The following is a 72,089-nucleotide window of genomic DNA, read 5'->3' as shown; positions in this document are numbered from 1 at the left end:
TTGCGCTGTATGCTGTTGCGCTGTAGGATTCCTCGCCTTACTATATTTATGCCGTTCTGGGTTCACGCCGCCGAATCTAAGTGCATCATGAGGGGATGTTGAAATAGATCATTTCATCCAATACTGCCGGCGGTTTCACGGCAAAAATTCAGTTTTTGGTGGATAATCCTTTTGCTCAATTAGGGCTGCCGTTTACTCTTCCCGACCTCATTTCCTTCGGTGAAACTGTCAAAGGGCATGCCATTTGGCAGGTGTGTCATCTTCTCAAGTATATCATTGAAACCGGGAGAATTTTCTGTTAACTTCCCGATGCCTTCAGTTTCCTCTCAAAATTATTTCCTTTTTGATGAATTCTTAAAATTTAGTTATTCTACTCGCACCGCTTTGTTTCCTTGATTTTCATTTCGCTTTCCTCAAGCTCTCGAAAAAGTCATGATTTTATTTTTCTCTCAGAGTCCTCTCAATTTGGGAGCCGCTTGAGATAAACCTGGAAGGAAATTTTCCTGTTTGGATCTACACCAAACCCTGGCCAATCCCCCATCGTGGGTATGTGCCATCGTATTTGAGGCAACAACAACAAGAAGCAGGCTTAGAGAAGGGGTGAAAATGCCACAGTACGTGGAAGACGAGCAGAGGTTGCTCTCACAGCGGTAGAAGCAGTACTCGCGTAGGGACCCATTCATTGAGAAGACACGCATCGCGCACTTTGGCGCAGCGTGCGCCGGCTTTACGATACTGCTCGTTGGTGTGTTCGTCTTCGTGATTGCCTTCGACGTCCTCAAGTAGGCAACAGTGCCGCTGCAGTTTTTGCAGCCAAGGTGCGCTCGCAGAAACAGAAACATGTGCCCATCTTGTGCCACAAGAGCGTGTACAGATATTACGATCGTGCCGTTCCTTACAGGCCTACCGACCTTCCGGGTAACTACTGCTCGCCCCTGGTGCTTCCCCTCCAAGGCTTCCTCAGCGTCGAAAGTGGTATACCTTACGGTACCTTCAATTTGGTGCAGTCCCAACTCATCGAGCGGCGCGACGAAATGAACAAAAGCTTCCCGCACCTCAGATACCTGGTCGCCGCACGTGACGAGAACGACGGTAGCTGACTAGCCTTCCTCGAGACACCCGGCACTACGGTACTCAGGACTTTCCTGGCGGAGATGGTACGTTGGTTGCTGCACATCCGCTTCCATCGACTCGTGCTCAGCCGTGAGTTTCTCGTCTGGAGAGACTACCCATGGCATACGACTGCCTTCCTGTCGCACTTCAAGCAAGTCATGCACAAGCACGGCCTTCTCTTCATCGTGACCGCGACGTCGGACGCGGGTATTGTTAGAGGAGTCGTGAGACTTGGCCGACTAAGCAAATTCCTTGACTACGTTGGTGTAGTGACGGACGGTATGCATTGCGCAGAACACCCGACGGCACCCTTGTGCCTTTCTGCCATCAGCGTGGCCGCAAATGTGACAGAAGCGTGGAGGACTCCATCGAGCACGCGATCTCTAGCGGCGTACCCCGTAGGCAGCTGCTGGTCACCATCCCTCTGTCATGTTACATATGCGCCGTATCCAAGCTTCCCGGGAAAAACGAGGTGCCCACTTGGAAGAACGCGCGGGAGGTTCGTGTCGTGTCTTACGGAGAAACATGTCACCTGATGCATTAAGCCGGCTGGGCAGTGTACTTGAACCGCGAGAGCGAGAAGCCCCACGCGTGGCGAAATAACCTCTGGATGGGGTACGAGGACAAGATCAGCGTATCAAGATGGCGTCCCTTGTGGAAAAGATGTTCCTCGGAGGTGTCATCATCTGGGACGTGGAAGCGACGACTACTCGCGGCCCTGCCGACTCATGAACCCGTTAGTGCGGGCCGTCTTCATTTAGGTTGACGGGACGCTGACTGACGACAGCCAACAAAAAGAAACCTAAATCTAGAACATCAAAAGCCGCCTAGTAATCACAAAACAGCTGATCGCCCGCTTACAAAACGAAACCGGAAATGCACTTCTCAACCTCCTACATTTCGGGTTTCCTTTTGTAGGCGGGCCATCAGGTGTTTTGAGATTACTAGACGGCTGAAATGCACTTCTCTACCTCCTACATACCCGGCGCGGTGGCTCAGTGGTTAGGGCGCTCGGCTACCGATACGAAGTTGCCGGATTCGAGCCCGACCGCGGCGGCTGCGTTTTTATGGAGGCAAAACGCTAAGGCGCCCGAGTGCTTTGTGATGTCAGTGCACGTTAGAGATCCCCAGGTGGTCGAAATTATTCCGGAGCCCTCCACTACGGCACCTCTTCTTCCCCTCTTCTTTCACTCGCTCCTTTATTCGTTCTCTTACGGTTGGCTCACGTGTCCAACGATATATGAGACAGATACTGCTCCATGTCCTTTCCCCAGAAACCAATTATTATTAATACTACCTCCTACATCCCTGCCCTCACGAAACGATTCTAGTCGCACCGAGAGTAAGGTAGCGACTGCACCTTTCTTTTCCTCATAATCAAAACATTATTTTCAATTATTATGAGAAGCTGGTACATCATCATGTAGATGCTCTTCTGGTGGTAGTGGTTTTATTTAAAGTGATAGTAAAAAGGAAGGAAAAGATTTTTGCTAGCCCCGGCATCTGCCATCGATACTGAAGCACCTGAGCTGGGGCAGCGGAAATAATGGACAGCAGGCAGAATGGAGAAATGAAATGAAAGAGGTGAGGGGACAGTAATAGAGGATAGGGGGAGAAGTAATATGTACAAACTATTTGCACAATAAGAAATGTGTCCAGGTTGTGCGCGTGATTAGTTCATTTTAGAGGAATTAAATCACACACGCGCACAGCACTGTGTTGGTTACAACTGGAGTGGGGCGTCCAGTTATTAATCGTTCAAGGTAGAACTCGCGGAGCGTTCGGTTACTGCGTGTAACTACCTGACGGAGAACAGACGGGACGTCAAGCCCGTGTGTTCGAGGAATGCACAGAGGCTCACCAAAGTTCGCTCACGAGTGCGCGCACTGCCCTGCGGCCACAATAGCGTCTTCATGGGGTCTTTTAGTATGCCCTGCGCCCTATAGGCCGCGAGCATATCGCGACGAACATCGACGAACGCGGAACAGCGAAGGTGCAGGTGTTCTAGTGTTTCCACTGCACCGCATCCGTCACACACATCACTCGTCGCGATTCCGTGACGCACACGTCGTTCCCCGGGCCACACGCAGCCAATGCGCGCGCTGAGGATCATTGCACGTTGTGACCGTGTAAGTGCGCGACAGCCGGTGACACTGTCGATGCGCTCACATCCCGCGATGCGTGGGTCGGGGTGCCGCTTTCGGAGATGGTCGTGGATGGCCGCACCCACGTCCTCCAGCGCAAGGGGCAGATCGCTGGCAGGTAGTTGGTGTGCAGCGGTCGCGAGGTCGTCAGCTTCTTCGTTGCCGGCGATGCCGCAGTGACCGGGCACCCACTGTGCACGCATGGCACAACCTCTCTGCGCGAGGCGCTCGATGCGCGAGCGAATTTTCCGCACTAATGGGGTACCGCGGCCGTTAGATTGCAGGCTGCTGAGGGCGGCGCGGGAGTCGCACAGCAGAGCACTCCTGGGCGGCCGAGGGCCGAGGGTGAGCAGCAGGTCCAGCCCGAGTCGGATCCCCATCAACTCCGCCGTGGTGGAGGAGCCCAGGAAGGCTGCGTGTTGCTGGCTGTGCAGTCGCAGGGCGGGGATGGTGGCCGCCGCAGCAAGGGAGCAGCTGTCGCGGGCCACTGAGCCGTCGGTGTACACGAGGAGATGGTCCTGGAGCTCCTTGTGTATGACGGCTCTGGCCAGCTGCTGCACAGCACAGAGGGGTGTGCTCCGCTTTCCTGCAATGCCGACGATCTCTCGATGTACCTCCGAGGCAGCAGACCAGGGCGCGCAGGAGCCGTAGGGGGGTGGGCCTTGGGTGAATTGCTCATACTCGAGCAGCGCCGCGCCCATTCGTGAGCGCGGGTGTGAGCGCAAATGCTGCAGCAGCGAGCCGCGGTCCGATGCGCGGTGAAGCCGGTCGATGTGATTCAATGCCCTGCGCGCTGCTTGGAGCTCAAGGGGCCATGCTCGTGCCTAGGCCAACGTTGCGGCGCACTGCGAGTTTTTGAGCAGGCCTAGGCACACGCGCAGGGACTTGCGGTGCTGAAGCTCGAGTTTCTTCCAGCACGTCTTGCGCACCGTGACGAGCGGCAGCGCATAGAGCACCGCCCCCAAAGCTGCGGCATTGTATAGACGTAGCGCGGCTTGCTGGGAGATGCCGTGGCCTCGAGCGGTGAGCTTGTGGACGGCGGCGGTGACCCTCTTCATCTGCAGACAGGCCTTGGTCGCCGCGGGGCGGAAGGAAAGGCGCCAGTCGATATCCAGGCCAAGGTACCTAAAAATTATGTTGAAAACTACAACCTATGGGCATCCCTTTCCCCCTCAAGCAAACTTGTTTAACTTGCTTGCTCTTCCGTCCTTTGAAAGTTTATATGAACAAAGAGATATATTACGACTCTTTTGGATCCTGCCATCAAGACTAAATAAGTTGCTCCCAGAACCCTACGTGGTCAGCGCCACATACGGATGCCAAAATCTGCGATATATTAAGGCGAAATGATGCAGAGAATACGTAATTTCTAAAGTGCTTTTTTCTTTCACACTGTGTATTTTCTTAACAATTTTTGTTTCAATGTGTCTGCACTTATCAAGATATTTTTATTGTGTTCACTTTTCCCTCGCCTATGTTGCCGGGCTTAGTCCTGCAAGCCTCCTCTCGGCTTTACAGGCCCGAGTCTGTATATGTCACAATATTTTGTGGCAGGATGGTTTTTTATGAGGGTTTAACGTTCCAAAGCGACTCAGGCTATGAGAGACTCGTTCCGGCAGTAAAGTTGTTATTAATATTATTAGTAGTAGTAGTATTGGTAGTAGTAGAAGTAGTATTATTTATTTCCAGTGAGAAACCAATAAATGCAAGCTGTTAATAGACAACTGACTGAATGGAGTAGAGCGCGTTTGGAGAATCAATGCTAAGAATGGTGTTTGTTTACCGCCATAGCATCGAAACAATTAAACACTGCATTTTTAAATGTGTTAAAATTTGGGAAACGAACAATACATCAACGATGATGTCAAAAGGAATTTGTTAAAACACTAGGTACCTTGTGATTGGAGCAGTAAAGAGATTAAATATTCTATATAAGGCACTACTAGTGCAGTAACTTTAACTGCTACAACGCAAAACAGGTGATAATTACAGGTGATAACTACAGTTCACGAGTATTACCTTACCCTGTTACTTACGTATTTTGTGAAACGAGCATTCGCTAACTTCAAAAGTCGCTGCCGTATGTGTTGTGATTTACCGTTTGTTTGTGGCGATTATATTTCACCTCTCCAGTAGTGCTGCACAGCTCTCCGGTGTGCCGTTTTGTCGTCGTGCTGTTTTTTCCCTGCACTCGTTTTTCGTCCTGCTGCTTTTTCGCTGCGCTGTTTTGACTACCGTGCTGTTTTGACGCTTGCTGTTTTTTGTCCGTGCTGTTATGTTGTCACGATGATGTTTTTCTCTGTGCTGTTTTGTCGCTGTGCCGTTTTTTACCCGTGCTGTTTTGTCGCAGCGCTGAAACATGAAAAAAAAATCACAAAAGACAAGGGACAAAAGAAGAAGTGTTCACGCCACATCGACTGGAACGCTGCTTTTTGTGCGCTGTTTGGACGCATGCTGTTTTGCCGTGTGCTGTTCTTTCATGGCGCCGTCAGCAACGGCATACGCATATGCCGAACGGCACACCGACCGCCGAGTCTCTGATGCAGTGCATCGCCAATGCCGTGCGTCGCCGTTGATAGTACGTCACGTTAATGTGTTGTGATGTACCTGCTATTCACTGATATAATTCCACAGTTCTACGTCAACAACTATTAGGGCTAGTGATGGGTCTATTTCGTGAGAGTTTCTAAAGACTTTTTGGAGCTGAAATAAAATATATTTTATGCGTTTGTTTTAATAATACTTCTCCTTGGGTGACCTTACATAGAAAGAAAGCCGCTAACAAGATTATTGTAGCCTCAAAATTTGGTGTCTCAACGCCTTTAACAGACCGCTTGGCCTATATACGCAGCCTATATTGCAGCAGTAAAAAGGTTAAATTTTCTCGCAAATATCTCGCATTTTTTGGAATGAATACATTAGCATAGCATCATTTCAAACTTCAAGCAAATTTTGAAGATTATTTGCTTTGAGAATGTCTAAAAGATTGTTCTGCTTATTTAGAAATGTTCGAGATGTTTTCCATTTACTCTACTTTGGTTGTATATTCTTAACGTGTGACTACTGACGCCTTTGTGCCTCAGTATATTCAGATTAAACTGTACCTGGGCAATCTACATGTAATTTTGTTTTGAGCTCGCCTAGTGGTGGCGACAGCTGCTTTATTTTTTATGCTTATTGATATTCGAAGATACGCTGGATCTTATATATAATTTTCATTACCTCTTTAGGTGATTCAAAGGCTACGTCACAGTTTTGTCACAAGGTTTAGTTGCTTATACTCTCTTTTTGCATGCAAATAAATTCAGGAAATAATTCCGCATGCAAATAAATTGTCGCAGGGATTAGTTGCTTATACTCTCTTTTTGCATGCAAGTAAATATTCGGAGCATAAAGGCGCTTGTAGAATATTTCGCGTATCTACAAGGTGCTCTGTCACACTATGCTCTTTACAGCCAAACATCAAAGGCCGCATCTGCCGCATACAAGTGAAACGCCGTTTAAGTGGCGCAGAATTTGATGATATCATTATGTGCAGGAAACACAATAGAATTGAAAAGATAGATAGGGAGTTACAAAAATTCTCAACAGGTAGCGCAAACATAAGTGGCTCAATGCCTATTTTCTTCTCATGGCAGAACACTATCCAAACACGATGGCATGACAACGTATCCGCCTTCAGCATCAGCACAGATAGCCAGCGTCTATATCAGCCAAGCTGAACAAAGCATTTCAGACCATCCGTCAGCAGTCGGAAAGAAAGGTCACCAAGTCAACGCCGTGCTCCGCGCGGTTCTCAACGCAGCATAAATGCAGTATTCGCGTCTCCTGGTCATCGCTTCAACCCTCGACCTCGCTTGTGCATTCTCGCCACCGTAGACTCTGAATTGGTCAACAGGAGGTGGAGCTCGTGTCAAAATAACGCTTTTTTTACGAAGGTCTCTGCGAGGGTTTTGAGTTTCAACCTATACCAACTGCGTCCCACCTATGACAGGCTGGAAGACTACGTCACCCTCGACCTCATGCCGTTCGGCATTGCCCACATGAAAGTCACCGACGGTACCGTCACTTTCACGAGTCAGCACGGCGCTGAAGAATGCCACCTCAACGAGGTTCAGACGTGCGCAGTTAAATACGTCCACACTCCAACGCATCTACTACATTTCATCGCCTGCATGCTTTTGGGCGACGACGCCACCAAGGCAGGCCATCCTTGCGCGCGGAAGGTGGGCACCGACTGGCTAGTGCTGGACAAGTGCCGCCAAAACCCCGAGGGCAAGCAGCTGCTTTACGATATAAGCAAGAGGTCGCGGGCACCCCGCCCGACCATCTAATACTTGCCATGGGTTGAATTCAACGGCATTAACAAAGAAACGTTGGAAGTATCGGCCAGGCACGACCTCATCAGCGTGGTGTGCGCCCTGCTTAAGCCAGAGAAGCCCTACGTGTGCAAAAGTGCTGAACGCGAGCCTGGATATTGCTTCTCAAGATTCTGAATGTGTGCAAAGTTGGCATTACGCTTCTTTCTTTGATTTCCGGACAGCGTTTATCTTTCTACACATAATTAGAGCGCGACTAGCCGACGACGCAGCTCAACATACAAAAATAGGCGTCTTCTTCAGACGGCAAAGTCACTTGTACATTTAAAACCTTTATCAAACTGTCAGTTGGTGCATCACATATATTCTTTTTTTAATAGCGCTGGTCATGTTGTTTCCTTTCATTTTTGTCCTCGTCTTTTCCGCTATATTCCCAGAGGTTATACAGGTTCAGTAATCAAGTATCAAACTTGTGACGCGGTATCTATGACGATCGGCTTTCGAATAGAGAGACATTGGGTGGCGAAAAACGAATTCAAGAATTCTTCGTTAGTGACTGCGATGCGTATTCGGTGATCGTTCACTTTTGTATAGACAGATGCTGTTACCGACTATTCAGTTCTAGCAAGAAAAGGTTCAGTGATTTTAACCCGAAGAAACGCGAAAGCTTGTTTATCTCCTGTTTCTGTGGAAGACAGTTCCCCGCATGCGCATGGAAGCGAAAGTGACGTCCGCGAAGGCTCAAGCAGCCAACGAGACGGAGCCGGGAATTCGTAGTAAGAACATGAAGGCATAATAAATTGGACAGATAGCCATGCTAAATTAGACAGACAGAAATTAAAAATTAAAAAGGAGGTATAGAACTTTTCTTGTGACACCCGGAAGCATTATGTAAATTGCGTCAGGTTGTTTTATTATAATATGAACATTTTATTTCTGATTTCCACACCCACCGTGGTGGCTCAGTGCTTTTGGTGCTCGACTACTGACCCGAAAGACGTGGGCTCGATCCTGGCCGCGGTGGTCGAATTTCGATGGAGGCGAAATTCTACAGGCCCGTGTACTGTGCGATGTCAGTGCACGCTAAAGAACCCCAGGTGGTCGAATTTTCCGGGGCCCTTCACTACGGCGTCCCTCATAGCGTGAGTCTTTTTGGGACGTTAAACCTACTATATCAAATCAAATATTTCTGATTTACTCTTTTTATGCGCAGTGTGTACAGCTGCTTCAATTATCACTGAATACCTGTGAGGCGCTAAAATTCTTACGAAGTTTGTCTGGGGACATGACTTTTTGTCTACTGTGTACATGCGGACAAGTAGAGCTTACTGGGGGAAGAATTTCGAAAATTGCAAAATTGTAAGACACTCTTCGCATCGATCAGGCCATAGAATATTAATGAAGAAAGCTTTGGACGATATCAAAAATGTTAACAGAAAAAAATGCAAAAATTCCGTCGGGTGATCTGCGGATATATATCAATTGTTATAGTGAAATCTTATATTATATCGCAAAACAGCTTTCATAAGCCGTTTTGTGCTCAAAACTACATTTGTCCAGAAGTGCTGGGAATGAGTATTGCTTGTTTTCTTTTCCTGGTATTGTGTAAGTTGCTTTTGTTTGATATCGAATGGAAACCGAAATTTCTATGTCATGTGCCCCTTCTTGCTACGCTGTACGAACAATACAGGGCAGTGACCTCGTCAGGTCTTATAATCCTTTAGTCTCTACATCCGCAGGACATTCTCTGAAAATAAATTGCTTTGATTTGATTTGAAAAACAATAAATCGGAATTGACCTGCAGTGCCAAATTAGAGACACCTAGTGGTATACGTGCAATATGAATTTGAGCATCGAGGAAGAAACTGGTGCATTTCACAGTTCTAAGGTTCACACAACTTGACAAAAGGGCTGATTCTTTCTGCCGAGTAAAACTGTTACCCCTTGAAAGGGGCTAGCAGACGAGCCCTAAAGAGCACAAGTGTCCCTGAGCGTTCGTGCTTGGGACATCCTTCGCACTTCGGGAGTTTCGAGTGAAGGCGGACGATTGGCCGGCAGCAAACTTTACAGATAACTCTAATACCAAGAGCTGTCGGTCTAATATATTAATGTCTTTGCTGTATAGGCACCCTCCTTGCATGACATGAGTTTATGAAACAATACGCATATTTTTAAACATCAACATAACTATTTCGCTGACATCACCAATTAATGCACTCTTCAAGCATCAGAATGTCAGGGGTGAAGATGCTCAGGTTTAGTGAACTGTGAGAAATATCTATATTGGTAATAATTGTTTTACAGCTTCGCCAATCAACAACTCGCCTCTTTTACGTATGACTGTGTTGTTCATATCGGCTATAAAAGCTGAGTGAAGGCTGCCTATTTATGTACGGCAAGTGCAGAATGTTGTGCGCCGCGAGTTCATAAATTCCCAAAGGACGTTAGCGTATGCGTGCTCCAAATAAAGATCACTTGCTGTTTCATCTTTATAGTCCCACAAAGTATTCTTCCTATCGCGTCAGAAAATCGAAAATCCTAATGTTTTGTTTTCCCTTACATGCATTTGTTACCATAGTCGAATACAACTTGAGATTAGAGAAACGTTTCTCCTTCAAAGGACCCCCTTCCAGCCAATGGCGACGGCCGATTCTTGTGACCCTGCTGGTGTTACAAAGCAGGGAGTCGTATATGAGAGGCAGTAATTCTTTCCCGCTATGGTCGAGGATAGACCCTCTCTTCATTCTGGCGCCACTTCCTGCATTCGCATGCCAGCGGGGTCATTAGAATCGGCGGACACCATTGTCTGGAAGGGGGTCCTTTAACGGGGAAAATCCGCTGCGTTTTTAAGTTGTATTCGACTATACACTGATCGTCTATTAGTTTACCAGAAGCAAATAGGCCATTACTTCGGCTGATGAAATTTCTGCTTGTGAAGAGAGCAACGCTTCACTGTCTCCTATCTCGACGGCACTCTCTGCCCTGCGTTCCTTTTATTTCGACGGTACGTCGACCAGATATTGTGTTGCTATTGCAAATATTGAAAAAGAATTCAAGAAACGCTTGTGACGTGCAAATACTGCCAAAATTCTATTTTGCCGTCGCTAGATCTCTCTCGCTGTGACGTAATTTTCATGATTTTCAAAGCTCTAGGTTGCCGTTGAAAGTGAGCATATGCTATCTTGTGAATAACACATCCACCTAATTTTACTTTAGTATCTATTCAAGTTTGGTGCCAATTTTCATATTCAAAAAGGCGCTTTCAAGAATGGCACATTTTAAAGTCTCCGAGTCGTCTGTGAGGCGCTGTGCCATTCAACAGAGAGCGCCAACGTATCGCACATGGAGGCACCGATGATTTTCCATGAAAGAAATCTGAGGTCTTTTCTTGTATTCGTCGGCGAGAATGAACGTTTTACTGCTCTTGATCCTCTTTACCGCAATAACCGAAGCGTCATCCAAGACGAGAAGTCACCATTTCTGCCGACGACAGCAAAATCACCCCGGTCAATAATATCTCAATAAAGAAGATTAACACAAAACTGAAAAAAAACATCTGAATGACGGTCTGTTGAGGCATACTAATGCAGGAATGCAGTCTGGTGACAGTTAACGCGACATTTCACGACGTTTTGCGAAACAGTACGCATTGTGCGAATATTGCGCTTAATTGAGCAACTTTCATTTTTTAAGGAATTTTGCAGCGTTTCGCATGTTTTAACGACGATGTGTTACGCAAAGGTCACTAAAAATTTTACTTGGCACTTTATTCGTTTCTTTTAGGGCAGTCAAACTTTCAGAATGCAAAGAAATCACCTAAATGACTCGAGTGAATTGGTCGAAGAAGTGCTTATGCCCAACTAATTTATCACTGGCGTACCCATGTCATCCTCTGAAGCGAGAAAATTGGTCTTAAGCTGACAGCTTACTGCTGTTAAAATGCTTTTCCAATTTTCTATAAAAAATGAAGATTTTCTGCCAAGAAGAATAGGCGGCATTATCGAGACAGGTCCTTGAACAGAAGTCTCGCATCCGGAGAAACTTGAAAGCTCTAGAAAAACTTATAAATGCTAGCACTTCTCATGACTCATAGTACGGTAAGCTGCCGCGGTAGTTCAGTGGTTATGGCTCTCGGCAGCTGACCTGAAAGACGCGGGTTCGTTCCAGGCTGCGGCGGTCGAATTTCTGTGGAGACGAAATTCTAGAGGCTCGTGTACTGTGCGATGTCAGTGCACGTTGAAATTTCCGGACCCCTTAACTACGGCGTCCCTCATAGCATGAGAAGCGTTAGAATGTTAAACCCCTATAAACAATAAAACGTGATGTTCTCGGTTTCGCATAATTACACATACAGTTACGTACAAGTTCACTCAGTAACAAGAACTGTATTTTGCGGCCAGACCCACCACAGACACTGTGATTTGTTGCACAATGCAACCAAAGCAACGTGTGGTGTCCTGTGGGGACTACGAGTACCTATAGCCGAAGCAGTGCTATCATCTGTGAAGCGTGTGCCGAATCAAAGGACGTCGATTTTCGGCACCGCTCGGCAGATAGCGCAAGTTCACAAAAAGCGATTGAAAGATTGGTGGCTCGAAAGCATCGAGCTTACAGAGGTGAGGTAAGGCTAGAAGTGTAGGACTGAAAACGCATTTAAACAACCTGGCGAACTTTTAGACAAATTAAGAGTACCGTTAAACAAAAATAAAGAAAGAATAGCAGAGCTTGCTGGCAACTCCCACCATCCCGTTTCAAAGGGGACGCTCCTATCTTTTATCCATCCATTGACGTGTAGTGGAGCAAGCGCTCGTCAAGTAGGCAAGTACTCCTCCGTGGTAATAATGCTCAAATGAATTGAACGGCTACGTTTTAGCCGCTCTTTGTCCTCATGTTTGTCCGTCCAGTTTCCGTCTGAGCAATGCAGCAGTTCCAGTGTCTGCTTAAGAGTACAACGTGCAACTTAAACGAGGTTCAAATTTTCGTTTGCTATTTTATTTCAGAGCTCACTCACGATATCCTCAATTTTTGTTTTGTAGCGAGAGCTAGATTACTGTAGCCGCTTCGCCTGTTCAGCATGGTCGCACTTTCGCGGTGGTTGCACACAGACCATGGTCGCACCGCTCGGCACGCCATCTGGCATGACGTCTCTCCGCCATTGCGCTCGTCGTGGACCAGACGCCGCTCGCCTCGCCAGTTGTGCCCATGCGCACTAGAGAGAGAGGGGGTCTGTCGCAGTGCGTATATACATGCGCTACGGCGTAGCGGGAGGCGGGCCGCATGCCTTTGTTCGGCGTCGCGTCACCGTCTCGTCTACCGGCGTCATCACCAGGAGCCCGCAGGACAGGGCGACAAAACGCATGACGGCATTCGATCTGGCATCTCCAGACGGGGGTGGGGAGACATCGTGGGTTAGCCACTCAATGATCCCCTGTCCGAACCTAATCGTCCCGGAATTCAGTGGCGCAGGGAACCTTATGCGGGCGCAAGGGGGACAATAGCATGGGTACAGAAGGGGCGCTGCTGCCTTCGCAGAAACGGGCCGCGGCTTTTGGCCCCTCGAAACCCCTCCTACGAGGTATTTCCGGCGCCGACGCTGAGTTCTGTTCTCGCCAGTTATCTGCGTCTCCCTGCGTCGCCTCGCTCCAAGAGCCGAATTTTGGCCTCCGGCGACGCCAGTAGACCACAGGACAAAGCGGCGCCATGGAAACGCTGCCTTGTGCTTCGGCCGTTATGGTGAACGGTGATTCGGCTATGCTGAAAGAAGCCAGAATTCGGCGTCGGAACGAAACAAGGAGGAGACAGCGTGCCGAAGAGACCGAAGAAGAGCGTGTCAAACGTCTCGTTAAGCGTCGTATTGACGACGCGGCGAGACGAGCTGACAGACTCCGACAGTGAATCCGCGATGGTAGTAGACGACGTGCCGAGTTTGGCGTCTCTGAAAGAAGCCAGACTTCAGCGTTGGAACGAAATAAGCATAGACAGAGATTAGCCAAGTAAATCATCCGTAGCATTACATCGCTTAACCATAGCGAAGCCTAAGCGTTGTCGTGGCCTGTAGCTCTCGCTACCTACAAGGTATAACCAGAGCTAAACCACAGCCAATTTTTTAAAATTATGACCTATGATGAAGACGTTTCGAAGATAGTCGCACACAGAATACTGGAGGAAAATTGTTGTAACATCGGACAGCGCCAGGCCGGAGACGGTTGCAGCGCGTGAACAAAAGTGGCGCATGGCACATACATCTCCACACAAGAATCGCCACGAATGGCACCATGTGTCGGCGTGGTGGGCGCACGCCAGCTGCGTTAGGACCAATCAGCAGGACGTATGTCTCTGTCGCCTGACGCTCGAAATGAAGCGATCATTCTGACTCACCTCTCGAAATTTTACACAGTAACTGTGTTCCTATGATCTAACGACTATGCGTGGACCCGAGCGGAACCTTGTACAAGTACTGCTGCCAGTCGCCGAGGAAGCGATCGACTTCGGAATCGACAGGCGAGGCTTTTACGATGGCAGAGAACCGATAAGACAGAACGAAAAGAATCGATAGCGAGAACGCTTCGGATGCGGAAACACTTTCCAGCACGCGTGTCATCCTGCAGTGAGGTAGCCTAGGTGTAGCACGGATGACCCCGCTACTTTTAAAGGGATAGCTTTAAGGCTCCCGTTGAGCGGAAAAGGCGCCGTCGGCGTAGCGTCGAGAAACCCACGCCTTATCCTCTTTGGTTTAACGTGGCGTAGTATACCAATATTTGAACTTTATTCCGTCGAGGCAGAAAGGGACTCGAAAAAAAGTGAAAACATATAACTTGACGTGGTTCGAGCCCCCATTTACAAGGCATACAGCAGTTGCACATTTACATGTATAGCAGCAAAGTCACGAGGACATACACACATAGAAAGTGAGTCAAGACCTACTTGTCTGAAAAGAAAAAATTGCATTTTACACAACAATAAGATATCCCCATCACATCAAGACCAGCAGAATACACCTGAGAAAAGAAAAAAATCATTATACAATTAGAGCGAGCATAACCATCACTCTTGTTGTGTAAAAAAATTCTTCAGAGTTTGGGTGCTAACACTTCGGATATTAATATCATGTTTATGGAGATAATTTAACAAAGTTGGAAGTGAATATTCGAGCATTTGACGGCTGATGGTTGTGCGTATGAATGGAATTTTCCAAATTTCAGGTGACCGTGATGTTGATCTACCTTCTCGTAAACTTAGATTTGATATGGTTTGAATGAGGTCCTCATTGTTTTGGACATCCTGTTTATATCTTTTGGCTAAAATATAAGAGTAAAGCCAATGCACTGAAAGTACTTTGAATTGCGTAAACAGGCTTCTAGTGTGTGCATAAGGATCTGCCCCTGCGATAAGCCGAACTGCTTTTTTTAGTAGCATGTGAATCTGTTGTAAATTTGTAAATGTTGTGCTTCCCCATACCAGAAAACAATAGTTTACATGTGACTGAAACAATGCATTGAACAAAAGTAACTTAATTGGGGTCGGTAGAAAATATTTGAATTTCGCTAGTAAGCCGACGCTTTTGGAAATTCGGGAAACAATATTATTAACGTGAGTGTCCCATAACATGTGTTTATGAAAATGTACACCAAGTATTTTTATTGTATCCACGACTTCTACTGTTGTGTCACCGAAGGTTAAATTAATACGTTGCGCTGATGACTGCCTTGGAGTGAAGATAACGACTTTTGTTTTCTTGCTATTAATCTGCAGCGAATTTGCGACACTCCAAGAATGTAAATAATTCAGAGAGTTCCTAATATTATTTTCCAGGGAGTCATAACTATTGCCTCGAAACAACAAAGTAGCGTCATCAGCATAGATTACAAATTTTGCTGCTGTAGGGATCCTTGTGATATCATTGATGTGGCAAATTAAATAACAAGGGCCCCAGGATGCTCCCTTGAGGTACGCCTGCATTAATTGTTTTGTAGGTTGACATGTAGTTTCCGATTGTTACACATTGCTTCCGTTTTTGCATGTATGACGTTATTAGTTGTAGTGCAGTTCCTCGTTTGCCATACAATTCTAATTTTTTTAGTAGTGTTGTGTGGTGCAGGCAGTCGAATGCCTTCGAAAAATCAATATACAGGCCAGCAGCTATTTCTCTTCCTTCAAATGCTTTGAGGATTATTTCTTTTTGCGCTAAAAGAGCAGTCTCGGTAGAACGGCCTTTACGAAAGCCAAACTGAGAGGTACTGATAAGATTAAACTTATTGGCGAACTTTGTTATTCGGAGATGTATTATCTTTTCTAAGCCTTTTGAAAAAACCGGCAAAATAGAAATCGGGCGGTAGTTAGATAAAGAATTTTTGTCACCGGATTTAAACACAGCAATAACTTTAGATAACTGCATTCTGTCAGGGAAGACGCCTGTTGAGAGGGCAAGATTATATACGTGACTGAGTTGTGGTAAAATTAGGTCAGGAGCATATTTAACTGGGGTTATTTGAATATTATCTATGTCGGTGGCATGGCTGTTACTAAGTGAAACAAACACTGTGTAGATTTCACTTTCAGAAGTTGGATCTAAAAAAAGTGTGTTAGGGTTCCTGACTACAGCATTCGTCGCTAAAGGGCAAGAACTTGAGAGCGAGCAAGAATTCGAAACTACGTTTATGAAAAAATGGGTAAAGGCTTCAGCCAATTCTTTATCACGTAGTACATCATTGTTTATTGTTATTTCGGTGGGGCCTTTGTTTTGGGGAAAACGGTTTAAAAGTTCATTTAGATTATTCCATATTATTTGGGTATTTCTGTTGCTACCAGGTTCGAAAATATTGTACAGGTAATTACGTTTTGCATTTCTTAGCAGTGCGTTTGTTTTGTTCCTGTGTTGCTTAAATTTCTTCCAGTCATTTGGTTCACAGGTGGTCAGGAAATTTTATATAGTTTTCCTTTCTTTCTTATCATTGCTAGGCACTCATTTGTAATCCAAGGCTTGCGAGACTTCGTAGCTTTCCTAATGAGAACCACCGGGAAAGACAGATAGTAGGCGAAAGTAAAGAGCTTCAGAAATTCGTTGTAGGCTTCATTTGCCGAGTTTAGTCGGTAAACAGGATTCCAGTTTATCTCCATTAATTTCCCCCGAAAATTGTCTAACGTTCTTTTGTTAATGTTCTGCTTTGTAAACCGAACATCATGTTTGGTATCAGAGTTCATTACGGGTAGCCTAGTGAACATAAAAATGGGTAGGTGATCGCTTATGGTTTCAGCGCAAACGCCTGCTAAAGTCTCATGGGTTGGAAGATATGTTATAAGAGGTCGATCAATGTGCTCGTGCTTATCGTTATGCGGGTTGCCGTGTCTATTAAATTGTAGAACCCATTTGAAGAGAGTATAGTTTGGAAGTGACGTTGCACTGATGATTGGCTTAACAAATCAATATTAAAGTCCCCTCCCAATACCAGTGTCAGACCATTTTCATTTGTATAACAAAGGAGCCTTTCTAAGCAAGAAAAGAAACTACTTATATTGCCATCAGGAGGGCGGTAGATGACAGCAAAAAAGTGTTTAGAACTAACAGCAGCTAAGCATTCAATGTGTTCATTTACAAAAGAGAACTCTTCATGCAAGTTGCAATTCAGGCTCTTCTTCACGTTTAGCAGTACACCACCTCCTCTCTTATTGTATCTGTTTAAGAAATAGGCGCTGTAGTTCCTGTCCACCACGACATCACTGTCGCAGCAATACCAAGTTTCTGTCAACATCATTATGTCAAAACTAAATGTGAAATTTTCTAGAAGGACGTGCAACTGGTCCTCTTTGTTCAGTGCCGATCTAATATTCAAATGGAAGCATTTCAAGCCGTTTATTGCTTCTGAATGAAAAATGTTATTGATATCCAGCGGCAGGAATGCCATTTTGGACAAAAGAGTCGACACTATACAGTTTTAGGTGTGCATTAGACAATCAACTGAATGTCCCGTTCGCTTCGAACATTAATGACGTTCGAGGTTTCATCTCTGCGAGCAAAAGTCCTTCCGTCCCTGGTCCACACAAACTTCCCTTTACATTCCTTCTTCCTTGCAACAGTGATTCCCAACAGTTTCTTCATTACGGGACATAAGTGCTCATTTACATAAATGGGACTCTCTTCGTTGTTCTCGTCCAGGTTTTTCATTGAAAGCCTTGTTTTCCTTGCTTTGAGAAGCAAGGAATCCCTCTTTGATCTGGTCTTAAATTGTACCACAATGTTATGAGACGACTCGTTGCGAGTCTTCGTCCTGTGGCACACTTCAATGTCATCTGGTGTGACTTGTTCTTCTAAGGCATTTCCAATTAGACTGACGATCTTCATCAAGTCTTCACTATCCTCCTTTTTCACTCCTTTTATTTCAACATTTCGATTTCTTGAGTATTGCTCACTCGCTGTTATTCTTATTTCGTGCTCCTCAAGTTGCTTTTTTGCCTTGTTAGTCTCATCTAGAAGTGTTTTATTTGCTTCTTTCAGCGCTTCATTTTCTCTTTTGAGCAGCTCATTCTTACTTTTAGCATCTTCGTACTCTTTGTTAACGAAGTCCAAACTATCCTTCATTTCTATCAATTCATGCCTTAAATCGCGTCCAATCTTGCTCTTAAACTCTTTCATTTCCCTTTTAAGTTCTTCCTTAAACTCTTCCCATGCTTTAGAAGCCATAGCTTGAACAGCAGCTCAGTGACACGAAATAGGCGACACAGGAAAAAGTTGGAACAGTTGGCAGCAGCAAGGCAATTGAGAGGGAAGAAAATGTATTAAGAAAGTAGGGCTGAAATGCTAACCTGTAGCAATAAGCAAAGAGCGCTTAGATGTTGTCCCTTGTTGCCCGCTGCTGCCAAGTGATCCGGGTCCAAGCGGCGCTCAGTTTATATAGGCGGCGAGCTGCTCCTGGCGGTAGTCGATTGCAGAGGGGGCGGTGCCGGGGTGAAGGCGCGTTGTAGCTTCAGACTGTGCGTTGCACGTGTAGATGACTCAAGGCACGGCCAGACTGCGTTGTTTCCTCGGGTTATCTGTAGCAATAAGCAAAGAGCGCTTAGATGTTGTCCCTTGTTGCCCGCAGCTGCCAAGTGATCCGGGTCCAAGCGGCGCTCAGTTTATATAGGCGGCGAGCTGCTCCTGGCGGTAGTCGATTGCAGAGGGGGCGGTGCCGTGGTGAAGGCGCGTTGTAGCTTCAGACTGTGCGTTGCACGTGTAGATGACTCAAGGCACGGCCAGACTGCGTTGCTTCCTCGGGTTATCTGTAGCAATAAGCAAAGAGCGCTTAGGTGTTGTCCCTGGTTGCCCGCTGCTGCCAAGCGCCGGCATACGGAGGCCACCCGAATACCGCCGCGATCTGATGAACGCCGCTGACCCATCAGATGGCGCGCGAGCAGTATAAAGTCTTCTCAGTGCAGAACCTGCGTCCAGTTGGAAGCTCGCTTGCAGCCAGTGATTGTGTGTGCTGCCACGTTAGTCTTCTCCAGCTTACGTACTTCGGCGATCTCTCCGCCTCGCCATTTTACACTGTGTTGAAAAGTTTCGCTCGTTTCCCATGTGTCCAAAGTTATCACTCCGCGGCACACGTCTCCGGTTACCGTGAGTGGGTCATAGACCGGCTGAGGCCCCTTTGGTGTTTGTATCTCGAATTGTACCCGATCCTCACCAGCGGCTCTCCCTTTTACATTGCTCCGCCTGACTGAAACAGTTTATGTTCACAATATGTGCAGGGAGCGAGTGGAGCGGTCCTTCAGGGGCAATTCCTTACAATCGCTAGGTGCGCTGCTCATTACAGTAGCCCATTGGCTGTAGCTGCTGCTCGTGATTGCGCGACCAGGGCCTTTGGGATCGGCAGGTCAAAGCAGCCGAGCAGGGCCCCCTCCCAGCACTCCTGGGTAGAGCTGCGGATAGGGGGACGTGCGCGGTTGACTGGATTTCTTTACATCCATCCCTCTCTTACGCACTCTCAATAGATCCTCTTCAGACGCCTCCAGACCCGCTCTCTGACATCTCCTCAGCTGTTATCCCACTATTGTGGCACGTCCCCTGCATGCTTCCTATGCGGTGACCCTCACGCCACACTCTCCCACATCCTTTTCGACTGCCTTGCTGACCCTCCCCCGCAGGGACAAAAAGTATGGTGGAGCTGCCATAAAAAAAAACGTAAACCAATAAGCTCCTGCCTGTGCCACTACGTATAACAGGCTTCCCCCGCAGGGACAGCACGCCATCTCCAGCTGGGAGGTCTGGGAGGTCCTGCTCACGTCTGGAGACACGACATTGCAGCTTCCTGCGGTGATTCGGGCTGCCGACGTCATGTTCCGACATGACCAACATTATGCAGGGTGGGACCGCGCAGAGTATAAAACTCACAGCAATAAAGTTTTTTGTCTGTCTGTCCTCTTTCGTTACTGGCGGGATAAGAGAGAGAGAAAATCCTTTTGGTAAAAAAGCAGAGTTAAGCCCACGTTTAAAAATCGCTGGCATGCTACTCTACATGGGGAATGGAATTTGGGATGCAAAGACGGAAGCAGAGAAGTGCGACAATGGTTAAATTAGAGAAAAAAAGAGAAGAACATAAAATGCGACCGTTAAATTCTTACTAAAAAGCATCCGCTTGAAATTATGTAAAATATGAAATGATGAGGTGCAAAGTCTGATAAAGTGCCTAACAAAATTCTGCCAGAAAAATTCATGAGAGCAACATGCTGGATGAAATTAGGACTTGTCGAGATGAACAATTTCCTTTAACTATGTAAACAAAAAGTTCATTGCATGCCTCTGTGGCCTGGGCCGGCTAAAGAATCTAAAAAGCTGCCAACTGCTAGAGCCACTGGGGAGGGTTTTTCCATGCACTTCTCATAGTAAGCAAGGTCGTCAGGATACGCAGGGCACTCAAGATAGTTTTCACACATTCGATCGAGCCGTAGTTGTCACAAAGCGGATAGTTCGTTTGACTGAAACGGTATCGCAAGGCGTTTGTAAACGCAGCGCTCAGGCGAAGTCGGTCATAAAGTGTTTCCAGGAGGCTACGAATTCTAAACACGTACAAGCGCACACAAAACACGTACACACGAACAAAGATACTTCGACACCACGAGCGCTTTTTTGTTTTTTTTTGTGTGTGTTTTTTTGTGCGCTTGTACGTGTTTGCAGTGCACCAACTCGCCCAGCAGTCCGTGCTCCTAGGAATTCTAGGCGGGAGTCTTGATTTCAGACGTGGGACAAGTGAGTAAAGAAACTGCTAGTGATGGGTCGGCAAGCTCCAGAGCCGATACATTTCTTCTGAAGCCACTGTTTCAACCATTTGGGTTGCTTCCGATTTAGTGAGAGAGGTTCGAATGTATCGCCGATGTTGGTGGCCTTTACGGGCCGCTTCATCTGACTTTTCATTGGCCAAAATGCTACCTTGTGCTGGTATCCACTGAAATGTTATGCAGTGGCCTGCGACAATAGCCACATAATGTAGAGTCTCGATGTCAAGAGAAATGGGCTGATTGGTTTTCTTCAGCAGCTTGGACAATATCTGCAGGGATGCCTTTGAGTAGGTGAAGGTAACCCATCGGCAGGGGGATCGGCGCAGGATATACGAAACGGCTTCTTTAATGCCTTGAAGCTCAGCTGTCGTAGAGGAAGTTTTCCCGCTTTAGCCGGTAAAAAAACGACAAGGCTGGTTGAGGGTGCATAAAGGCCACAGGAACAGGTTTCACGAGAAGATAAACCGTCGGTAAAGACGTGAGTGTGCTGCGTATAATCCTCGGCTAGTTAGGCTAGAGTAGCTTCCAGTAGCGCTGCCTGTGGCATGCGGCTCTTTGCATCTACACCTGGAATAAATTTCTTCGACTTTAGAGGTGAAAGTGTACTGGAAGGAAAAGAGGGAAGTAGTAGTTTCTGTGGCTGATTAATAATGGGAAGAGGCAGGAGCTGCACAGCTTGGCCAAAGCGAGAGCTGCGGTGAGTTAGTTGAACACTGTGTAGGCAGTGTTTCTTCCCTTGGATGGCATGGCGTAGGTAGTAGAAGTAGTAGAAAACATTTATTCCAAAAAGGTAGGATAGAGAGGCGAAAATACAGATTTTGGGTGGAGTCCTTATTTCAGGAGCCCAATGTCCACCGCAGTTGCTCTTGCTTGGGATATCAGCTTTCGCTGCGTCGCCAAGTCAGAGCTGAGCAGGGCAGACTCCCACTGTTCCTCGGAGTGATGTCTGTCTAGTTCGGGGGGCTTGGGACCGGAGCAGCCCCATGTTACATATGTTGTTGGAATACCGCCACACCAGGGGCAGTTGCTGTCATATCTGTCGGGGAAGATGATGTGGTACTTGTGTAGGTTAGGAAAGGTGTTCGTCTGTAGTTGTCGCCATTCCCTCGCCTCTGCCGGCGTTAGCTTACGGTGCGGTGGGGGATAGACTTGTCTTTGTGTTCGGAGAAGGAGGAGGCGCTCGCCGTACGTAGAGGGGAGAGGGGTGAGGTCGGGGAGGTTAGTCGCTCGGTTAGTATATCCTCGAGCTAGACTGTCCGCGGCCTCGTTTCCCTCGAGCCCCTCGTGCCCAGGAGTCCAAGTGATTTGGTGCTTGCGTGTGGAATTTTGAACATGTGGGGTAGTCAGAATGGGAGCGACGGAGTGTGGAAGTCTGCCAGAGAGGAAGAGGCGACACGCGGACTGGGAGCCGGTAATAATTTGTAACTTATTTCCCGTAGCATCGCCGTGCTGGATTGCGAGGGCAATTGCAGCAGTTTCTGGTAGGCGTTTTCAAGCAGACCCAATGACGGGAAGTTGCTGCCCCACCGTGTTCCCGCCATGAATATGAAAACTTGCAATCCTGCACTGATACTCTCGCGAAGTTTTTGATCTGAGATGACCACGAGCGATTACTGTCTTTGACAACTACTAAGAATCGCTGTGACTGTACAAAAGGTAGTGACCGTCTACCTTGGAGGAGCAGATATCGAGCCATCGTTTTTTCTGGCAAAAGCCATGGCAACACTTTTTTGTCAGGCGAGAGACGAAGACCTCGAGGGCCCAGGTATATGAAGATGTGACGCAAGGCTCTCTGTAGGTGTTACTGGGAAATGGAGCGTGAACGTGACGCGCTCCAGATGCAGACGTCTCAACACAGACGACAGAACAGGAGGTGGACCTACAAGAGCCCAATGGTGAGACTAAAACGAAATAGACCTCACACTATGCGCTCAACCTGGCATCGTTCAGAATGTGGACGTCCACGGAAAGGTGGGCAAACATAATGGTAAGGTCTCGGATTAGCGTAGACGAAATGGAAGAAGCAAGTGAAGAGGTAACCGCTAAAGGGATGACGGTAAGAGCGAAAAAGGGGAATTCAGGATATCACTGCAGAACAGATACTCGACTTTCACTGAGGAATACGACCTTAGATCGCTATGCGCACTCCTCGCGGAAGGTTTCTCGTTAGGTGTATAAAGCTAATATCGAACAGGAGAGGGCAGAGCGCTGAGGTACACCCCTCTCCACTGCGTGGAAGAGTGTAGGGCCATCAGGAGTGTTCATGAAAATTTGTCGTTCTTTCAGATAGTGTACAGTCCAATTGTGCTTGTGCTGTCTCTTTCATTAACGTTCTGATTTCATTGGCTGCTGCATAGATTTGTGTAGAACTCGGCGGTTACATGAACTATCTTATCCCTATTGGTAATACCATTGCCCTCCTTGTCTCATAACACATACGTCTGGTTTTTACCTATGACGATTTCTTCTTCCCCGCTTTAGAATACCACCGTTCCTTGGAGCAAGCTTTATTCTCTCTATTTTGTGCTTCTTATGTCGGCCTCCTTGCGCTTATTTATAAACCGCGATAGCTCTGCTAGTTCTATACTGCCTGTAGCGTTACACGCCTCGTGCTTTGCAGTTTCTTAATCAGATATTTCGTCTTCTGAGATAGCTTGCCGGTATCCTGTCCAACAGTCCTACCGCCTACTTCTACTGCGCACTATGTAATCGTAGCAGTCAGATTATCCTTCCTTCATTATATGAACAATAAGGTCGTATTCTTCAGTGAAAGTCGAGTATCTGCTCTGCAGCGACATCCTGAATTCTCTTTTTTCGCTCTTACCGTCACCCGCCTCGATGGCTCAGTGGTTAGGGCGCTCGACTACTGATCAGGAGTTCCCGGGTTCGAACCCGACCGCGGCGGCTGCGTTTTTATGGAGGAGAAACGCTAAGGCGCCCGTGTGCTGTGCGATGTCAGTGCACGTTGAAGATCCCCAGGTGGTCGAAATTATTCCGGAGCCCTCCACTACGACACCTACTTCTTCCTTTCTTCTTTCACTCCCTCTCTTAACCTTTCCCTTACGGCCCGGTTCAGGTGTCCAACGATATATGAGACAGATACTGCGCCATTTCCTTTCCCCCAAAAAACCAATTATTATTATATAATTATTATTATTATTATTATTACCGTCATCCCTTTAGCGGTTACCTCTTCACTAGCTTCTTCCATTTCGTCTACGCTAATCCGAGACCTTACCATAATGTTTGCGCACCTTTCCGTGGACGTCCACATCCTGAACGATGCCAGGTTTAGCGCATAGTATGGGGTCTATTTCGTTTTAGTCTCACCATTGGGGCTCTTGTAGGTCCACCTCCTGTTCTCTCGTCTGTGTTGAGTAGCTCGTGCCGTAGAATAGCCGGAGTCGGCGCTTTAGGTCGTTGGCGTTCCAAAGCGAAACACCAGTCTCGAAATAAAACAGTCTTGTGGCGATACGGGAAATAGAGCCAAAGGCCTTTCCGGTCGCGAGGCGAGCATGCGCTGAACACGCTACGAAGGCTCGTTGGTTCGAATAAAAATTGGACCCATTGAATGCGTTGTGTTCTCTGACATCGTGAAACGTCTTTGTCTACTGATGCGTATATGAGTAATTATGAGTATGGAAATTTTGTAACGGCACAAGATATGAGCTGTAGAAGGCAGCGCCATGTACGTTGTAGAGTTAAAGAAAATGCATATAGCTTGCGCTGACGTACGCTAGGTGGTATCATGACCGCGTTCGCTTGAAATTGAAATTGAGAAAAAAATTTAGAATTGTTTTTTATGTAAAGGAAATGACACAGTATCTCTCTTACATATCGGCTGGCACCTGAACCTCGCCATAAGTAAGGGATAAATAGTGGAGCAAAAAAAGAAAGGAAGAAACAGGTGCCATAGTGGGCTCCGGAAGTGGAGGGCTCCGGAATAATTTCGACCACTTGGGATTCTTTACCGTGCACTGACATTACACAGCACACTATCGCCTTTATGTTTCGCCTCCATTGAAACGCTGCCACCGTGGTCGGGTTCGAACCCCCGTAATCCAGACCAGTAGCCGGGCGCTCTAACCACTGAGCCACCGCGGCTGGTCGTAGTGGAGGCCTCCGGAATAATTGCGACCACTAGAGGATCTTTAACGTGCACTGACATCGCGCAGCCCAAGGGCGCCTTATCGTCTCGCCTCTATCGAAACATTGAAATCTTTAACGTGCACTGACATCGCACAGCACATGGGCGCCTTAGCGTTTCGCCTCCATCTAAGCATAATAATAATATCATAACATTAACAATATTAATAATTTGTTTTGGGGGAAAGGAAATGCCGCACTATCTGTCTCATATTTCGTTGGACACCAGAAACGCGCCGTAAAAGCAGGGATGAAGGAGAGAGTGAAAGAAGAAAGGAAGAAAGATGTGTCGCATTGGTGGGCTCCGAAATAATTTCGACCACCTGGGGATCTTTAACGTGCACTGACATCGCGCAGCACACGGGCGCCTTAGCGTTTTGCCTCCATCGAAACATTAATATTAATAATTGGTTTTTGGGGAGAGAAAATGGCGCAGTATCTGTCTCATATCGTTGGACACCTGAACCGCGCTGTAAGGGAAGGGATAAGGGAGGGAGTGAAAGAAGAAAGGAAGAATGAGGTGCCGTAGTGGAGGGCTCCGGAATAATTTCGACCACCTGGGGATCTTCAACGTGCACTGACATCGCACAGCACACGGGCGCCTTAGCCTTTTTCCTCTATAAGAGCGCAGCTGCCGCGGTCGGGTTCGAACCCGGGAACTCCGGATCAGTAGTCGAGCGCCCTAACCACTGAGCCACCACGGCGGGTCCATCGAAACAATGAAATTGGTTTTTGGGGAAAAAAAACGGCGCAGTCTCTGCCTGATATAGCTACGGACAGCTGGACACTGACAGAAGAAAGGAGAAACAAATTCCGTAGTGTTGGGCTCGCGAATAGTTTTGACCACCTGGGGATCTTTAACGTGCACCAACACCGCACAACACACGAGCGCCTTTGCGTTTCACCTCAATCGAAACACGAAAAATAATTGGTTTTTGGCGAAACGAAATGCGCAGTATCTGCTCATATATCGTTGGACACCTGAACCGCGCCGTAAGGGAAGGGATAAAGGAGGGAATGAAAGAAGAAAGAGGTGCCATAGTGGAGGCCTCAGGAATAATTTCGACCACGTGGAGATCTTTAACGTGCACTGACATCGCACAGCACACGTGCGCGTTAGCGTTTCGCCTCCATCGAAACAGTCGCCGCGGTCGGGTTCGAAACCGGGAACTCCGGATCAGTAGCCGAGCGCTCTAAGCACTGAACCACCGCGGCGGGTCCCATAGAAACACTAAAATTGATTTTTGGGGAAACAAAATTGCGCAGTCTCTGTCTCAGATCTCGGAGGACATCTGAACCGCGCCGCAAGAGAAGAGATAAAGGAGGGACCGAAAGATGAAAGGAAGAAAGATGTGTCGCAGTGGAGGGCTCCGGGATAATTTCGACCACCAGGGGATCTTTAACATCAACTGACATCGCACAGCACACGGACTCCTTTGCGTTTCGCCTCCATCGAAACGGTGCAGCTGAGGACGGGTTTGATCCCGGGCACACCGGATCAGTAGCCGAGTGCCCTAACCACTGAGCCATCGCGGTGGGTTGAGTTCGAGTTTATGGAGTTCTGCGTTTCAAAGCGACTAAGCATATGAGGGACGCCGTAGTTGAAAGCTTCGATAATTTCGGCAACCTGGGGGTCTTTGACGCGCACTGACTTCGCACAGGGGTTGTGGATTTTAATATAGAGGACCGGCAGACGAATCCCTGTAAAACATCAACTGGTCCTAACGCAGAGCCCGGTGATAACACGACCGTTTCACCCTGTGGGTGGCAGAGTGGTGCCACACTTCCCGACCTCTTCGCGCTGCAGACGACCAGGGAGCGGTGACCGGACCTGTGCGTGCCATATATTTTGCGGCTGCCATCCATTACAATGTAATGGAACCCGTACCGCTGGAGCGCCTGTGGTGTACGCGTGTGCGTGCTATTGTGGTCAATTAATGCGACACCAACGGAGACGCATAGCTAAGTTACAGCCTCTTTTTCCGTCTTTTCTCTTTCACTCCAAACATTCTTCCTTTCAAGGCGTGGTTGAGGTGTCCAGCAGCATTTTCGGCAGCTACTGCGCCTTTACTTTCCTATAATATCACAATTACAACGTAGGCGCACAAGGGCTAATTTAGGGACAGACAGACGGACAGAAAAACGTTATTTCACAAGTGTGTTTTAGACCCTACTGGGTCCCTGGGCAACTGCGCAGTCCCGCACTGCATCAAGTAGGTCATGTCGGGAAATGGCATCGGCAGCCCGAGTCAGCACAGCAAGCTGTAATGCCGGGTCTGCAGACGTGAGCAGGACCTCCCAGCCCTCCCACCTCGAGATGGCGTGCTGTCCCTGCGGCGGAGGGTCAGCAGGGTAGCCGAAAAGATTGTGGGAGAGTATGGCGCGAGGGTCACCGCATAGGGAGCATGCAGTGCATGTGCCAAAATATTGGGATAACAGCTGACGGGATGAAAGAGAGGGGGTCTGGAGGCATCTGAAGCGGATCTGTTGGGAGTGCGCAAAAGATTACACAGGACGAAAGGAAAGAGAAATGCGCGGGCCAGCCTAATGCCTCAAGCCGATCCACGCTCGGTGCCGAGTGCTGAAAGTAGGAGAGTTAAAAGATAGGAGAGCAAAGATAGCAAGAAAAGGCGCGCGCTAATATGCCCCGGGCCAATCCAGGAGGCAGTGCAATACCAGGCCGACCTGTGCCAGAGTGCTTCTAACACTGTGCCATATTCCAAAAATAAGTTAAATTTTAATCTTGGGTCCAAGGAACCGCAGCAGATATTAATCAGGGATCAGATTTTCTTCTTCTACTGTTGTTTCCAGGATAAATGAAAAGGAAAGTGCACAGGCCTGCCCACTGGCTCAAGCTGAGCCACAATCGCTACCACATACTGAAAGTAGCAGAGTTTAAAGATAGGATAGAAAGATAGGATAGAAAAGATACGCAAAAATGTCCCAGGCCGATCACGGAGGCAGTGCAATACCGGACCAACCGGTGGCGGAAGTGAAGCACCTTTCAAGCACTCCGCCACATTTGCAAAAATAAGTTTAATATGTTGGATACATATCGGACCCGTATCAGATATTCTATAACCGAAAACGGCCCACGGGTCTTCGAACCGTCCATGATCAGATCGCGCGTCTGTCTGTCTGTTACTGCCAGGAAGAAGGAAAGGAAAGTGCAGAGGCCTGCTCACTGTCTCAAGCCGAGCCACAATCGCTACCATGTGCATATAGAAGCAGAGTTGAAAGAGGGGATAGAAAGACAGGATAGTAAAGACGCGCTAAAGACAAGGACGATCCCGGAGGTAGTGCAATACCGGGCCAACCAGTGGCGGGAGTGAAGCATCCTCCAAACTCTCCGCCACATTTCCAAAAGTAAGTCCAACTTGGACCCATAACAGATTGATGAGAAGTTTATTTACCACGGGCCTGAAAGGGACCGGCATCCCTCGCAAAAAAAGACACAGAATGGCGACTAATGTCGCCCAACCTAAACTAAAGACATGGTTTGGCGACTGGCGTCACCCTGTCTATGCAAAAAAAAATGCACGTTGGCATAAAATGCACTAATACTTAATCCATGATTGACCAAAAGAGTTCAAAAGATGGTCCATACGCGCGGGGGGAAGCACGCGGGGCATTCACGCACAACACACCGCTCACAATCGCCGCACACAAAGATCGCACGGCACACTCAGTATGGCCGGAGCTGCACGGTGACGCGGCCCCTGCTTGTGTTGTTGAACCGGATGTTCCATCGGGGCAGGAATTCTTCCTCATCGAGGGTGACCCACTCTAAGCACGCCTGTTCGAACAGGCGCGCTCTCACCCCCAGCAACAATGGGAACATGGCCCGCTGGGGTCGACCCTGCAAGGAAGCCACGCCTCTCTGCCGCCACAAAACAAAGGCACCCACACACAGCAGAGGCCGCAAAAATGACTCGCGTGGCGTGGTGCGGGAGTTCAAGGTGACAAAAAACATACGCGACATGAGCCGCCAAAACGTTCTAGCAACCACGCACTCAAACATGGCATGCGGTAGGGTTTCAGTGTTGCCACACTGAGTACACCGCGAAGAAGGGGCGATGCCGCACGCTGCGACACAGACTCCCGTGGGCAAGACCCTCCAGCCTCGCAGCCAGCCGAAGTCGCGAACGTCTGGTGGAAGAGTGCTAGACGTCAAATCTCGCCACCGCACCCACCTGCTCCGTTCGAGCTGTTCAGGTGCAACCTCCTGGATAGCGAGGAGCTCGCAAACACGGGAAGCCTGTGTCTTAGTGACGTCGACCTCGGGCAGAGCGGCTGTGAGAGACTGCGCCGCCCGACAGACATACCTAAAGAACCTCGGCTGCTGTTCGTCTGAAGGACCTGTTACTTGACCAAAAAAGAGGCGCGCCGACGTCCCAAGAAGGTAGACGAGAAGTCCCCTCCCCGGGTATTCGGTGACGTTGACCAGGTCGCGGACGCCTGGGACAGCTAGAACACTGCATATTGTGCGTAAATCGGGCAAGCTGAACTCGCCCATGCGCGTGGGAGGGCGGAGGAGAGTGGAAGCGGCGGTCTCCGTCTTTCCCGCCCAGAAAAAAGCGCCACAATGTGTGGCCAAACGACGCGTGAATGTGTGCGGCGGACAGGCGACGCGAGCTGCGTAGAAGAGTGGCGCGCACACAGATGATCTAATAATAAAAGCGCGCTCAGACAGCGACAAGCGAAAACGCGCTGCCACTGCGAGACGTCGCTCTGCTGTCGTTCTTACCTGCGACCACGACTCGCGAGCTACGTCTCCTGGGGATAGGAACACGACGCCAAGAACCTTAACCGCCGAGACCCACTCTACGCCGCCCAGCAGGTCTGACGTAAAAGCGCCAAAGCGCAGAGCTTTGCTCTTGCCCCTTTCAAGCAGGGCGCCGGACAGCTCGCTGTAACACGCAAAAAGCCGTAAGAACGCTGCGTAGCTGTCCTCGTCCCGCAAAAACAGGGACACGTCGTCAGCGCACGCGGACACCTTTACCTGACCTTGGCCAGGCAAAGGGAACCCGCGCACCGATGGACACTTCGCTACGTGACGCAGGAGTGGGTCTAAACACAACAAGAATAGCATAGGTGACATGGGACAACCCTGTCGTATGCCGCGCTCGATATTGAAGCGGTCACTCAACGAGCCGTTAAAAAGCAGTCGAGCTGTAAGACTGGAATACAGCCGCGCTAACCGCGCCACGAACTCGGGCGGAAAGCCGAAAGCCCCGAGAACTCCAAAAAAGTAGCGGTGATCGACTCGGTCGAAGGCTTTAGCCTGATCAAGTGAGACGAAACAACGCTTTATTCCCGTTCTCCAGGTGAACATGAACAAGTCACGCGTTAGTGCGAGAGACGTGAACACCAATCGTCCGGGCACACTGCAGGTCTGTGCAGGGCTTATGAGCTCCGCTAAAACCGTACTAAATCTTTTAGCCAGCAGTGACGCCACAATCTTGTAATCTGCATTAAGCAGTGTGATCGGGCGCCACGCCTGCGGGTCAGATGGGCACCAGGCTTAAGGATGAGCACAATACGGCTCTCTCTGAAGGACTCCGGCCTCTCACCGTCCCTGACGAAGGCGTTCACCATCTGGAGAAGGTGTTCTTCCAGGACGGTGTAACACCTCGCATAAAAGCTGATGGGAATGCCATCAGGGCCTGGAGCTGAGGCACCGTTCATGCCTTTAACTGTGGCAAAGAGTTCTGAGCTCACCGGAGCGCTGAGCTGTGCGCCTACATCTCTCGGCACTTGCGACAGCTGGCCGAAAAAACGGTGTAAAGCGTCCGCAAAAGAGGCGGCGTCCCACCGTCCGGCCTCAGAAACAAACAACTGTGAGAAGTGACGTTCAAAGCGGCAGAGATGAGAGCCGCGCTGCTGCTCCTGGAACCGTCCGGAAAAACGACCTCCTCCACGTGAACCTGTCGTGTCTCATCAAGACTACTTGCGCGCACCTGCCGCAGCACTCTTTGATCTGACACAGGTCTACCCTGCACTAGTGCCTGACTTGCTGCCCGCGAGGACTGGCGTAGTAGCATGTGATAGCGCGCTTTTAAAAGGGCGAGGTAATCGCGCATGGCAAAGGTATGCGGCGCGCCGCGCTGCACGACGCGAATACGAGCAAGGGTGGTGTTTATCTCCTCCGAGATACGCCTCCTGCGCTGGCGCGCTTCGCTAACTAAAAGCGCCCGCCATGTCGATTTGAGTTCATCCCAGGTGTTGGCCCTTGCAACGCCTCCAACGCGGCCTCCCAACGCTTGTTCAATAGAAGTCACGCTCGACCAATCGGTCAGCAGACATGGATCCATACGCCATGCGTCTACACGGCCGGTGCCACCGCCCATGTCCAGTACTGCTGACAGAGGTCGATGGTCGCTAATACGTGGGGTGCCCGGGGGAAACGCGAGCATGTCACACGATACTACACAACAATCCAACTGGCATGAAAACAGGAATTTGTCGTGACGACTAGCCGACCTGCCCCTCTCCCAAGTAGCACCAAAACTGTCACCATGTAGTTTTACCCACGCGTCAGTCAAACAAAATTGAATACAAATATCCCGCAGTGATCGTGCCCCGGCGTAGGGTCGCCCCTGGCCTGGACCGTGAACATCACGAACGGGATCTAAAACACAATTGAAATCTCCGACTAGAAAACAAGGATAACAGTCCAAAAAAAAGAATCCAACAAATTAAAGAAACTAGACGAATTAGATAGGTAGGAAAGACTTTTAATGCTCTAGAAAGGTGCTAGTAGCAGACGAGAAAGAAGAGGTCCATCTTCCTTCTTCTCACAGGGTCGGTGCCCCTATTCCAGGGCTCCGCTGAGCTTCGCTGCTCGTTGGGCGTGCTGGATCAGACCTTGTTGGCAACCCAGATCGCCGCTGGAGAGCCGGCTCTCCCACTGTTCCGCACTCGGGTCTTTGCGAAAGCTGTCGTTTTTACTGCATTCCCACGTGATGTGGTACAACGATGGTGTGCTGCCACACCACGGGCAAGTGTCCCGATATTGCGTCGGGTAAATCTTGCTAAGGATATGCAGGTTTGGGAATGTTCCTGTCTGCAATCTTCGCCAATACACTGCCTCTAGTTGATTTAGATCAGGATGAGGCGGCGGATAGCGGATCCGTACCCCCTTATACTAGTTGAGAATGTCTGAGTACGTAGGACTGACTCGGTCGGGTAGATCGTCCGATTGGGAGGAAGTTCGGCTCGTATACCCTCGAGCTACCTCGTCGGCGCGTTCGTTCCCCGCTATGTCGGTGTGTCCTGGCACCCAGTAAATGCTATGTATGACTTTTGGTGGGGTCGCGCTCTGGAGGAGCCGGAGCGCGGCGCGACCTATGCGGCCGTTCATGTAGTTACGGCACGCTTCTCTCGAATCTGTAAGGATGGTAAGGGACATGTTGCTTCGATAACCGGCTACCGCCGCTAGAGCTACGGCCAGCTCCTCCCCTTCGGTTACCGTGCAATCCCTCACTGAGGCGCTAGCTAATTCCTTTAAGTTCGAATCAATAACTACCGCCACTGTGCTGTTATGTGAGCTTCTTGCATACGGAGCCGCGTCCGTGTATACCGTTGTGGATTTTGTAGCTAGATTTTGTTGTACATACCTCGCCCGGGCTGCCCTACGGGCCGCATGCAAGTTGGGGTCCATGTTCCGGGGAGGGAGCGACCCTTTAGCGTCTGGCGGATTGCGTCCGGTATGCTCGCAGTACGATTCTCGAATTCCGCAGTTCCGCCTAGCCCCAGTCGGCTAAGGAGCGAGCGCCCCGTAGGAGTCTGCTGGAGCCCAGCTAACTGCGTGACCAGTTGGGCTTCTTTGATCTCTTCGAAGGTGTTGTGAATTCCAAGAGCCAATAGTTTTTCGTTGGAGGTGTTCATTCGTAGATGCAGGGCTGTCTTGTAAGCTTTGCGGAGTATGGTGTCTGCACTATCCACTTCTCCTTTGTTGAGGTTGAGGTTGCGTAGACCACTACCGCCTGACACGCCTGCTACTCAAATAAAAATCCACCGCAAGTGTGCGACCATCTATGCCGTAAATGCAGTGCGCGCCATAGCGAAAAGAGCTTTTAACAAAAACCACACCAACACCGCACGAAATAGAAGTAGTTAACGAAAAAAGGCACTAGGAAAAAAGATACTCTAAGGCTCCGGACAATCGCGATCCAAAAACCAGATCGCGCGTCTATCTGTTGTTGTCAGGAGGAAAGTGCACAGGCCTGCTCACTGGCTCAAGCCAAGCCACAATCGCTACCGCGTGCTGATAGGAGAGTTGAAAGATGGGATAGAAAGACAGGATAGTAAAGACGCGCTAATGACAAGGCCGATCCCGGACGTAGTGCAATACCGGGCCACCCGGTGGCGGAAGTCAAGCAACCTTCAAACTCTCCACCACATTTCCAAAAATAAGTCCAATTGGACCCGTACCAGATACTCTACAGGGTCCGGATATTCTTGTCCGAGATCGCGCGTCCCAACAACCGCGCTTATATACTCCTCGACTGCTTTTTCTTCTTTTATGTAATGTCAGCTACAGCAGTGACACCATGCGGCTGTTACCCTAACAATTCGATTACTGTATTCTGGGTCTGTCTTTCTGTGGCTGCCAAGAAGAAAGAAAGGAAAGTGCACAGGCCTGCTCACTGGCTCAAGCCAAGCCACAATCGCTACCGCGTGCAGATAGAAGGAGAGTTGAAAGATGGGATAGAAAGACAGGATAGTAAAGACGCGCTAATAATAATAATAATTGGTTTTTTGGGGAAAGGAAATGGCGCAGTATCTGTCTCATATATCGTTGGACACCTGAACCGCGCCGTAAGGGAAGGGTAAAGGAGGGAATGAAAGAAGAAAGGGAGAGAGGTGCCGTAGTGGAGGGCTCCGGAATAATTTCGACCACCTGGGGATCTTTAACGTGCACTGACATCGCACTGCACACGGGCGCCTTAGCGTTTTTCCTGCATAAAAACGCAGCCGCCGCGGTCGGGTTCGTACCCGGGAACACCGGATCAGTAGTCGAGCGCCCTAACCACTGAGCCACCGCGGCGGGTCAGACGCGCTAATGACAAGGCCGATCCCGGACGTAGTGCAATACCGGGCCACCCGGTGGCGGAAGTCAAGCAACCTTCAAACTCTCCACCACATTTCCAAAAATAAGTCCAATTGGACCCGTACCAGATACTCTACAGGGTCCGGATATTCTTGTCCGAGATCGCGCGTCCCAACAACCGCGCTTATATACTCCTCGACTCCTTTTCCCTCTTCTTTTATGTAATGTCAGCTACAGCAGTGACACCATGCGGCTGTTACCCTAACAATTCGATTACTGTATTCTGGGTCTGTCTGTCTGTTGCTGCCAGGAAGAAAGGAAGGAAAGTGCACAGGCCTGCTCACTGGCTCAAGCCAAGCCACAATCGCTACCACGTGCAGATAGGAGAGTTGAAAGATGGGATAGGAAGACAGGATAGTAAAGACGCGCTAATGACAAGGCCGATCCCGGACGTAGTGCAATACCGGGCCACCCGGTGGCGGAAGTCAAGCAACCTTCAAACTCTCCACCACATTTCCAAAAACAAGCCCAATTGGACCCGTACCAGATACTCTACAGGGTCCAGATATTCTTGTCCGAGATCGCGCGTCCAAACAACCGCGCTTATAAACTCCTCGACTCCTTTTTCCTCTTCTTTTATGTAATGCCAGCTACAGCAGTGACACCATGCGGCTGTTACCCTAACCATTCGATTACTGTATTCTGGGTCTGTCTGTCTGTTGCTGCCAGAAAGAAAGAAAGGAAAGTGCACAGGCCTGCTCACTGGCTCAAGCCAAGCCACAATCGCTACCACGTGCAGATAGGAGAGTTGAAAGATGGGATAGGAAGACAGGATAGTAAAGACGCGCTAATGACAAGGTCGATCCCGGACGTAGTGCAATACCGGGCCAACCGGTGGCGGAAGTCAAGCAACCTTCAAACTCTCCACCACATTTCCAAAAATAAGTCCAATTGGACCCGTACCAGATACTCTACAGGGTCCGGATATTCTTGTCCGAGATCGCGCGTCCCAACATCCGCGCTTATATACTCCTCGACTCCTTTTTCCTCTTCTTTTATGTAATGTCAGCTACAGCAGTGACACCATGCGGCTGTTACCCTAACAATTCGATTACTGTATTCTGGGTCTGTCTGTCTGTTGCTGCCAGGAAGAAAGGAAGGAAAGTGCACAGGCCTGCTCACTGGCTCAAGCCAAGCCACAATCGCTACCACGTGCAGATAGTAGGAGTGTTGAAAGATGGGATAGAAAGACAGGATAATAAAGGCGCGCTAAAGACAAGGCCGATCCCGGAGGTAGTGCAATAACGGGCCAACCGGTGGCAGGAGTGAAGCATCCTTGAAACTCTCCGCCACATTTCCAAAAATAAGTCCAACTTGGACCCGTAACAGATAGTGTACGGTGTCCGGACATTCGCTCTTCCTATTGTGGGTACCAGTGGCCAGGAGGCGTTTCGTGCTAACCCCCTAATCGACGCCAGTCCACAACACTAAACGAAACAATTATGTGGCAATGGAACTGTCGCCGCATACACCGAAAACAAGCGCAACTAGGAGCATATATCGCGACGTGTGTCTGGAACTATGGCCTCAGACATGAACCCTGGTTCATATGCGCTTGCGTTAGTTTTCACAATATTTTTTCCGGAGTTTTTGAACCAATCGGTCACAAAATCAGTGCTCTCCAGCGTGTTTCATGGAGTATGAACCACCAGCAGCAGCATCCCGCTTTTGTCTTTTACATCAATACCTGCTTTCGTGTTACGGCTTCGCCCATGGCGTTTAAGAATTCATAGCCGATTATTGTAATTTGTACGCCGAAGTTTGTGTCGCTAATACGAATATGAAATGTCGTCTTTCGCTGATAGTACTGCGTCGCGGCGTCCAAACCCACCCAAGAATCATGTAGCGTTTGTGGCCACGGTGCAGCAGTATGTTTCGCCGCGACTGGATTTCGGGTCCGCGGCGGCGTGAACAGGTCAGCTTCACTGGGCCCTGCACGGGAGCACTATGCTATCGGCGCAGCTGATCTCGACTCATTATGTCGATGATTACCTAAGGCTTAGTAGCACATACCCACGGTGGCGTACACTATTCGAATATAAAGCAATACCCATGGCTGGGGATTGGGCAGGTTTACACTGCATTGCACGTAGTCGTCTTCATCAACTTCAATCTGCGGCGCGAATATATCAGATCAGCTTAACCTCGATCAGAGCTCTGCCTTAGTCTACCATCACCCTATACGTGCCGACGACCCAGCAAAGCAAAACCATGAGCCAACCAGGGTAGATATATGCATTCGAACGTGTGCTGTTTATTTTTATGTATTTATAATGCTGTCTTTTCTGTAAGAACGCTTTGTAAACACCAATGCATGTGCCTCGAAAGGGCCTGCAGTATTTTTAAATAAATGTTATAAATAAATGTGGCCAAAACACTCAAGTTTCAGGGAACTTCGAACGCATTTTCTAATTATTGAGCACTAACTTTGCACGTTGTGACTAGGTGGCAATTTGACTACAGAACGCTAAGATAATGTCACGCCTCTCGTATCAAGCAAATTGTAAAATGGTCCTTGCAGATGTACTTTGAGCTCGTTGCAGACGTCAACTAAGTGGTGGCATAGTGTGAACTCGCTATATCTCTGAGATCAGATATTTCTTACAGGCCTGGGTGCCTGTATATTCAGACTACGAACGCTCTCTGCTACGCACCGGGTAACGAACGGGAGAAAATTTCTGCTTAAAAAAATGAACGATTAGTACCCCGGTTCGGACCCTACCGTGGCGGCCACATTTCGATAGACGCGATACGCAAAAGGACAAAATTGTAATAAATAATTAGGCAGTGGCTTATCTCTGGTTAAGCCTGAATATACAAACGAAAAGCTTCAGTTATGCTTGGTTTGACTTCTCGTAGTTTCGTCGCTTAGCTGTTATTGTATACATTGTTTATCTATAGGCGTAGACTTGGTTACTCAATGGCATATGTTTACGAGTTAGACACAGAAGCGACAGTATTAAACTTCTTCATTTATTATTGTTGGACACATTGTCCTGCAGTTTCTCTATAGCCATCAAGACAGCCCGGTGATCCGAGTAACGACCTAACGCTAAGGCAATTGTTAAACCGTGGCGGGGTTTGTTTGAAGCGAGTCTTGGCTGCACGTTTAGCTTTAGCTCTATCATTTTTTCGCTATTGTGCAGCCAACTCCCAAGCGAGTATTTCTGGACCGGACAAATTTAGTTGCTCAGCTTCTCTGCGTAGTCTAGCAGCAGCCGCACTCTCGTTCCCTTCCATGGGGAGTGGGCACGCCTATTCTTTGGCAAGCGCATTATATAGCCTCCTTGAGCATGCACATGACACACATGTGTAGTAGCGCGCGGCTCCGCCGAAAGGTCAGGCGACGAAGTCCGCTGCGGCGACGGCTGCGGCAGCGGCCAGGAGCGAGCACCTGCGCCGCGCGTGATGTCACTCGTTTTCGCGCATGCGCATAACTCACCAGTTCGTCTTACGCGAAGCACGGCTCTGACCCGCGTAGTGAAACTTTTCGCTTCAAAATTTGGAGGACGCCTAAGCTTCGTCTTTAAGAGTGAGACGCGACAGCGTGTTGCAGCGTCGCCAAGGGGTGCACGGAACGCCATCGCCCGTTCGGCGCGACGCGTGGCCCGTTGGACAATTTAAGGAAAGGACGCCTGTCTCAGAAATCTCGGCGGATACCCGAATCAGGCTGTAAGGAAAGGAAAATGTAATCAAAACTGGTTTTAAGGAAATGAAATGACGCCTGTCACAATTCTCACTGGTCAACCGTACCGCGCCGTAAGGGAAGAAACATTGCGAGAAGGAGAAGACGGATTGCGAGGAGGAGGTTTTTCGTGGACGGCCGCTGACGCCGACACCGGCTTTTCCGCGACACGAGCTCCTTAACACTGTCGCGTTAAAATCAGAAAAGGGAGGAAAACCGCGCCCCACCGCGGTGGCTCAGTGATTAGGGCGCTCGGCTACTGGTCCGAAGCACCCGGGTTCGAACCCGACCGCGGCGGCTGCGTTTTTATGGAGGAAAAACGCTAAGGCGCCCGTGTGCTGTGCGATGTCAGTGCACGTTAAAGATCCCCAGGTGGTCGAAATTATTCCGGAGCCCTCCACTACGGCACCTCTCTCTTCCTTTACTCTTTCACTCCCTCCTTTACCCTTCCCTTACGGCGCGGTTCAGGTGTCCAACGATATATGAGACAGATACTGCGCCATTTCCTTTCCCCAACAAAACCAATTATTATTATATCAAAAACGCACTAGGTCTTCTTCCTAATACTTCGATGTGTACAACCTTTTGAGGCTAGGTGTCTCCAACACTGCATGAGCTTATAGAAGGCGCCATGGTATCGCAGCATCAAAGGCTTTTAAAAACAAAACTGGATGGAAAATCATGAGTGCCTGGGGTTGCAACCCTTGGAGTGTTCAAATTGGACAGAGAACGTACCTAGAGCAACCAGGGATAGACTCAAAATTCCACCGCTGCCAAAGAACATGCATCCGACATTTCACGAAGGTAGATGCGAAGATAGGGCTGAGGCCCTACAGGGCAAATTTTGAGGTAGATCTTATGTGCTGTACACGGACACTGCTGAATACGATCGGAAGGCAGCACACACAGCCTTAGTGGTTCGTGAGAGTGGAGACCCGGTCTCGTACTGCACCTTTAAAAACAAAAGTGCAACTGAGGCAGAAGAATTACCCACTGCTCTAGCAATAATACAAAATTGTACAAGTGTGTTAGTGAGTGACTCTAAGGCAGCAATTAAGAATTATGATATGGGCAGAATCTCCGCTGCAGCCGCTAAAATTCTGAGAGAAGGGCATGTACCATCAGAGTTAATCTCAGTGATCTGTTCCCCGGCTCATCTGGGCCTGTGGGAGAACGAGAAGACGGATGTGACCGGCCGAGGGCTCACTTTCCGGTTGATCGCCGCTGAAGCTCCGCCTCTACGCGAGGAACACCTGCCACCAGGTGGCGAACTAACAACATTCCATGAAATAATTTCTCATTATAAGATCGGTCGTAAGACCCATGTGAGCAGTAGATAATCTGCACAGTATGAAAGAGGAAGTCATGTGGAGGAAATTGCAAACCGGGGTGTTTCCAAACCTGCCCCGCCGCGGTGGCTCAGTGGTTAGGGCGCTTGACTACTGATCCGGAGTAGCCGGGTTCGAACCCGACCGCGGCGGCTGCGTTTTTATAGAGGAAAAAGGCTAAGGCGCCCGTGTGCTGTGCGATGTCAGTGTACGTTAAAGATCCCCAGGTGGTCGAAATTATTCCGGAGCCCTCCACTACGGCACCTCTCTCTTCCTTTCTTTCACTCCCTCCTTTACCCTTCCCTTAAGGCGCGGTTCAGGTGTCCAACGATATATGAGACATATACTGCGCCATTTCCTTTCCCCCCCAAAACCAATTATTATTATTAATATTATTTCCAAACCCTCAACTGTATAGTAAACGGCATCAAGAAGTCTTTAATCATAGATGTACGCACTGCAATATAATTGTAGATCTAGTCCACATGGTCCGGGTCTGCCCCTTCATTAACGATCGGAATGAAAACGTACAATCCTGGGAGACCTTATTGCCAGAACACGAAGCCGAACAACACAAAGTCATCGGTCTCCACCACGGCACCTCTTTCTTCCTTTCTTCTTTCATTCCCTCCTTTATCCCTCTCTTTACGGCGCGCTGCGAGTGTCCACCGAGATATGTAAGACAGGTCCTGCGTTATTTTCTTTCCTCAAAAACCAATTTTCAATTTCATTTTTTTTTACCATTCGGTCATCAGACTTTCCTTCCGCTCCTTGGTTAAATTTTTGCTGTCAAGAATTCTATATTTTATGCTCTGTGATGTGGCGGCTATAGGGCGAACGAGTAAAGCGCAACTGGGTGTAGAAATAGGCTGCCGGGGGCATAATTCTCATTCCTGGAGTTCCCGGGCTCAATCCCGACCGCGGCGCCTGCGTATTTATGGAGGCAAAACGTTAAGGCGCCCGTGCGCTGTGCGATGCCAGTGCAAAATAAAGATACCCAGGTGATCGAAATTATTCTTGCGCCCTCCACTACGGGCACCTCTTTCTTCCTTTCTTCTTTCATTCCCTCCTTTATCTCTTCCCTTACGGCGCGGTTGAGCTCTCCAAGATATATAAGACGAATACTGCGCCATTTCATTTCCCCAAAAACCAATTATTATATATGAATATTATTATTATTAGGTCCACCTCGCTGCCCTCGCTAGCATAGTGCGTAGACACCACAGTTTTTGGTACGACACAGCTGTAAGCGTTCCGACTGCGTAGCCTTCCACCAATGCGGGGCATGATTTTTATGGTATTATATATATGCAGCAATGTACTGATCAGCGCAAACGGTAAAATTAAACGCAGATAAACAGTGGTTGCGTCTTTGCATTTAGTCCTGTGTCAATGGGTTACCTTCTACCGTCGTGATTTCAGAGCAACATTTTTAACGCTAATTTCTAGCGCCAGCGAACAGTTTCCTACCCTAGTAGACGTAAAATCTAGCTCTCGTACTAAGTAAACACGTAGTGAGCGGTCGTGTGCGTAAGCCTTCGTAGCTGCTACCGTATCCTTTACCATTCGTAGACAAAATAACATGCGCAACATTACGAAAGACTTCCCACATAGTGTCATTACAGTTTGTCCTCACAAATAAAAAAAGTGACTGACAATTGTACGCGCCCCATCGCCCCTCCTTCAAAAAGTCCTCTTCTCCAGTTTACGAACACGAGAATAGTCCATTTTCATATAGCATAACGTTTTAACGTGACACCGGTGCGATGATGTCATTCAGATTTTACTTTCACAGATGGGCTACTCCCAGTGCTATTGCAAAGACCAAGGCGCAATCAAGTAACCAAAGCGTACATGGTGCAGCCATCGTTGCACTAATTTACACCAATAGGTGTGCCATTTAACCCGCATAAATAAGTACTAGGCACCTCCTAGAGAGCTGGAGTGGCAGCCACCCGTGGGCGAGGCACGGTGTAAACGGCATCGTCAAGGATGCCATACTTGAAAGATTGTCGTCATATTCTGGACTCATTTTACAAAAGATTCCTTTAGGGACATGATTAGAAGGTACGTTGACGTCACGCCACCCGTCAAACCCAACGCAATGATAGCCCAGTAATGGCAGCTAATGAGAATAGCAATTATTAATCAGGAATGCCTCTAGCGAAAGATTTTTTTTAGTCGGAACCTTGTCAGTCACAAAAAAGTGAGAGAGGGAGAGAATTGGTTTTTGAGGAAAAGAAATGGTGCAATGTCTGCCTCCCATCTCGGCGGACACCTTATCCGCGCTCTATGAGAAGGTGTAAGGAGCTACTGAGAGAAGGAAGGAAGAAAGGAATGCCGTAGTTGAGGGCTCCGGAATAATTTCGATCACCTGGGGATCTTTAACGTGCACACACGGGCTTTTCCGTTTCGCCTCAATGGAGACGTGGTCGTCGCGGTGGGGTTCGAACCTGGGTACTCCGGATCTGACATCGCACAGCACACGGGCGCCTTAGCGTTTCGCCTCCATCGAAACGCAGCCACCGCGGTCCGGTTCGAAACCGGGGACTCCGGATCAGTAGACGAATGCGCTTACCATTGAGCATGGTTTCTGGAGAACGCGGATGCTTGTTTTGCATATCAACGTGTGCATGGCTTGCCAAAATTTGACTCGAGATATGAAGCTCGCTGGAGCCAAACAATTTTTTTATGACGCTGGAGCACTATTGCAGCCGCTTTAAGGACGGGCAGAAATGTTTCAAAGATTTTTGACTGACGGCTCGGCAATATTCTCTCTGAGGAAATGTGAAAAAAGTATGGTGCATGTAATTCTTTAAATAGCAAACGGCGTAGCCATATATGCAATTGAGCGCTATGCAGAAGAAAACTGCAGCAAGCGACTCAGAAGGTACCGAATACGGCAGGGGGCGGTGTGGCTGAAGAAGACAAAGAAGACAAAAAGCTGCGCCACGCAGAAGCAAGCCTCGAGAAGGGCTGAAGATGCCGCAGTACAAGGAAGACGAGCAGAGGTCTCTTTCACAGAGACGGAGGCAGTGCTAGCGTAAGGATCGATCAAATTGAGGAGACATGCATCGCGCTCTTGGGCACAGCGTGCGGCGGCTTCACGATGCTGCTCGCTGGTTTGTTCGTCTTCGTGATCACCAACGACGTCTTCAAGGAGGACAACAGTGCGGCTGCCGTTTTTCCAGTCAAGGTCCGCTCGTAGGAGCAGAAACCTGCGCCCATCTTGTGCCACAAGAGCGTGTACAGATATTACGATAGTGCCGCTCCTTAAAGGCCTACCGACCTTCCGGGTAACTACTGCTCGCCCCTGGTGCTTCCCCTCCAAGGCTTCCTCAGCGTCAAAAGTGGTAAACCATATAGTACCTTCAGTTTGGTGCAGTCCCGCCTCATCGAGCTGCGCCACAAAATGAACAAAAGCTTCCCGCAGCTCAGGTACCTGGTCGCCGTCGGTGACGAGAACGACGGTAGCCGACTAGCCTTTCACAAGACACCCGGCGCCACGGTACTCAGGACTTTCCTGGTGGAGAAGGTCCAGAACCCAGAAAAACCCAGAAAAGAGAGCATATGAATGGATTAAGTTTTGTTGTATCGCGTAGTCGGACAGTTGTTTCAAATTTAAGTTTCATGCCCCATCGATTACACCTGGTTGCTGCACATCCGCTTCCATCGACTGCTGCTCAGCCGCGAGTTCCTTAGCCGGCAGAAACTACCGATCGCATACGACTGCCTTCCTGTCGCACCTGATGCTAGTCATGCACAAGCACGGTTTCCTCTTTATCGTGACCGCGACGTCGGACGCGGGGGTCGTTAGAGACGTCAGGCTTGGCCGACTAAGCAAATTCCTTGACTACGTTGGTGTAGTGACGCACGGTATGCACGGTGCAGCCAATGTGCCCGACTGCACCCTTTTGCCTTTCTACCATCAGCGTGGCCGAAAATGTGGCTGAAGCGTCGAAGACTCGAAAGATCGAGCAGGCGATCTTTAGCGGCGTACCCCGTAGGTGGCTGCTGGTCACCATCCCTCATTCGGGTTACAAATGTACCGTGTCGAAGCTTCCCGGGAAAAACGAGGTGCCCACCTGGAACAACGCCCGGGAGGTTCGCGTCGTGTCTTATGGAGAAACCTGTCACCTGATAAAAGCCGACTGGGCCGTGTCCTTGGACCGCGAGAGCGAGAAGCCCCACGCTTGGCGAAATAACCTCTGGATGGGGTACGAGGACGAGATCAGCGTACGCAAGACGGCGTAGCTTGTGGACAACATGTTCCTCAGAGGTGTCATCATCTGGGACGTGAGAAGCGACGGTTACTCGGGGCGCTGTGGACTCATGAACTCGTTAGTACGGGCCGCCTTCACTTAGGTTGCAGGGATGCTGACTGACGATAGCCAACAAAATTAAAGCCAAATCTAGAAGATCAAAAGTCTTATAGTGATCTCAAAACAGCCCCGCCGCGGTGGCTCAGTGGTTAGGGCGCTCGACTACTGATCCGGAGTTCCCGGGTTCGAACCCGACCGCGGCGGCTGCGTTTTTATGGAGGAAAAACGCCAAGGCGCTCGTGTGCTGTGCGATGTCAGTGCACGTTAAAGATGCCCAGGTGGTCGAAATTATTCCGGAGCCCTCCACTACGGCACCTTTCTCTTCCTTTCTTCTTTCACTCCCTCCTTTACCCTTCTCTTACGGCGCGGTTCAGGTGTCCAACGATATATGAGACAGGAGGTTGGCCGCTAGGGGGCCGGCATGATCAGACGTGTCTCAGCACAGCTCCATGCTTTGACGCTGTTATCGGGAGAAATCCTGCCCATCGACTGAAAACGAGTGAAGAATCGGATGTCGGAACTCGCCGGGAATACGAGGATACCAAGTTTTCTACCAAGTGAGTCCGATTTTTCGAATAATCCAGGATTTTTGAGGCGAAGCGAGCTAAGCATAACAGCGTGAGGAGCAGCAGCGCCACGGCGCGCGGCACGAAGAGGGCGGGAAATTTCAAACGAGGGCAGCCATCATGGAGGTGGTTGAAGGTGACGAAGTGGACGCGCGGGAGTTCACGGCGCCGGGACAGTGGTTCCAGTGCAAAGGGAAGAAGGTTGTCCCGCTCGAGAAGAGCTGGAGGGAAATCGAGGCCGAGCAGCTCAGGCTCCGGCAGGCCGGAAGAAAACTGGCAGCATTTTCAGTAGAGAAACCGGAGGCACAAATACCGGAGGGAGCGGACAAGATTATTTTCCGACCCAAAGGTGGACTAGATAGACTCCTTAAACGTGGACCTGCATACTTAACAAGAATGATCAAGGCGTCGGCGGGCGTGAATATTCAGGAAACGGAAGAGGAAGACATTGTGATACCCAACACGAAACAACATTCCATCCTCATCGCTACGACAAGTGAGGAAAGGAAGATGAAATACGTGAGCATAAACCTAATCAAGCTAGGGGAGGAAGAACAGGTGCGAGTCTTCGCCTACGTGGCCACTCCGGACGGCTGCGGCAAGGGAGTGGTGCACGGGGTGGATAGGATTTTCACCCAAGAGGAGATCATGCAGATGCTAAGGCACAAGGCAAACCCGGAGGTTATCGGGGTAAGAAGACTCGGGAAAGATTCCACGACTATATTAATACTCTTCAAGGATGAGAGAGTACCGAGGACAGTCATCCTTGGGGGAGCCCCGCACAGATGCTACCTGTATAAGAAGAAATGCGAAGTATGCAAGGCATGCGGAAGACTAGGCCATAGAATCGACGTGTGTCCAAACCCGGCAAACATCAAATGCCGTGGTTGCGGACAGGAAAATCCACCAGAGGACCACACCTGCAAGCTGAAGTGCCAACTCTGCGGGAAAGATCACATGCTGGGGGACAGCAAATGCAAGCTGATCCATCGTACACCGTACGAAATCAAAAAGAGACACTGGGAAAAGAAGATGAAGGAAGAAGCGGACACGTGGGGAGCAACCAACCGCATCGCAAAAACCAAAGAACACCAGAGCCGCCCAAGGGCCAGACCAGACGGGGAGAAGGAAGGATACAAGCCCAGGACGAGTTCCTTCCATAGACTAGGAGAGGAGCAGCGGACAGCCTCCAAGGGACGAAGCTCTTCCAGAGGGAGGAACCAATACAGGGGAAGGAGCCCATCCAGGGGACTGTCGAGCTCGAGAGCCAGGACCCCCAGTCGAGCCCGAGGCGCATCAACAACCCATAATGGTGAGAGCAAAGGCGTGAGCTTCGCAAGCACGGCTACCCAGGGCGGAAATATTAAGTACAAAAAAGACGAGGAAATAGAAAAATTTACAAATATTATTAAGAGCATGAATGCAACGATCCTTAGTTTAAAGGAGGACATACAAAATTCAAAAACAGAGCGCAATACAGTGACGACTCAATCTCAAACAAAAGCAGGCGGATCTAAAATAGCAGCGCCCAACAAAATCGAAGGCGACCCTCTTAGCGCTCAAGCCGACAGCAAGGGTGCGGAGATTAATATGATGGTCGAGGGTATCTCTCCGCCCCCCTCTAAACGCAAAGTCAGGGAGGAAAACTACTCAGACCTGACAGTGGATGAAAAGCTAGAGAAATTAAATGTGAAACTGGAGAGAGGTCTTAAGAATTTTGCTAAGAAAAGAGACAGTAAACTTGAGGACTTAGCCAATCAGATTCAACAAATGCAGATACAGATGCAAAATCACTTTCACCTCATGACGGAGGCGCTCCAGCAATTAAAGGGGGAAACCGCCAACCTAAATGCGAGAGTGACTCTACTTGAGGAGAACTTGACAAAGTTGAATAATGGACAGACCGCCTAATAACTTCCAAATTTGGCAGTGGAACTGTCGCGGGTATCGGCGCAAGCGACCGGTATTGCAGACCACGCTGTCGCACCGCGAATCAGCCCCCCTTGCTATCGCGTTGCAGGAGACCGGTGGCCCGGCCAAATTACAAGGGTATCGCGCCTTCCACAGTGGGAAAGGGGACAAATCGAGAGTTACAACACTGGTGCAGAGAAACGTAGCAACGATCGAACACGAATTAGAAGACAACGTCATAGAAAACGTCTTTGTAGAAATTCTAACAGGTAAAAAGGAGGAATCAAACACTTTCCTACTCAATATTTACAGCCCACAGCGACAACGGAAGGTCCGCTTCAGGGCGATAATGAACAAGGCACTTAAAATAGCGGGGAACCAGCCGCTAATTATAGTAGGGGATTTTAACGCCCATCACCCGGAGTGGGGGTACACCAAGTAAGACGCAAAGGGGAGACAGTTGTGGGAGGACATGCATAACCTGGGGATAACATTGCTGACTGACCAGTTATACCCCACGCGGGCGGGGAACAGCATTACCGCCGATACCTCACCGGACCTGACCCTGATTAAAAATGTAGAAACGACGCAATAGATAAATACGAAACTCAATCTGGGGAGCGACCACTCAATAGTGAAAAACACGGTTGAAATCAGGAGTAAAGTCAAAGGAAAAAAGTGTTTCCGGACGAAAATCACAGACTGGGACCGATTTAGAGAGATTAGGGGGAACAGAGGCATAACAAAGATAGGAAATATAAAGGACTGGTGCGAAGCGGTAAAGAAAGACACCAGGAAAACAACAAAGACGCTAGAAGGAGAAAAAGCTCCGGAAATAGCGGATGCCCGACTCTTACACATGTGGGAGGCCAAACAGGGCATGGAACGTCGACTTAAAAGGCGAGGTAGAAACAACAAAAACCTCAGAAGAAGGTTGGCGCGTCATAACAAAGAAATAGAAGATTACGCCTTTAAGCTGTGTGAACAAAATTAGACTAACAAATGTAGTGACATGGAAAGGAATATGAATCTCCCCCAGACGTGGAATGTCCTAAGACATTTATTAGACCCTGACACGTCCAAAACACAAGCACGAGACAAAATGGCTAAAGTTAGACACGCATGCGAAGAACAGGACGACGACATATTTATGAAAAAACTCGTCGAGACATACATAGGCGACACGGAAATTAGAGAGCTACCCGACTACCACGGGATTCCAAATGAGAAGTTAGACGCGCCAATCACGACAGCTGAAGTAAGGGCGGAGATAGCGAAACTCAAAACCAAGTTGGCTCCAGGGCCAGATGGAGTCACGAATAAGATGCTCAGGAACTTAGATGACAACTCGATAGAGGCCCTTACCAGCTACATGCAAGATTGCTGGGAAAAGGGGGAGATCCCACCGCTGTGGAAAGAGGCTACCGTGATCCTGATTCTAAAACCCGGGAAGCAACCGCAGCTGGAAAACCTCCGACCTATATCACTCACGTCATGTGTCGGAAAGTTAATGGAACACATCATTCAGACCAGAATTTCAAATTATATGGAGGAAACAGAGAAATGGCCAGACGAGATGTATGGCTTCAGGCCCCATCTGAGCACACAGGACGTCATGCTGCGGCTGCAGCACGATATAATTCATTCCAGAACCAAAGACGCCAAAGTCATTATGGGGCTAGACCTAAAAAAGGCCTTCGACAACGTCAAGCACGAAGCCATTCTGGAGGGGCTCCAGCAGGCAGGAATAGGGCTAAAAACCTATCGTTAAATCCGAAATTTTTTAACGGACCGCACGGCGGTTATAACTTTCCAGGAAATACAATCCGGCGTGATCAGGCAGGGTAACAGGGGGACACCTCAGGGATCGGTACTGTCACCCACTCTTTTCAACATGGCCATGAGAGGGCTCCCGAAGGAATTGCGAAAAATTGGGAACTACAACTTAAACTACAGCCTGTACGCGGACGACATCAACCTCTGGATCAACAGAGGGAGCGACGCAGAGATCAATCAAACGCTGCAGGTGGCAGCAGACGTCATCTCAAAGTACGCGGAGGACAGAGGACTTAAATGTTCGCCTGAAAAATCAGAAATCTTCGTGTATAATGACAAGGCACTCAGGAACGAACCTCCCTCTGACCCACAGGGGTATTGTGGAAGGAAGGGAAATACCAAAGGTAGAGACAATACGAATATTGGGCCTCCACTTACAAACACATGGGAGGAACACGATCACAATTAACAAATTAGAAAACCACGCGACCCAGACATTAAGCGTCATCAGGAGGGTCTCACGTAAGGGAGGCGGCCTCAAGGAAAAAAACCTCCTAAGATTGGTACAGGCCTTCATCATTAGTAGAGTGGGCTACGCCACGCCATATCTGAACCTAAAGGCAGATGAGAGGAGCAAGATAGACGCGTTCATCAGGAAATGCGTAAAAAAGGCCCTAGAGCTCCCAATCTGTACATCGACGGAGAAGCTACTGGCCCTAGGACTGCATAATACGATTGCAGAAATCGCGGAAGCGGTTAAAACCTCGCAACTTGAAAGACTCAGCACGACGCGAGTGGGAAGAGCTACGCAAAGTAATCTTGGAATGGCCACAGACAGGGGGCAAAAGGAAAGGGTCGACATTGACAAGGAAATCAGGGCGCACCTGAGAATCCCTCCCCTACCCAAGAATATGCACCCTGAGTTTAATAAGGAAAGGAGACAGAAAAGGGCGGAAGCGATAGAAAGAATATATCGGGGTAAACGCCGAAATGAAGTCCCCTACGTAGATGCGGCAGGGGACAGACACAGTCGATACATGACCATAGTGGCGGTAGATGGGGAGGGCACCCTCATCACGGCGGCCACCATACTAGGGAAAGAAACCGAGATAGCGGAGGAAGCCGCGATAGCGATCGCTTGCGCTGGCACCAAAGCTAGATATATTATTAGCGACAGTAAGACTGCAATCCAAAATTTCAGCAGAGGGAGGATAAACCCCCTCACCACCAAAATTTTAACACAAGGAGTGATTGATAGGAAGATCAACATCATCTGGACCCCGGCGCACGAATCTGTCAGCGGTAACGAGGCGGCCCACAGTGCAGCTCGAGATTCTACCTCCGTGCTGTACAGGTTGGGTCGCCTCAGGCCGAACATGATAGAGAAGGGCGATTAATCTCGTATGAAGAGATTACAGACCACTACAAGCAATGCCGGAGGTGTTTTTCCCCACCAAACACGGCGTTAAATAGGAGTCAGGCGACGGCGTGGAGACGCCTGCAGACTGGAGTATACCCAAACCCAGTACTAAACAAACATATCCGAGCGGACTGCGAGGACGATAAATGTAAAAAGTGTGGGGCGAGAGGAACCCTCGACCATATAATTTGGGAGTGCGCTTACTCCCCAGGCAGGGCGCAAAACATTAGCAGTAGGGAAGCCTGGGAAACCTTGTTGCGGCGCTCGGACCCTGAGCTCCAAATCACCGCCGTCCAACTGGCAGAAGAGGCCGCCGGCAAAACCAACCCGGCCAGCATCGAATGCGACCATCCCGTGCGGCTGGGCCGCTCCTAAGTCCTCTCCCCTGTAAAGGGGGGTGAGACGGAGCGGCCCAGGCGGTGTGGTCTTTCTCTGTTGGACAATAAAAGTTTTCAACAACAACAACAACAACATATGAGACAGATACTGCGCCATTTTTATTCCCTCAAAACCAATTATTATTATTATCTCAAAACAGCCGATCGTGCAGCAGCAAAACGAAACCTTCTCTACCTCCTACATTCCTTCACTCACGACGTGATTTTATTTCTACGAAGAGTAAGGCAGCGACTGCACCTTTCCTTTCCTCATAATCAAAACAATATTATTCGATTATTAACATTCGCAACGGTGACATGATCATGCAGATGCTCTTCTAAAAAGTAAACTTGTTCAACTTTCTTGCTCTTCCGTCCTTTGAAAGTTTATATGAACAAACAGTTAAACTTTACTCTTTTAGAATTTTGCCTTCAAGATAAAAGTTGCTGCCAGAACCTTGCGTAAAGACCAGCTCCACATATGGATGTAAAAATCTGCGATATTTTAAGGCCAAATGATGCTGAGAACACGTGATTTCCAAAGTTTTTTCTTTTGCTCTATGTATTTTCTTAACAATTTGTGTTCCAGTGTATGTACACTTATCATGATATTTTTATTGCCTTGACTTTTCCCTTGCCGATGTTGCCGGGCTTAGTCCTGCAAGTCTGCAATGCCCGAATCTTTATATGTCAGAATATGTTGTGACAGTAAAATATTATTATTATTATTATTATTATTATTATTATTGATTTCCAGTGCGAGACCAATAAATGCAAGCTGTGAATAGACAACTGATAACAGGAAATGAAGTAGAGTGCACTCGGAGAAGCAGTGCTAAGTATGGTACAACAGTATATCGGTTTTGTACCGCCATAGCAATGAAACAATTAAACCCTGCATTTTTTAAATGTGTAATATATTTAGGAAACGAACAATTCACCAACGACGACGTAAAAAGGAATTTGTTAAAGCATTAGGTACCTTGTCATTGGAGGAGTAAAGATATTATATTTTCTATATAAGGCACTTATCTAGCAGTAACTTTAACAGCTAAAACGCAAAAAAAGTGATAAATACAGGTGATAAATAAATAAGAGAAATGAACAATACATCAACGATGATGTCAAAAGGAATTTGTTAAAACCGGGTACCTTGTGATTGGAGCAGTAAATAGATAAAATTTTCTATATGAGGCTCTACTACTCCGGCAGTAACTTTAACAGCCAATACGCAAAAAGGTGATAATTACAGGTGATAACTACAGATCACGAGTATTACTTTACCCTGTTCCTTACTTTTTTGTGAAACGAGCACTCGCTAACTCTAAAGGTGGCTGGCGTAAGTTTTGTGATTTACCATTTGTTTATGGCGATGATTATTCACCCCTCCAGTACTGCTGGAGAGCACTCAGATGTGCCGTTTTGTCGTCGTGCTGTTTTTTCTCTGCACGCTTCTTTCGTCCTGCTGTTTTTTCGCTATCCTGCTTTGTCCAGCGTGCTGTTTTGACGCTTGCTGTTCTTGTCTGTGCTGTTATGTCGCCATGCTGTTTCTTCCTTGTGCTGGTTTGTCGCCGTGCCGTTTTTACCTGTGCTGTTTTGTCGCTGCGCTGTTTTTGTGCGCTGTTTTGACGCATGCTGTTTTGTCGTGTGCTGTTCTTTCATGGCGCCGTCAGCAACGGCACGCGTATATTCCGATCAGTATACCGACCGCCGAGTCACCGATACAGTGCCTCGCCAATGCCGCGCGTCGTCGTTGATAGTACGGCACATTACTATGCTGTGATGTACCTACTATTCACTGATATGGTTCCGCAGTTCTACGTCACCAAGTATTAACGCTAGCGATGAGTCTATATCGTGAGAAGGAGTTTTGAGGGACTTTTTGGCGCTGAATTGAAATATATTTTAAGCGTTTGTTTCATCCAAAACTTCACCGTGGGTGATCTTACTTGCAGAGGAAGCCCATAACAAGATTACTGTAGCCTCAACATTTGGTGTCTCAACCCCTTTTGCAGACCGCTTGGCCTATATACGCATAAAAGAGACCGAGTACGGCCCGTTTGAGATGGGAACGTGCGGCACACCACAAGGCGCTGTGTTGTCCCCGCTTTTCATTATTATTGCCATTGTGCACCTCCCGGGACGGATTTCTTCAGCGGGCGCTCGAAGCGAGCGGACGTGTTTTTTAGCTCTCTGCTCCTTCGGACACTGGGCCTAAGGCTTCGCGGTGCTGCGGGGTCTCCCCATGGAGGCCACAGACACCGTGAAGGAACGACGGCCTGCGTTCGGCTTTGACAATGAGCAACGAAGGGCAGCCCGTTCACACTCACGATCACGCAGACGAAGGCCTTCCAGAGCAGGGTCGTCCAGCACCATTCGGCGAATGCAGGCCGAGATCGCACATCTGCGGAACACGGTGAGGTGCCTGACGCGGGCGCGCATCACCACCTCGGAGAATCTCGAGTCCGTCATAGGGACCTTGGACTTGTCGCCGGCGTACCCACGCGTTCAAGCCTTGAGGGACGCCATGGCGCTTGCTCACCAGACGCAGGACTTCATGACGGCTGCCATCCCGCCATTTCTGGCCACCCCTGCGTTTTCTGCCGCTATTGCTTCCCCTGGGCAACCGGCTGTGATGCCCTCTCCCCTTGATGCTGCTGCTGCGGGCTCACCGAGGACACCTGCAGCCGAGGACAGCATGTGCACCCCGATGGACGAGTCTGTTCTCAGGACACGACGACGCTCAACGGGGTCCGAGGAGGAGAGGGGCGCGTAAACTAACAGGGACATCGCGGTAGCCAAGCGGGAAGCTCGAAGCCCCCCCCCCCCCCCCCACCGTCACTGTTCCCTCTCTCTACACACTCGAAGTAGCAGGGCCTGCGAAGCACGAGCGCCATGGAGCCCACCTCCAGCCTGCTGCTGATGTTGCTGCTGTTGCTGCGGGGGCGCCGGCGTCCGGAAGAAAACCGGGTGCGACATCGCCAAATCCCACCCCACGAGACCAGGCGGCGGCTGGGGCTTCGTCTGCTGGCAGCGAGTGCGCCCAACTCCGCGGCGCGCCGCAGCAATATGCCGCAGACAGCGGCAACGCTGATGCTGAGGCCAGCCCAGTCTCATGGCACACCATCACTACCAAGGCGCAGCGGCGTCGGAGAGATGCCCTGGAGCGAGCCGCGGCTTCCGTGGAGGTCCCGTACAGCCTGGTGGGGACGGCGCTGTTTCGGCCGGCGAACCGGGGCACAGCCTTCACCAGGGAGCAGGGCTGGGAGTTGGCCGAGGAGATCGGATCCCGCCCGGGCGTCCTCGCCATCCGGGTAAACATGCGACGGAATGTGGTGGCAGTGGACGCGGGGAGCAGCGATGCTCTCCAGGCCCTGCTAGCCACAGCCGTCATCTGCGGCGTGCCGGTCTGCGCCAAGGAGCCTCCTTCTCGGAACCAAAGCTCCGGCCTGGTCTTCGGTGTAGACGGGTGCAGGACGGCGGAGGAGCTGCTAGCGGCGGCGGAGTCAAGGGTGCCGATGGTGTCGGCGTCTCTGTAGGGCAGCACACTCGCTCTCCATTTTGAGGCGCCGACACCACCGGCGTTCATCACATTATTCAAGCCCAGGCTCGCGGTCCGCCCCTGTCGTCCCCGGCCGCTCCAGTGTGCCAAGTGCGCCAGCCTGGGCATGCCACTGAGGCGTGTCGGCTCCTGCCCGATGCACGCGCTGCGGCTGGCCGCGCGAGCCTGGTACCTGCGCGAGCAAGCCCCGCTGCATTAACTGCGGGGGGCGGCACGTAGACATTGACCCAGCGTGCCCGCACTGGCAGCGAGAGCGTCACGTGGCCGCTTTAATGGCCACATCCATGGCACCCATGTCCAGGCGGGATGTCCGAGCCGTCGTCCAGGCTGAAACAGCGGCCCCAGCACAGCAACATCAATAGGCGCCGCGCGCGCTTTCTTATGCGGAGGCCGTCAGGGGAGCACCCCAGCAGCAGCAACCGAAACAAAGGAAGCGACGGCAGCGGCATCGACGATCCGGTTTCCCGGCGTCCCGTACAGCACGGCCCGAGCCTTTGGCCGCATCTCATGGCCAGCCCCCTGACGCACAGGACGCTAGATCACGCGCCTTAAGCTGGCGTTGCGCGCACTCAGCGCACTTTTCCCAGAGGGCACCGATGGACACCGGGCTTGCTTAGAAGCAGCGGGTGCTCGCGCACAGATAAGCCAGCATGATGGTTAGCCGCCGGAATCCCTCCCGCATACCATCAATTCTGCAGTGGAACGTGCGCTGACTGAGGATTCGTGCTGAGGATTCGCCGGAAGTTATCGCGCCGCAGGAGACATACGTACGTTCACATGACGGGGAGCCCCTGATGCGGCTACCTGGCAACACTGGCTGCCACTCAGCAACCACGTGCAAGGAACCCACCTGTGCCGCAGTGCCCTGTTCTGACACATCTCATCGCCACGGGAAATCAAGGTGCGCGATATACGTGCGGCAGGACGTCCAGCACACCCTCGTCGGCTCGGCGGCTGTCGCGTGGAACGCGAAGTGTTTTCATGCTGTGTCTTCGTGCTGTGCCCCGCGCCAACTCATCTGTGGTGATTTTAACGCCCACCATAGTGCGTGGGGCAGTGCGCGCCACTTCGCGCGTGGAGATGACCTACACGACGCCGCCACGCATCTGGGACTCACCCCCTTGAAAACCGGCGAGCCCACCTTTCGACGATGCGGAACAACCGGCTCCTGCATCGACGTTGCCTTCGAATCCAGACGCATCGAGGCGACATGGCGCCGATCTTCATCTCCCTGGGGCTCGGATCAATACTCCATCCTAATCGAATCCACTGCGTTGGAGGCGCGCCCCAGACGTGCCCACTTCATTAAGAACTGGAGCGCGTTCAGGCGGGCGGTCGACGAGGCGGCGGCCACTGGCGAAGATTTATTTTTAAGTCTAGTCGGAAGCGCTCTCGCAGCCACCCAACGAGCAGAGGTAAGGGCAGGGCAGCCCACACCTGATATGAAGCTGCTCAATCTGCGCGAGAAGAGACATCGCGCAAAGCGACGGGCGCGACGGACAGACAGAGCCGCCGACAGGACTGTCTACAACCGCTTGGACGCGGCAGCGCGTCGCCACTCCAACAAGCTATAGCGCCGGCAGTGGGCTTTACTATGCCAAAGGATGGAGGAAGATGTCAGCTCGCGGAGGCTGTTTGGCACCCTGCGGCGCATCACCGAACCACAGGCAAACCGTCAACCGCTGGCCGCCCTCGCTATCTCCAGCGGGCTCAGCTTTGAAGATTTCGCAGAGCGATTTGCCGATCGATTCGCGCCGCCCAGCCCCGCAAACGCAGCTAACATAGCTGCTCCTGAGAGCCCCAGAAGCGACGCCAGTCCCTCGCCCGTCGCCTCAGAAGGTCCATGTGATGCGCCGTTGACCGCGGCGGAACTGAACAATGCGCTGCAGCGCTGCCGCCGCCGCTCGGCGCCCGGACCGGACGGGGTGACATGCCAGATGCTACGAAACCTGAATGCGCAGCAACGACAGATCCTCCTGCAGCAGATCAACCTGGCGTGGGAACGGGGGGAGCTACCGGAGGACTTGCGAACCGCGGTCGTTTGTCCCATCCGATAGGCAGGGCGCCCCCCCCCCCCCCCCCTACGGAGCTGAGCGGATACCGGCCAGTGGCATTAACATCGGCGGCAGGTAAGCTCATGGAGCATATGGCGTTGCAGCGTCTGAACGAGCGGGCTGCGGAGGCTGATTTGTTTGACGAGCGACAGACGGGTTTCCGTGGGATGCGGTGCACGGCTGATTCTATCTCGGACGTTGTTACAGCGCTGGAGGATGCCAGGGCGGCAGGCCAGGTTGTGCGGCTGCTACTACTGGACGTGTCGGGCGCTTTTGACAACGTTCGCCACGCACCAATGCTCGCCGTGCTTGAGGGAGTAGGTGTGAGCGGGCGCCTTTTGCGATACGTTCATGTCTTCGTGATGTGGCGCACCATGCCCGTACGAGTAGAGGGTAAGCTCTCCAAGCCTCGCCCGGTAGACATGGGCGCGCCGCAGGTGTCTGTCTTATCACCATTTCTCTTTAATGTGGCCATGTCGGTGGCGCCGGCCTCCCTCCCCACGAGCGGCCGACACCATGTGTACATGTCCATATATGCAGACGACATAACTCAGTGGTGCCGTGGACTACCGGGGGAGGCGCTCCGCGTGCGGGGGTGCCTTCAGGAAGCTCTGACTGCAACCGATGCCAGCTTGCGAGGCCTTGGTCTGTCGCTGAGCACGGGCAAATCGGTGGCCATGGCCTGCGTTTTGCGCTCGGCGGCGCACATTGCGCCACTGTCACTAGACGGGACTCCGATTCCTTGGCGTAAATCGGTGCCGTACCTTGGCCTGGGCATCGACTGGCGCCTTTCCTTCCGCCCCGCTGCAACCACGGCCTGTCTGCAAATGAAGAGGCACACCGCCGCAGTGCACAAGCTCACCGCTCGAGGCCAGGGCGACTCCCAGCAAGCCTTGCTGCGGCTATACAATGCCGCAGCTTTGGGGGCAGTGCTCTATGCGCTGCCGCTCGTCACGGTGCGCAAGCCGTGCTGAAAGAAACTCGAGCTCCAGTACCGCAAGTTCCTGCTCGTGTGCCTATGCTTGCACAAAAACTGTCAGTGCGCCGCAACGTTGGCCTAGGCAGGAGCGTGGCCACTTGAGCTCCAAGCAGCGCGCAGGGCATTGAATCACATCGACCGGCTACACCGAGCACCGTACGGCGGCCCGCTGCTGCGGCGTTTGAGCTCGCACACACGTTCACGAATGGGCGCGGCGCTACTCGCGTATGAGCAATTGACTCAAGACCCACCCACCTACGGCTCCTGTACGCCCTGGCCTGCCGCCTCGGAGGTACAGCGAGAGATCGCCGACATCACGGGAAAGCGGAGCACACCCCTCTGTGCTGTGCAGCAGCTTGCCAGAGCCGTCATACACGAGGAGCTCTAGGACCATCTCCTCGTGTACACCGAGGGCTCAGTGGCCCGCAGCAGCTGCTCGCTTGCTTCGGCAGCCTGCATCCCCGCCCTGCGACTGCACAGCCAGGAACACGCAACCTTCCTGGGCTCCTCCACCACAGCGTAGTTGATGGGGATCCGGCTCGGGCTGGACCTGCTGCTCACCCTCGGCCCTCCGCCGCCCAGGAGTGTTCTGCTGTGCGACTCCCGCGCCGCTCTCAGCCGCCTGCAATTTAACAGCCGCGATACCCCACTAGTGTGCGAAGTTCGCTCGCGCATCGAGCGCCTCGCGCAGAGAGAATGTGCCGTGCGTGCACAGTGGGTGCCCGGTCACTTCGGCATCGCCGGCAACGAAGAACCTGATGACCTCGCGACTGCTGCACACGAACTACCTGCCAGCGATCTGCCCCTTGTGCTGGAGGACGTGCGTGCGGCTATCCACGACCATCTCCGAAAGCAGCACCCCGACCCACGCATCGCAGGAGGTGAGCGTATCCACAGTAAAACCGCCGGTCGCGCACTTACATGGTCAAAACGTGTAATGATCCTCCGCGCACACATTGGCAGCGTGTGGCTAGGGAAACGAAGGGAGCGTCAGCGAATCGCGACGAGTGAGGCGTGTGACGGATGCGGTGCAGTGGAAACACTCGAACATCTGCTCCTTCAATGTGCCGCGTTCACCGATGCTCGTTGCGATATGCCTAGCGGCCTATAGGGCGCAGAGCATACTACCATACTCCATCAAATCCCTATTGTGGCCGCAGGGCAGTGCGCGCACTCGTTAGCGAACTTTGGTGAGCTTTTGCGCATTCCTCTAACACACGGGCTTGACGTCCCGTCTGTTCTCCGTCAGGTAGTTACAGGCAGTGACCGAACGCTCCGCGAGTTCTACCTTGAACGATTAATAACTGGACGCCCCACTTCAGTTGTAGTCAACACAGATCTATGCGCGTGCGATTTAATTCCTCTAAAATGAACTAATCACGCGCACCACCTAGAAACATTTCTTATTGTGTAAATAGTTTGTATATATTACTTCTCCCCCTATCCTCTCTTCCTGTCCCCTCAGCCCTTGCATTTATTTTCTCCATTCTGCCTGCCATCATTTATTTCCGCCTTCCAGCTCAGGTGCTTCAGTATCGATGGCAGATGCTGGGGCTAGCAAAATTCTTTTCCTTCCTTTTTACTATTATTTTAATAAAAAAAACCACTACCACTTCCACCACCACCTCCCGGCACAGCTGGCGTGTGCCGGCGGTGTTCAGCAAGCAGTGTACACAGATGACATCACCATCTGGGTTACTCCGGAAAACATAGGAGAGATGGAGGAATGCCTGCAAGCAACGGCGAGCATAGTAGACCACTATGCCACGTACTGCGGCCTCCAGTGCTTCCTGTCCAAGACTGAATTTGTGCATATTCGACATTCTCCGAAATGCGGGATCTCCTTTCGGCCTTCTCTCGCCAGCAGCCCCATCCGTGAAGAGCAGTAGCTCCGAATACTCGGTCTTTTCATGAATCAGCATCGCAAGGCAGACACAACCCTTTCCAAACTCCGCAATGTCGGCGGCCAGGTGGGCCGAATGCTTCGTCGCGTTTGCAACAAGCGAGGAGGGTTGCGATGCAAATGGTGTGCGGCTCGCCCATGCCTTCGTAACTAGTCGAGTACTGTACTCGACTCCTTACCTCCACTTACGGAAACATGACGAAGACGCACTTTGAGGTTGTACTCCGCAAAATTTCAAGAGAGCCCTTGACCTCCTGATCTCCACTTCCAACGCGCGACTACTACCTTTGGGGGTGGTGAACACCTATCGGGAACTTCGCGACGCGCATCGCCTTAACAATTACAGGAGTCTCGCCCAGATCATGTCTGGTCACCACCTCTTGGACCGGTTACATATCAAACATGACCGCTATACGATGGAACGGGTTCGAGTGCCCGAACTGTGGAGACGCGCCCTCTACGTTCGACTCCTTCCGACTAAGATGAACAAAGAGGGCCATAACGGCCGGTGCCAGGCGCGGCTGCATGCCCTGCACCACCACTATGGCTCCAAAAACACGTCTTCTATGTCGAAATTGTAGGCTCCTAACACTCCAGGGGGAATGGCACACGGCTGCAGTCATACAGGAGGGAAACAGGCGGACGGCTTCCCGTTCAGACCGCATAGATGAACTCATTCGGAGGAGGTAGCGATCACCCTCGCGGCTTCCCATCCCAACTCTAAATTCATCCCCAAAGACGCGCAGAGCCTGTCGTAACTTTGAGTTCGGTTGGATCACTCCATTTGCTCACCAAATTCTTCGCCACAGTACTCGCGACTCCGATCCAACTCATCGCTTAATCGAATGGTGCCCGGTGACTAAGGCATACAGGTAACGAAGCCGCCCATTAGGCTACCCGCGCACTCATTTGCCGGGCAGAAGGCGTTCCTTGGGAGCACCTTAAACCAGATCGCAGCCCTCTTCTTTATTGAAAAGATATTGCTGCGCACTACCGCGCAGAACACCGGCGCTACCCGGTGCCTATGAAGGAAATGGGTAATCTGGCAAGCGAACTCTCCTTAGGCTCTCTACAAACGCCCTGCTGTGCCCGGAGGTTCTCAAGCACATTGATTCCTCTTTTCAAGGCCGATGCTCATAGTATGAGAAGGTGGCCGATACCTTTAACATTGTTTGGGCATGCAGGCAAAACCCTTCTCGCCCCCCATCGCACCTTCCCCTACGCGAGAGGACTGGGAGGCGGCTCTGCTCGACTGCCAGGAACTATAGGCCCAACAGGCCCTGTTTCGTAGGACCTGCGCAGCGGTGAAGACCTTCGGGGTCCTGGATTGGGGAACTCCGCCTTGTATTGTAAGTGGCGAGGCCCATTAGGAGCCTATACCCGAGCAACTCTGTATATATATAGCAAAATTAATGCTTTTCACGACCACCACCACTATGCCAGCTTTTCGAGCTCTCACCGGGGCTGCAAGTTTGACCTTGAATGTAGCTAGAGGTCAAACCATGAGCACAGCTAGTGGTAGTCAGGTTCGACACCAACGAGGTCCATGAGGTCAAGGTCTAAGCTCAAGCTCCAAGGTCAAAGTAGAGATTGTTGCGGTTAGAACCGCTGATGTCGCTGCTTGAGCCAGTGGGGAGGCCTGTGCACTTTCCTTTTCATTCTTCCTTCAGTCGCAAAAACAACAGCTCACCGCCAGACACCTGGAGCGGTATCGTTTCGAAGAAGGCAAGCTGGTTAGCAAATAAAATCGTGCCTACTACTGTGTCTGTGTCAGTATGGCTGTCAATGGAAACCGCCTCTCGCTCGACCAAAACGTAGTCAGGGAGATGCAGATTTCCGCTTTCGACGAGGGTTAACCACAGTTAAACCGCCAGAAATATTTTATTCAGCGAAGAGCATTTGCAGTCCAGAAATGGTCCTTTATATAGAAGCCCTTAGTCCGGGACCCCGCTGGACGAGGCCGCTACTCGCGCCCGCTGGGCTAAAGCCCTTTAGGCTCCAGCCCCGAGCAGTTGAGCAGGCCTGCCTCTCATGTCTCTCGGGAAGGGTTTGAAGGACCCTTCTGACAGACCCAAACTATGAGGAAGCTATCGGACACTTCCTCACAGAGGGCAGCGCCCATTAATATTGGAGTCAAAACGTTTTGCTATTGCCGGACGCAACAAAATGTTGGTCTGCAGGCGCCTGGGATATCGCTCATCGGCTTTTGTCAGGCCCTTCGCAGGGACTGAGAAAAGCCGATGCCGTTCGCTTTAGAAATGCAGAATTACTCTGAACCATACAGTGGGTTGCCCAATCTCTGAGCCGGAGGAGCCTGGATTAGGTGCCTGGTGGGTACGCGCTCCGGCGGCCGCGTGCGCAGACTCCTTAATTCTAAGGACCTGATGGCCCGGAGTCCAAACTATGCGCTTGTGTGAACTGTGCGATTCCCTTACTGCAGGGCAGATCTCCAGTCGGTGCTGGCTCACTCTGGTAATTCTGGAAATGAGGCTGCAGGTAAATTGGCCCGAGGCTTGATTTGCTGGGCTCAGGACAGTCTCGATCAAGGATTCTCGAGAGAGCGGGCGCACACCTTTGCAGAGTTCACGCAAATACCCGTTTGGACCGTCGGAGTTACCCTCCTCCCCACCCTTCTCTTACGCGCTCCCAACAAATCCTCTTCAGACTTGCTCTCTGCCAACCCCTCAACTGTCATCCCATTATTGCGGCACGTCCCCTGCAAGCTCCCTAGGCGGAGACGTTCACGTCACACTCTCCCACATCCTTTTCGGCAGCCCGGCTTACCCTCCCCCGCAGGGACAGCACGCCATCTCGAGCTGGGAGGACTGGGAGGTTTTGCTCACGTCTGCAGACCCGACATCGCTGCTTGCTGTGGTGACTCGGGCTGCTGACGTCATGTCCCGACATGACCAACATGATGCAGTGCGGGGCCACGCAGTGGCCTAGGGATCCAGCAGGGTTTAAAACACTGGCTACAATAGTTTTTATGTCTGTCTGTCCATCTGCCTGTCTGCCTGTTATGCGTAGTGGCACAGGCAGGGGCTTAATTGTTTACATTCTTTTTAGGCTGCCCCACCATACTTTTTTTCTGCCTGCTTTAGAATACGGTTGGATGAAGGCGAAATCTCGCCGAGTGATTTGTCCAACGGGCTAGGCGTCGCGCCGAACGGGCGTTGACGTTCCGTGGACTCCCTGCCTCCGCTGGAACACGATCGCGCGTTCCAGTCTTAAAGGCAAAGCTTAATCGTCCTCCATTTTTTTACTTCTATCTTCCTAACCTGCGTGGAGGCGAAACGCAAAGGCGCCCGTGAGCTGTGCGATGTCAGTGCACGTTAAACATACCCAGGTGGTCGAAATCTTTTGCGGAACCCTCCACTACGGCACCACTTTCTTCCTTTCTTCTTTCAGTCCATCCTTTATTCCTTCCCTCACGGCACGGTTCAGGTGTCCGCCGAGATGTGAGAGAGATACTGCGCCATTTTCTTTCCCCGAAAAGCAATTTACAATTGCTAACCTGCCTCACGCCGCGATTCTTCGGTGGGCGTTCGAAGCGAGCGGACGTGTTTTTTAGCTCTCTACTCCTTCGGACGCTGGGCCTAAGGCTTCGCGGCGTTGAGGGCTCCCCATGGAGGCCACAGACACCGTGAACGAGCGAAGGCCTGTGTTTGGCGGTGACACTCAGCAACGCAGGGCAGGCCGCTCTCGCTCACGATCACGGAGACGAACGCCGTCCAGAGGAAGGTCGTCAAGCACCATTCGGCGAATGCAGGCCGAGATCGCTGATATGCGGGACACGGTGAGGTGCCTGACGGCGGCGCTCATCACCACCTCGGAGAACCTTGAGTCCGTCATCGGGACCTTGGACGTGTCGCCGGCGGACCCACGCGTTCTAGCGTTGCGGGACGCCATGGCGCTCGCTCATCAGACGCAGAACTCCATGGCGGCTCCCTCCCCGCCATTTCTGGCCACCCCTGCGCTTCCTGCCGCCATTGCTGCTCCTGGGGAACCGGCTGTGATGCCCTCTCCCCCTGATGCTGCTGCTGCGGGCTCACCGCGGACGCCTGCAGCCGAGGAGAGCATGTGCACCCCAATGGACGAGTCTGCTCTCCGGAAACGGCGACGCTCAACGGGGTCCGAGGAGGAGAGGGACTTGGAAACCAAAAGGGACATCGCGGTGGCCAAGCGGGAAGCTCGAATTCCCCCCACCGTCACTGCTCCCTCTCCCTCCACACTCGAAGGAGCAGGGCCTTCCCAGCAGGAGCCCCATGGAGCCCACCTCCAGCCTGCTGCTGATGCTGCTGCTGTTGCTGGTGGGGCGACGGCGTCCGGAAGAAAAACGGGTGCGACCTCACCAGATCCCGCCGCACGAGACCAGGCTGCGGCTGGGGCTTCGTCTGCTGGCAGCGAGCGCGCCCAACTCCGCGGCGCGCCGCAGCAATGCCCCGCAGGCAGCGGCGACGCTGATGCTGGGGCCAGCCTGGTCCCGTGGCACATTATCACTACCAAGGCGCAGCGGCGTCGGAGAGCTGCCCTGGAGCGAGCCGCGGCTGCCGTGGAGGTCCCGTCCAGCCTGGTGGGGACGGTGCTGTTTCGACCGGCGAACCGGGGCACCGCCTTCACCAGGGAACAGGGCTGGGAGTTGGCCGAGGAGATCGGATCCCGCCCGGGCGTCCTCGCCGTCCGGGTAAACATGCGGCGGAATGTGGTGGCAGTGGACGCGGGGAGCAGCGATGCTCTCCAGGCCCTGCTAGCCACGGCCGTCATCCGCGGCGTGCCGGTCTGCGCCAAGGAGCCTCCTCCTCGGAATCAAAGCTCCGGCCTGGTCTTCGGTGTGGACGGGCGCAGGACGGCGGAGGAGCTGCTAGCGGCGGCGGAGTCAACGGCACCGATGGTGTCGGCGTCTCTGTCGGGCAGCACACTCGCTCTCCGTTTTGCGGCGCCGACACCTCCCGCGTTCATCACCATATTCAAGCGCAGGCTCGCGGTCCGCCCCTGCCGTCCCCGGCCGCTCCAGTGTGCCAAGAGCGCCAGCCTGGGGCATGCCACTGAGGTGTGTCGTGCTCCTGCCCGATGCCCGCGCTGCGGCGGGCCACACGAGCCTGGTACCTGCGCGAGCAAGCCCCGCTGCATTAACTGCGGGGGGCGGCACGCAGCCATTGACCCAGCGTGCCCGCACTGGCAGCGAGAGCGTCACGTGGCCACTTTAATGGCCACATCCATGGCCCCGATGTCCAGGCGGGTTGTCCGAGCCGTCGTCCAGGCTGAGACAGCGGCCCCAGTCCAGCAACATCAGCAGACGCCGCGCGCTCTTTCTTATGCGCAGGTCGTCAGGGGAACACCCCAGAAGCAACAGCAGCAGCAGACACAGAAGCAACGGCAGCGCCGGCAGCGGCAGCGGCGATCCGGTTGCCCGGCGTCCCGTACAGCGTGGCCCGAGCCTGCGGCCGCTTCTCACAGCCAGCCCCCTGACGCACGGGACGCGGAGATCGCGCGCCTAAAGCTGGCGTTGCGCGCCCTCAGTGCACTTTTCCCGGAGGGCACCGATGGACACCGGGCTTGCTTAGAAGCAGCGGGTGCTCCCGCACAGATAAGCCAGCATGATGGCTAGCCGCCGGGCTCCCTCCCGCATACCATCCATCCTGCAGTGGAACTTGCGCTCACTTGCGGCGCGGTACGCCGAAATGCGAGTTCGCATCGCACAGGATTCGCCGGAAGTTATCGCGCTGCAGGAGACGTACGTACGTTCACATGACGGGGAGCCCCAGATGCGGCTACCTGGCTACATTGGCTACCACTCAGCCACCACGTGCGAGGAACCCACCTGTGCTGCAGTGCCCTGTTATGTCACATCTCATCGCCCCGGGAAATCAAGGTGCGCGATATACGGGTGGCAGGACGTCCAGCACACCCTCGTCGGCTCGGCGGCGGCGACATCTGACGCCCAGGAGTGCGTGGTGGTGACAGTGCGCGTCGGTGGTGTTGACACGTCGGTGGCCAGTGTTTATGTGCGTCCAGCTGTCGCGTGGAACGCGCTGTGTTTTCGTGCTGTGTCTTCGTGCTGTGCCCCGCGCCAAATCATCTGTGGTGATTTTAACGCCCACCATAGTGCGTGGGGCAGTGCGCGCCACTCCGCGCGGGGAGATGACCTGCATGACGCAGCAACGCAGCTGGGACTCACCCCCTTGAACACCGGCGAGCCCACCTTTCGACGACGCGGAACAACCGGCTCCTGCATCGACGTTGCCTTCGCATCCAGAGGCATCGAGGCGACATGGCGCCGATCACCATCTCTCTGGGGCTCGGATCATTACTCCATCCTAATTGAACCCACTGCGATGGAGGCGCGCCCCAAACGTGCCTACTCCATTACCAACTGGAGTGCGTTCAGGCGGGCGGTCGACGAGGCGGCGGCCACTTACGCAGATTTCTTTTCAAGTCTAGTCCGAAGCGCTCTCGCAGCCACCCAACGAGCAGAGGTAAGGGCAGGGCAGCCCACACCTGATATGAAGCTGCTCAATCTGCGCGAGAAGAGAGATCGCGCAGAGCGACGGGCGCGACGGACTGACAGAGCCGCCGACTGGACTGTCTACAACCGCTTGGACGCAGCAGCGCGCCGCCACGCCAACAAGCTATACCGCCGGCAGTGGGCTTCACTATGCCAAAGGATGGAGGAAGATAGCTCGCGGAGGCTGTTTGACACCCTGCGGCGCATCACCGAACCACAGGCAAACCGTCAACCGCTGGCCGCCCTCGCAATCTCCAGCGGGCTCAACTTTGTAGAATTGGCAGAGCGGTTTGCCGATCGGTTCGCGCCGCCCAGCCCCGCAAACGCCGCTAACATAGCTGCTCCTGAGAGCCCCAGAAGCGACGCCAGTCCCTCGCCCGTCGCCTCGGAAGGTCCATGTGATGCGCCGTTCACCGCGGCGGAATTGAACAATGCGCTGCAGCGCTGCCGCCGCCGCTCGGCGCCCGGACCGGACGGGGTGACATACCAAATGCTGCGAAACCTGGATGCGCAGCAACGACATATCCTCCTGCAGCAGATCAACCTGGTGTGGGAACGCGGGGAGCTACCGGAGGATTGGCGAACCGCGGTCGTTTGTACTATCCGAAAGGCAGGGCGCCCACCTACGGAGCTGAGCGGATACCGGCCAGTGGCATTAACATCGGCGGCAGGTAAGCTCATGGAGCATATGGCGTTGCAGCGTCTGAACGAGCGGGCTGCGGAGGCTGATTTGTTTGACGAGCGGCAGACGGGTTTCCGTGGGATGCGGTGCACGGCTGATTCTATATCGGACGTTGTTACAGCGCTGGAGCATGCCAGGGCAGCAGGCCAGGTTGCGCTGCTGCTGCTGCTGGACGTCTCGGGCGCTTTTGACAACGTTCACCGCGCACCAATTCTCGCGGTGCTTGAGGGGGCCGGTGTGAGCGGGCGCCTTTTGCGATACGTTCATGGCTTCCTGAGCGGGCGCACCATGCGCGTTCGAGTAGGTGGTAAGCTCTCCAAGCCTCGCCCGGTCGACATGGGCGTGCCGCAGGGCTCTGTCCTATCACCATTTCTGTTTAATGTGGCCATGTCGGTGGTGCCGGCGTCCCTCCCCACGAGCGGGCGACACCATGTGTACATGTCCATACATGCAGACGACATAGCTCTGTGGTGCCGGGGACCACCGGGCGAGGCGTTCCGCGTGCGGGGGTGCCTTCAGGGAGCCCTGACCGCAATCGATGCAGCTTGCGCGGCCTTGGCCTGTCGCTGAGCGCGGACAAATCGGTGGCCATGGCCTGCGTTTCGCGCTCGCGCGCGCACCTTGCGCCACTGTCACTGGACGGGACTCCGATTCCTTGGCGTATATCGGTGCGGTACCTTGGCCTGGACATCTACTGGCGCCTTTCCTTCCGCCCCGCGGCGACCAAGGCCTGTCTGCAGATGAAGAGGATCACCGCCGCCGTGCACAAGCTCACCGCTCGAGGCCAGGGCATCTCCCAGCAAGCCGCGCTGCGTCTATACAATGCCGCAGCTTTGGGGGCGGTCCTCTATGCGCTGCCGCTCGTCACGGTGCGCAAGCCGTGCTGGAAGAAGCTCGAGCTTCAGCACCGCAAGTCCCTGCGCGTGTGCCTAGGCCTGCCCAAAAACTCGCAGTGCGCCGCAACGTTGGCCCAGGCAGGAGCGTGGCCCCTTGAGCTCCAAGCAGCGCGCAGGGCACTGAATCACATCGACCGGCTTCACCGCGCACCGGACGGCGGCTCGCTGCTGCAGCGTATGCGCTCGCACCCGCGCTCACGAATGGGCGCGGCGCTGCTCGAGTATGAGCAATTGACCCAAGGCCCACCCCCCTACGGCTCCTGCGCGCCCTGGCCTGCTGCCTCGGAGGTACAGCGAGAGATCGTCGGCATCGCGGGAAAGCGGAGCACACCCCTCTGCGCTGTGCAGCAGCTGGCCAGAGCCGTCATACACGAGGAGCTCCATGACCATCTCCTCGTGTACACCGATGGCTCAGTGGCCCGCGACAGCTGCTCCCTTGCTGCGGCGGCCACCATCCCCGCCCTGTGACTGCACAGCCAGCAACACGCAACCTTCCTGGGCTCCTCCACCACGGCGGAGTTGATGGGGATCCGGCTCGGGCTGGACCTGCTGCTCACCCTCGGCCCTCCGCCGCCCAGGAGTGCTCTGCTGTGCGACTCCCGCGCCGCCCTCAGCCGCCTGCAATCTAACGGCCGCGGTACCCCACTAGTGCGGGAAATTCGCTCGCGCATCGAGCGCCTCGCGCAGAGAGGTTGTGCCGTGCGTGCACAGTGGGTGCCCGGTCACTGCGGCATCGCCGGCAACGAAGAAGCTGACGACCTCGTGACCGCTGCACACCAACTACCTGCCAGCGATCTGCCCCTTGCGCTGGAGGACGTGCGTGCGGCCATTCACGACCATCTCCGAAAGCAGCACCCCGACCCACGCATCGCGGGAGGTGAGCGCATCGACAGTGTCACCGGCTTTCGCGCACTTACACGGTTGCAACGTGCAATGATCCTCCGCGCGCGCATTGGCTGCGTGTGGCCCGGGGAACGACGGGTGCGTCACGGAATCGCGACGAGTGATGTGTGTGACGGATGCGGTGCAGTGGAAACACTAAACATCTGCTCCTTCGCTGCTCCGCGTTCGCCGATGCTCGTCGCGATATGCTCGCGGCCTATAGGGCGCAGGGCATACTACCAGACTCCATCAAGACGCTATTGTGGCCGCAGGGCAGTGCGCGCACTCGTGAGCGAACTTTGGTGAGCCTCTGTGCATTCCTCGAACACACGGGCTTGACGTCCCGTCTGTTCTCCGTCAGGTAGTTACACGCAGTGACCGAACGCTCCGCGAGTTCTACCTTGAACGATTAATAACTGGACGCCCCACTCCAGTTGTAACCTGCACAGTGCTGTGCGCGTGTGTGATTTAATTCCTCTAAAATTAACTAATCACGCGCACAACCTGGACACATTACTTATTGTGTAAATAGTTTGTACATATTACTTCTCCCCCTGTCCTCTATTCCTGTCCCCTCACCTCTTTCATTTCATTTCTCCATTCTGCCTGCTGTCCTTTATTTCCGCTGCCCCAGCTCAGGTGCTTCAGTATCGATGGCAGATGCCGGGGCTAGCAAAAATCTTTTCCTTCCTTTTTAGTATTATTTTTAATAAAACCACTACCACCACCACCACCTCAGGCCGCGGATGAGGTGTCCACCGAGAATTGAGGCAGTCTTTTCTCATAACTCATATTTCCACGTCACCGCAAAATGAACGTGTGTCTGGAACCTTGGTGTCAGATCTGGTTCATATGCCCTTGGGCGAATATTCTTTGAATGTGAGACTTTGCTTAATGAAGCATCGCAGGACGCTGCATAAGAAAAGTTTCTGCTCGACATTTTAGCACGGCAAGATATTTTTGCAGGCAGTTTTGGAACATTCCGACACGAAAGCAGTGCTCATAAGCGTGTTTCTTGGAATATCAACCGCCTGCAGGAGCATCGCGCTTCTGTGGCTTTTACAGCAATAACTGCAGGGCTTCACCACCTTTATTTAAAGAATAATTAGGCGATGATTGTTACTCACACGCCGAAGTCCGCGTTAGTAATGCGGTTATGAATTGCGTATTTACACCGAAAGCGCAGTTACGCGGGGTCCAAACACTCAATAATCTTGTGGCGTCTCTGACATTGACGGTGCAGCAATAGATTGGCCGCGGCGCGACTGGGTTTCGGGCCCGCGGTCGCGTGAACAGATTAGCTTCCCTCGGCTCTACACGGGAGAACTATGCAATCGGTGATGATGATGATGATGATGAATTTTTATGGCACAAGGGCATCTGAGACCGAAGAGCACCATGACACAAGGTATTTTCGATTTTTTCAAGGTGGGGTCAAAGACCCATTTCCCAAGCATTTCACCCTAAATAAGCCGAGCAGCAGACCAGGGGAAAGCTTGTACCCATTGCATCACCGGCGGGTAGCCGGCATCACCGGGGATCGAGCCCCGCACCTCCTGCATGCGAGGCGGATGCTGAACCACACGGCCACCGCTGCGGTCTACGCTATTGGCGCAGCCAATCTCGCCTCATTATGTCGATGATGACCTAAGGCTTAGTAGCACATACCAACGGCGGCGTACACTTTTCGAATAAAAAACAATACCCTTGGAGGGGGATTGGCCAGGGTTTAGCTACATTGCACATAGTCGTCTTCATCAACTTCGGTCTCCGGCGCGAATATATCAGATCAGCTTAACCTCGATCAGGGTTCAGCCTCAGTCTAACATCTCCGCTATACGTGCCCACGACCGAGGAAAGCAAAACCATGAGCCAACCAGGCTAAACATATGCTTTCGCACGTGTACTGTTTATTCTTATGTACTTATAATGCTGTCTTTACTGCATGAAAGCTTTGTAAACACCAATGTATGGGCCTCAAAAGGGCCTGCAGTAATGTTAAAGAAAAAATATAAACAACAAACATGGCCAAACACACAAATTGCAGTGAACTTGGAACGCATTTTCTAGTTATTGAGCACTGACTTCGCACGTTGTGACTAGGTGGAAATTTGACGCACGCCTCTCGTATCAAGGAAATTGTAAAATGGTCCCTGTAGATGTTCTTTCAGCTTATTCCAGACGTCAACTAAGTGGTGGCATAGTGTGAACTCTCTATATCTCTGAGATCAAATATTTCTTACAGGCCTGGGTGCCTGTATATTCAGACTGCGCACGCTGTCTGCTACGCACCATGCGACGAACGGCAGAAAATGTCTGCATAAGAAAGGAACCATTAGGACGACGGTTGGAACCCTACTGCGGCGGCCCTAACGCAAAAGGCGCCCCTGCACTGGCTGATGCCAGTGCACGATTAAGATGCCCAAGTGGTCGAAATTAATCAAACTGGCCAAAAGGAGAAAAGGACAAAATTGAAATGAAAGATTTGGAGGACGTCTAAGCTTCGTCTTTAGAAGTGAGAAGCGACAGCGTGTTGCAGCGTTGCCAAGTGGTGCACGGAACGCCATCGCCCGTTCGGCGCGACTCTGGCCCGTTGGACAATTTAAGGAAAGGACGCCTGTCTCACATATTTCGGCGGATACCTTAATCGGGCGGTAAGTGCAGGATAATGAAATGAAAATTTGTTTTAAGGAAAGGAAATGACGCCTGTCGCAATTCTCTCTGGACACGCGTACCGCGCCGTAAGGGAAAAATCAATGCGAGAAGGAGAAGGCGGAGTAGTGCGAGGAGGAGGATTTTTCGTGGACGCACGCCGACGCCGACACCGGCTTTTCTGCGACACGAGCTCCTTAACGCTATCGCGTTAAAATCAGAAAAGGGATCAATACCGTTTTCTTCCGAACACTTCGACGGTGTCTACTTTTAAGCCTAGTTGTCTCCAATACTCAGCATGAGCTCATAGAAGGCGCCACGGTGTCACAGCATCAAAGGATTTTAAAAACAAAACTGTATAGAAAATCATGGAGCGCCTGAGGTTCCAACCCTTGGATTGTTCAAAGCGGATAGATAGCGTTCGTAGAGCAACCAAAGATATACTCAAACTTCCACCGCTGCCAAAGAACATGCATCCGGCATTTCACGAAGGTAGATGCGAAGATAGGGCTGTGGCCCTACAGGGCAAATTTCGAGGTATATCCCATGTGCTCTACACGGATGCTGCTGAATACGATCGGAAGGCAGCACACACAGCGTTAGTGGTTCGTGAGAGTGGAGACCCGGTCTCGTACTGCACCTTTAAAAACAAAAGTGCAACTGAGGCAGAAGAAATTCCCATTGCTCTAGCAATAATACAAAATTGTACAAGTGTGTTATTGAGTGACTCTAAGGCAGCAATTAAGAATTATGATATGGGCAGAATCTCCGCTGCAGCCGCTAAAATTCTGAGAGAAGGGCATGTACCATCAGAGCTAATCTCAGTAATCTGTTCCCCGGCTCATCAGGGCCTGTGGGAGAACGAGAAGACAGATGTGACCGCCCGAGGGCTCACTTTCCGGTCGATCGCCGCTGAAGCTCCACCTGCCACCGGGTGGCGAACTAACAGCATTCCATGAAATAACTTCTCATTATAAGATCGGTCGTAAGACCTATCTGAGCAGTAGATAATCTGCACAGTATGAAAGAGGAAATCATGTGGAGGAAATTGCAAACCGGAGTGTTGCCAAACCCTCAACTGTATAGAAAACTGCATCAAGAAGTCTTTAATCATAGATGTACGTGATGCTTGTGAAAAGGGACACCACGACGAAGGAGACAAGGCATTCGTCGGCCTCAAGGGTGGCTTGGGACACCAATTCGATGAAGTGACTGGAATGACGGATATGGGTCGCTGTTTTTCCTGCGATTGGGGATATTAGGAAAAACAGCGACCCATATCCGTCATTCCAGTCACTTAATCGAATTGGTGTCCCAAGCCACCCTTGTGTCGGAGGTGTGAGCGAATCCATCGCCCGAATCCTGAAAAAATCGGGTCTCCAGGTTGCGCACAAGCCCACAAACACTGTTGCGCTTTGCCTACCTGTTCCCAAAGACCGGCCGCCGAGAGATAGAGCCCAAGGCATTTTCTACCAAATTCCATGCGCCGACTGCGATGCAAGCTACATCGGCGAAACCAAAAATTTCAAAGAAAGAATTCGGCAACTTAAAACGACGTCGGCAAATTCGCAAGAGAGCGCAATTCAGTAGCCGAACATTCCGAGGACTGCGACCATAGAATCAACTTTGATGAAACCCGCATCCTCGAAACCGAAACAAATTACCACAAGAGGCTCCGTCTGGAATCCTGACATATCCAAACCACCCCGAACAATATCAACCGCACAAAAGGAAACCTGCCCCCAGTATATGCCTTCAACGCAATGAAAAAAGTCGCCTTTCAGCTCCTCCCTGCAGTGCGCCAGCGTGACTAACAGCCTAAACCCCCCTCTCCCTCCCCCGCGCCTTTCACGACACCGCTGTCGTTCTTTTCACCCCCCCCCCCCTCCCCTCCATACTTAAAACACGCTAGCTACTGCCCTCAGTCACCACTGATGAAGGAGCCGAGTCGGCTTCGAAACGTTGGGTTGAAGTTAAAATTTTGGTTGTAGATGTGCAGTGTATTATAAATCTTCCGTAGTTTGAAAGTTTATATGAACAAACTGTTATACTACGACTCTCTTGGAATCCTGCCTTCAAGACTAAATAAGTTGCTGCCAGAACGCTACGTAATTGGGCACGACAGCAACGCTGACAGCATGTCTCAAGCGCCACGCTTCTGCATTTCGCACGCATTCTAGGCATTCCTGCTCCTGTGCACTTCGACATCGACCCAGGCCCTATGATCCAGCCCGGTTCTTCCGCCGTTACCTTCAAAGGATACCCTCAGATTGGTGCTTCCTGATGACCACCTGCGGCCGGTTTTCCTACCATCACTGCGCACGGCCTACCACGCACGAAAGTCATCGACGATGTCGTGCGCTCCCACCTGCTATTTAAACGACCGGCAACCCGACAACATTTTCAGTGGGCACGAGAGCAACGCTGACAGCATGTCTCACGCGCCACGCTTCTGCATTCCGCAGGTATTTAGGCCCTTTTCCCTTCATGCTAAGAAAAG

General features: G+C 51.4%; 3 pseudogenes; all 3 read left to right on the top strand.

Moving 5' to 3' along the window:
* Positions 1 to 1,919, top strand: part of LOC144095522 (acidic mammalian chitinase-like) — an 11,654-nt pseudogene extending 9,735 nt beyond the window's left edge.
* A 3,845-nt stretch (positions 1,920 to 5,764) lies between these two features.
* LOC144095521 (gamma-interferon-inducible lysosomal thiol reductase-like) lies at positions 5,765 to 7,753 on the top strand (annotated as a pseudogene).
* A 34,761-nt stretch (positions 7,754 to 42,514) lies between these two features.
* LOC144095520 (chitinase-3-like protein 1) lies at positions 42,515 to 43,492 on the top strand (annotated as a pseudogene).
* Positions 43,493 to 72,089: the final 28,597 nt, after the last annotated feature.

The sequence above is a fragment of the Amblyomma americanum genome, chromosome 6, assembly GCF_052857255.1.
Source record: "Amblyomma americanum isolate KBUSLIRL-KWMA chromosome 6, ASM5285725v1, whole genome shotgun sequence".
NCBI lineage: Eukaryota > Metazoa > Arthropoda > Arachnida > Ixodida > Ixodidae > Amblyomma > Amblyomma americanum.
This window is presented reverse-complemented; position numbering and strand designations above follow the sequence as displayed.